This window comes from Notolepis coatsorum (genome assembly GCF_963971535.1).
Source record: "Notolepis coatsorum genome assembly, contig: SUPER_15_unloc_4, whole genome shotgun sequence".
Taxonomy (NCBI): domain Eukaryota; kingdom Metazoa; phylum Chordata; class Actinopteri; order Aulopiformes; family Paralepididae; genus Notolepis; species Notolepis coatsorum.
This window is the reverse complement of record NW_028174863.1, coordinates 48,423-120,511: the sequence shown is the minus strand read 5'-3', so window position 1 is coordinate 120,511 and position 72,089 is coordinate 48,423.

Genomic DNA, 72,089 nt, shown 5'->3' with positions numbered 1-72,089 from the left:
TACATATATCTTTTCAATTGTTACTCACGTGGAAGGTCTCTCTGGGGGATTCCCTGTCTTCCCTCTTGTATACAGAGTGGTGTTGACAGGGTTTTTTCCCTTGGACGCGTCATATGGGACCCATATCTGTGTCTTGTTTGGCCGGCTTCCTGCCGCTCGTCCCAGACGGCATGAAGGGAACGTTTTCTTATTAGAATTACCATTAATGTGTTTTTTGGGTCTCGACGTGTACATAGCGCTGGCCCTGGGTGCTTTCGGTGTGGAACCATGTCATGGGCTGGCGTGCCTTGGTTGCCCATTCATAGAAACAGCGTTTTTTATGCGAGCGACTGGGAAGGAGATTTTAGAGTGCCAGTGTACTAGGTTAGACTCGACGACTCACGTTCATCTCCAGGGGAGATGACGGAGTAGATCAAAGCATTGGCGGAGGGGTCTCACGCCCATGGGGTGGGCCACCAGGTGCAGTGCATTCACGTACTGACCATCTTGGTGGCGCCCTCTGTGATGTTTTGGATCGACACGCGTACCTACCCCCCTCTTAGGACTGGGGATGGCGCCGTGACTAGGACACGGGACTGGTTCTGGTTGCGCCGGACCAGGTCAGTTAACCCGCCGGGGCGCGGATCTGCTGTTCTGGTACCCCGAAGGACTTTGTGCTTTTCCGGGGGGAAAATGCCGGGTCGGCCCGGGCGTCGCAGGGATTGATATCATGGATGTGTGTGTGATATGTATGCCACTACGAGTTGCCCTTCACAGTGATGTGCTTGGTCCATATTGTGTTGGCTGTGTTAAGGGGCCTGGTCCTTCTCCATTTGTTTTCATCCCTCCCTCGCCCTGTTGGACAGGGATTGGTGGGGGTTGTCGAGGAGCTTTTTCTATTGAACCCCTCTGGCATCCCTGTGTAGGTCCCGGTCCACCGGGCCCAGGTCCGAACTCGTTCTCGTCGACCTGTTGGCCTGGGTTAACCCTTTTAAAAACTGAAACACTTGTACTGCCTGTATAGCCGGTGTATATGCGCAGTTATGTTTCTGCGTTTTTTCTTGGTGGGTTAAAGCAACAACTGCCTCCTGTTAAACTAAACATAGGGGGGTGGTTGGTTCCCCGGTGTGTTGGTAGTAAGGCTGAGCCCGAACCCTGTTTTTAGGGTTCGAACGTTCGCCAGGGTTTATCGAACGAACATTTGAACGTTCGTTGTTTGGAAATTTTTTAATAAAATTTTTTTTTATTGATTTTTTTTGTTATATAATTTTTTTTTTTATTATTATAGATCCTACGGAGGGCGGCATTGCATAATCTATTGGTTAAAAAACATGTTGTTTACAGTGGTGGCTGTTCATGTAAACATGTAATTAAACAAAGCACTCAGAAGAAAATAAACAAGCTACTGAGTACTGCATAAAGTTCCTACTTATGATAAACAATAGCCCTTGCACACCGCAGTCACGTAAGGGGCTAGATAAACAAATGCATTCGTTTTGTGGCATTCACGTTATATAGTTAGTGTTACACGTTCAATAACAGGTATTCACTCTTGGTCGACGGGAAGGAGAGAAGCGCGCGCCTCTGAACGGGGGACGGCAGAGAGACAGAGAGACACCGGCGCGGGGGTCCCGCCGGGCTCCCAACACGCCTGCCGCCTCGGCCAGAGTTGTTTCCAACGCAACCACCTCCCGCCATGAAGCTCGCGCTCCGTGGCCGAAAAAGGCTGGTATTCAATACTATTCATTAATGATCCTTCCGCAGGTTGACCTATGGAAAGTTGTTACGACTTTTACTTCCTCGGCGGGGAGCTAATGCTACGTTAATGCTTCTCTCAAGCAGATCAATGGCGGCATTACCGGAAGTAAAAAAAATAATAAACGCTTGCCGATTGGTGGTAACAGCAGAGGCGGGTGCAAGCGGTGTGACGTAATTGGCAGAATCGCCTGTCATTCAATCAAAATTGTTCTATTGCATTGGTTGAGACTAGAGCTCTGGTTGAGTATCCAGCAACAGCCCGGCAGAGACCATACTGGTTGAGCCGAGCGATCTCACTCGGGGGACGCGCCGCTTCACATCGCCTCACCGTCGTTGCGCCTGCTTTATTTTTTTTCACCGAACGTTCGAACCCATTAATTAAAGTCCGAATGTCAGCTTAACGAACGAACGTTCGAACGTTCGGGCTCAGCCTTAGTTGGTAGCAGAGTCGACGCTCGGGTTGAGGCCGGGCTTGACCCAGTCTGCCCGCGAGTGTGCCCCTGCACCTTTCATGATGTCTGCCAATCGTGTCAGCCTTCTCTTGAACCTCGACCTCACTGGAGGGGTCGGGCTTGTGGAAGTTGCGACATGGTGCACTGCATACCGAACGCCCCTTCCGCCGGGGTGCTGTTCTCACAGTAGACCCCTTAGGCGCCTGTCTAGTCTGCAGTGCTCCGGGCACAGGTCGAGTTATGCTCTTGGGGCCTGTTGCCTGGATTGAGGGATCAACCTCTTTGGCGGTTGTCTCCCCGGTGCGCCGACTGGCCCCACAGTGTTGTGGGGGTGTAGCCTCTTGTGGAGTGGTTCAGGGCGGCGTGCCATAGGGGGGAAGGGCCTGCTCTTGGATTGGGCCCTGTCCGATACGCTCGCAATGTGGGGGGTGGTGTCACCAGTGACCGTCTAGTGGGGTCCCGATGCTACGGCATCGTTGGCCTCACCGGGCCCCCTTTTTTCGGGGGATCCTGGTCCTCAGGCTGTTCCTGGGGCTGGGTCCTCCGCGCTCCGCTGCTACGGCCTTGCCACGGGGTTGGGTTCTTGACCTTTGACCCCATGATGTTGGGGGCTGTGACTGGGGTGTTTTGCTTCCCGTCCGTTCCCTGGTGGCATGTGGGATGCGCGCCTGAGTGGTCGCGGGTCCTTCTGTGTGAAGGTAAGTTCCACGGTCTGCTCACTCTGTGCGTTTGAGGTGCTAAATCCTCTTCGCACAGTCTGATCCAATTCCCTCCCGTCCTCCTCTAGGGGGGTCCAGGGGGCTCAGGTCCTCCCCGGTTCTGATGGTTGTGGGGGGCCTCAGCAGGTACATCTGTCAAGCTTCCACTCTGCTCAGCTCCTGTGTTCCAATAGAGCAGAGCGTAAGCTATACGATAATATAACATAAGGATATTCTATAACCCTAGTTATATGAGTATAGCGAGCACTCTGCTCTGACTCACTGAGGACCCCGTGGTCTTCGCCTTTGGTGGTGAAAGACTTGGGAAGACTTTTTTCTTTAAGTTAACACTATGATCGCCGGGAACGAGTTTACACGTGATTCCTAGCCATGCTCATTCTGCCGAAGACGCCGTAACTCGTCTTTGATGTCAATATTTCAAAAATCTGTCATCCAAATCATATTTCCTTTCCGGAGCCCTGAGACACACTGCTGATCTCCTCTCAACTCTCTAGCGGTTCAAGAGCGCCATCTGGTGGCCGATCGGCAGATCGCCAGCCGGAAATGAACCTTTGAACTGGTAGTGCTCATCCATATGTGGTCCGGCCACTCGCTATCGTTAGAGAGACTCCGTCTTGATACAGTGAACATCGATCGGTGCAAATAACTCGAAAAAACAACATGATTTGGACGTATATACTATTATACAACCTGGAAATGGATCGGGCATTTCTCCATCCCATAATAGAAAAAATTCTGTTCACGCTCATCTGCCAGCGGCGCGAGGAAGCCACGGTAAGATTCAGCGTTATTTTCTAACGTCTTCTATACTAACTGATCTGATGAACATATGACCCACTCTGGATGAATCATCTAACGCTGCCCACAGAATTATAAACGATCCCCCGCCCATCCGGTCATCATCAGATGATGCGTAGAAACTTCTAGAACCACGTCCAGTTGACATTTTTTTATCTCGCACAGATTCCTACCAAACTGTATTTGATCATCAATATAATGCATTTAGGGCTATAAATCACGTTCTGAAGAAAGCTGCAGAAAACGATAAAAACATACTTATACTTTAGACCATATTTTAGTATGAATATGTGAATGAAAAAGTTTAACGTTGCTACACCCTGAACAATACATATAGGACATTGAATGGGCCATAATAATGGCAATTTAGCAATAGAATTAAAAAAAGTTATAGACCTGCAAAGAAGGGGAACTTCTCCATGTTAAATAGGGCTGGCGAGGGATGGTAAATTATGAATTTAACCCCGGCGATTAAAGTGTTAACTGTCTTCCAAAACTGAGCAGGGTTTGTGTAGGAACTTGTAATTAAATATAAGAAGTAATCTGATTTGGACTTTATCATAGCTGTGGTACATCTGTTTCTGAGCTGTTTAAAGGCAAGCCAGTGTTGTGGATCACCTGAGCGTCTAGCACGTGACCAGGCCTTATTCCTGTCATTAAGCAGAGTTGACAATTCATGCGATAATCAGGGTGCTATTCTATCTTTAATTCTGAGTCTCTTGAGAGGAGCATGTTTATTGAACAGAGAATGGGCCGAGAATAGGCAGCTTCCCTTTGCTGCACAATATGCCAGGTCGAGGACCTTGAAGCGCATTTGTGCAGTGATGGGGAGCCAGTGCAGGTCCCTAAGAAGTGGGGTGAGATGGACTGACTTTGGTAGGTTGGAGATCAGGCAGGCGGCTGCGTTCTGAATGAGTTGAAGTGGCTTGGTGGTGGTGGTCGGTAGATCAGCAAGCAGTGCATTGCAGTAGTCAAGGCGAGAGATGACTGTTGATTGGACGAGGAGTTGGGTGGCTTCTTTTGTCAGGAAGGGGCGGATCATCCTGATGTTGCTCAGGAGGAATCTGCAGGTTCTGGTTGTTGCAGCGATGTGAGCGGAGAAGTTCAGCTGGTCGTCAAGGACAACACCAAGGTTCTTGGCGGTCGGGGACGTGGCCACAGCTACATTATCCGCTGTGATGGAATGCTCGATCAGTGGTGAGGATTTGGCCGGGAGGTGAATCAATTCTGTTTGGCTTAGGTTCAGTTTGAGGTGGTTGGTCGTCATCCAGGCGGAGATGTCGGACAGACATGAATATCTGAGGGAGGAAAGGAGAGGAATAATTGAGTATCATTGGCATAGCAATGAGACGTGATAATGTTACCCAGAGATTTTCTGTAGAGGGAGAAGAGGAGGGGTCCAAGGGTCGAGCCCTGGGGGACACCCTTACAAAGGGGGCCGACAGGGTCCCTCTCCATGATACTTGGTAGGAGCGGTCTTCGAGATATGATGTCAGCCTCTGTGATGGCTATGAGGGCCATCTGTGGAGTGACCAGTCCTGAAGCCTGACTGATTAGGGTCTAGGTAGGAGGTCATTCTGTAAGAGATAATCAGTAAGTTGGTTTGATATAGCATGTTCAAGTGATTTAGAAAGGAAGGAGAGAAGAGAGACAGGACGATAGTTGTCTATGACGGTGGGGTTAAATGTTGTGGTTTTTTATGAGCGGTGTGACTCTAGCTGGTTTTAGGATGGTTGCAGTTAGGAATGTGAGGATGTCTGGTACTATGGTCTGGAGGAGAGGGTAATGGTTCCAGCTGGCCCATGTAGTGGGACGGTTCGACGTTACCAGTCAAGGCCTCTGTGTCTGTAATGGGAGAGAAAGATGACAGAGTAAAGGATAAGGTGAGGATGTGGTTGAATTCACAGAGCAGTGGAGGGATAACATTGTTTATGTCCATTACCTTTGTACCAGGGTAGCAGCAGGTCTCTGCATTGGGGACAGCTCCCTTCCCTCCCTCGAGTCCCTACACTCCACCAGGGCCTTGAGGATGGCGAGGAAGATCATGGCAGACCCCGCCCACCCGGGTCATAACCTCTTCAACATGCTCCCCCACGGCAGGCGGCTACGGCTGCCGAAGACATTAAAGTCCCGCCATAGACTGAGTTTCTTCCCCTCAGCAGCTCGCCTGGTAAACGAGTCAGGTGTCCCCCTGCTCCACCCCCCCCCCCTCTATGGCAAGCTGCTAGAGCTGGACTTCTGGACTTGAACTTTGTGCTGCACTGTATCCATGTCCCCAACCACTGCACTTTACAGTCTTATTGTTGTCTCACTGTTCCGTCCTGTTTTGCACTTTATAATTATTTTTTTTACTGTTACTGTGTTGTTCTTAATTGTGAAAAAAAGCATGCACTGTAAATGTCGAATCACGTTCCATTTGTACAAACAATATGGTGAATAAAGTAATCTGAATCTGACATACCTGACCATAGAGGACCCTACCACAAGCACACAGGGGGGGTGGGGGTTGGCAAACAAGGTCTGGTGTTGAGGCCTCTCCCTGAGAAGCATCAGGTGGGGCAGTCACAGGAGTAGCAGGCGGGGCAGCTGTAGAAGCAGCAGGTGGGGCAGTTGAGGAAGCAGTAGGCAGGGAACCTGCAGGGGGAGCAGACAAGACAGATATCTGGGAAGAGGCGTGTTCACTTACCGGCTCCAGCGCCAAGGTGCTAAACATGTTGGAGAGCTGTAGGACCTTCTTCGAGGGTGGTGGGGCACAGCAGGAACCCCTCTACCTTCTTACAGCAGACCAGCCCTCTATCTGCAGATTCAAGTGCCGCCAGCCCATGGTAGATTGTCTTTATCCTCATCAGTAGAGTCATGGGTGGTGGCGATGATGGATAGTCAAGTCAAGAGTTTTAATTGTCACGGCATACAAGTATACAATGAAATGCGGGTGGTCTTGCCCGCAACGATGTGCAATACAGTGGTACAACATATAATAGAATCCAATAAAAAAACAACATTGTGCAATAAACAGGTAACAGGTAACATGGTGTGACATCTCGGTATCTGTACATAGTTATTTACAGAGCATATAGGACATGCTAGGTAGCTTTGGTAGTGCAATACACTGTTCCTGTTATTCTAATTTAAAGTGGCCTTTCCTTTTGGCCATAAGTGTGCGGCATGAGTGTGTGCCCGCTCATGTTAAAGTGTTAAGTGGCTGCTAGTGTGTGAGCGTGCACAGCGTGCGTGTCGTGTGTGTGTTCATGTGTGCTTGTGTGTGGATAGTTCAGTGTTCTGTGGCACTCAATGTTCATTGTTCAGGGCTCTGATGGCCTGGGGGAAGAAGCTGAGCCTAAGCCACTCTGTCCTAGTAGCTGGGGTTCGCAGGCGTCTGCCTGACCTCAGCAGCTGGAACAGGCTGTTATTGGGGTGGTGAGGGTCTTTCATTATCCTGCAGGCTCTGGATTTGCACCTCTTGTTGTATAGAACCTGCAGGGGAGGTAGTGCAATACCCGTGGTACGCTCGGCTGAGCGCACCACTCTCTGTAGGGCCTTCTTGTCTTGTGCCGTGCTGTTTCCATACCAGGCAGTGATGTTTTTCTGGTTAAGATGCTCTCTACAGCTCCTGAGTAGAAGGACTGGAGTATTTTCCCCGATACTCTGAACTTCCTTAACTGTCTCAGGTGGTAGAGGCGCTGTTTCGCCTTCTTTACTACTGTGTCTATGTGTGTTGACCATGTCAGATCCTCTGAGATGTGGACCCCCAGGTACTTAAAGCTGCTCACCCTGTCCACGGTAGCCCCGTTAATCATCAGTGGTGTGTGTGTCTCCTGCTGTCCTCTCCTATAATCCACGATCAGCTCCTTGGTTTTACCAATGTTCAGGAGCAGGCTGTTGTCCTGGCACCAGCGTTCCAGTACCTCAACCTCCTCCCGGTAGGCCTTCTCGTCGTTGTCCGAGATCAGCCCCACCACAACCGTGTCGTCTGCGAACTTCACTATGGAGTTGGAGCTGAACTTGGCCACACAGTCGTGTGTGTAGAGTGAGTACAGCAGGGGGCTTAGAACACAGCCCTGGGGGGACCCGATGCTCAGGGTGATGGTGTTGGAGGTCTGACCCCCCACCCTGACCGCCTGGGGTCTTTCACTCAGAAAGTCCAGTACCCAGGTGCTCAGGGCGGAGCTCAGACCCAGCTCGATCAGCTTGTCCACCAGTCTGGTGGGGACTATGGTGTTGAACGCTGAGCTGTAGTCAATGAACAACAGTCTCACATAGCCCCCCTTCTGACGGTCAAGGTGGGAGAGGGTGCTGTGCAGTACCTGGGAGACCGCGTCGTCAGTGGACCTGTTTGTCCTGTATGCAAATTGCATAGGGTCCATATCACTGGGGAGGGAGGCACAAATGTGGTCCTTGACCAGCCTCTCAAAACATTTCATGACCACAGAGGTGAGTGCCACCGGTCTGTAGTCATTTGGACATGTTGGGGAGGGTTTCTTCGGTACAGGGATGATGGTAGACATCTTGAAGCAGGCAGGGACCACTGACTCCGCCAGGGATTGATTAAATATGGCGGTGAACACCGGGGCAAGCTGGTTGGCACAGGACTTAAGTATGCGTCCTGTTATACCATCTGGGCCAGCAGCCTTCCTGGTGTTCACCTGCATAAATGCTCTTCTCACACTGTGTACCGTCAATGAGAGAGCGTCCCCGCCCCCCCGTGGATGCCCCCCCCCCCTCCACAACAGCCGGCTCACCAGTGACGTCACTAGCCGTTGGGCTAGCAGTGCCACTGTTTGCACCAAACCGTGCGTAGAAGGTGTTGAGCTGGTCCGCAAGGGAGGCGTCGTCGCTCCCCATTGAGGGGGCGCTGACTTTGTAGTCAGTTATAGCCCTCAGTCCCTGCCATAAGCCTCTTGTGTCATTCTGTGCCATTTGTGCCTCCATCTTGTCGGCATACGTCCTCTTAGCAAGTTTGACAGCCTTGCGCTGTTGTCTTGTACTCTTCCATGTTTCCTGACTCTCTGCCCCGGTTATAAGCAGTGGTGCGAGGGTTCAGGGCTGCTCTGATGGTACTGTCCACCCATGGTTTCTGGTTTGGGAACACCCTCGCCTTCTTTGTGGGGACGATACTATCAGCCAGTGTTGTTATGAATGACACCACAGCGTCTGTGTAATCGCTGACGTCACTGTTACTCCTCCTGAACATTCCCCAGTCGGCGATGTCTAGTGCGTCCTGAAGCGTGGCCTCTGATTGGTCGTCCCATTTTTTTACCTCACGTGACACGACGGCGTCACGTGATCTCTGTTTATATGCTGGGACCAGCAAGATGGCGGCATGATCCGACGTGTTTGTTGCTCCCGCTAATGGTGGAGCCGGTACAGCCTTGTATCCGGCTCTGAACGGGGTGTAACAGTGGTCGAGTGTATTTCCTCCCCTTGTAAGATAAGATAAGATAAGATATTCCTTTATTGATCCCCGTGGAGCAGACGATGTGCTGGAAGAAAGACGGCATGACTTTCTTCAGATTCGCCTGATTGAAGTCCCCGGCTACGATCATGGCTGCGTCCGGATGCTTGATCTGGTGTGTGTTCAGATGTTCGTGTAGTTCCCCTAGCGCCCTGCCGACGTTTGCCTGGGGGTGGATGTACACTGCAGTCATGATCACTGCAGTGAATTTGCGCGGAAGATGGAACGGGCGACATTGGATCGTGAGGTGTTCCATGTCGGGAGAGCATGAACGGGAGAGTATCTTCACCTCCCCGGGGCTAGTCCAGCCGTTGTTGGTCATAAGGCATAGCCCCCCGCCGATGCTCTTCCCGGAGGCTTCTGTACGGTCCGCTCTGAAGATGGTGAAGGAGTTGGAGGGAGAGATGCTGTGATCGGGAGTCACTGTTTTCAGCCAGGTCTCCGTGAAGCACAGGATATTGCATTCCTTCATCTCTCGCTGGAATCGGACCCGCGCTCGTAAATCATCCATCTTACTTTCTAGCGAACGAGCACTCGCCAGGAAGATGGATGGAATAGCCGGACGGTAAACAGATTTTCTTAATCTTAATCTGATCCCGCTCCTCTTCCCCCTGTGTTTCTTCTTTGTCTTGTGGCCGTCTTTGTCTCCCAAGTTGTCTTTGTCTCGTCTGATCTCCGTTGGCCATTCTTGGCATGATAAAGTGTCTCTAAACTCCTCTTTGAGTCCGGAGTTTAGGTCAATAAGTGACTGGCGGTCGTATGACATCCCCGCCAGTGATGCTTCGATAAAAAAAGTAGTAAAAACAAACATAATAACAAAAAATTTGCACATTCGTTGCTGAGCAAAACCCATGGCGACTGACTCGGGTCGCGCCAAAAGTCATGGGATGGTGCAGGCTGATGAATTGAGCTGACCAGATTGTCCAAGAGCTCTTCATCCTCTTTGATCTGGTAGAGAGTTGAGATTCTTCCCTCCAGCTCTGCAATCCTCTGGCTCAGGTGTAGACGGCCAGAGCAGTTGGGCTGGTTGGATGGCCGTTAGCCATTAGACCACTGCGGTTGTCCACACGTTGATGTTGTTAATTCTCCAGATTGAACTTCCTCTGGCCTTGCGACTAGGCAAACCTAGCCGTGAGCCATTTAGCCACAAAGCTAACACAGGCTAGGTTAGTTAGCTAGCCTAGCCACAGTACAAAGAGCATTCTGGGCCGGGGTCAAACCAATACAATCAACAATACCAAGCAACCAATCCGATATCCAAATACTCAAAACCAAAGAAAAAATATAGTAAATTACTATAAAATACCAGACACCAAGTGCACGGACACAAACAACAACCGGACCGGATATGTCCTTAATTATCAATGTTGGGCAGTAACATGCTACAATAATATTACTTTTCCCAGTACAGAGTAGTATAATGCATTACCACCTCAATTTAAGTTAAACCTCCAACGCCTCTACTTCCTTAGGCACCTAAGGAAGTTCCAAGTGAGTCAGAAGATCCTTAAGGACTTCTACTCATGCACAATAGAGAGCATCCTGACTGGCAATATCACCTCCTGGTTTGGGAATAGCACCGCACAAGACCGAACGCACAATTGGAGGTGGGCTTCTCACTCTCCAAGACATTTACAACAAGCGTTGCATGGGTAAGGCTAAGAGAATAATCAAAGACTCCAGCCACCCAAACAACTGCCTCTTTGAACTGCTGCGGTCAGGCAAGCGATACCGGAGTCTCATGGCAAGCACAGAGAGACTCAGAAGAAGCTTCTATCCCCAGGCCATCAGGATGCAAAATGACAATAATACTATGTAACAAACCATCAAATACACTCACAGCACACACAACTCACTGCAGCACCCACTTTACCCACTTTAGACACTTAACACACTTTATATTTATTGGTAAAGAATTTGCACTACAACTCATACCTCATTACACCTTACTGTAAATTGTACCTACAATGGACCTACAGTGCATTGTACTGTATATTGTATTACTGTATATTGTATTGTAACTCAGTTACTTTTCTACTCTGCATTGTATATTGTATATTGTATATTGAACACTTTTGGTTTACACTTGTTTATGTACTTGACTTCTATTTTATACTTTTTCTTTTATTTTTTTTCTATTTTTTCTCCCCATCCCAATTTTTTGTCGTTATGCCAATTCCCCCCCTCCCCTACGTGGTTGTTGTGCGCATGTTCCTCCTACTGGTCGGTACAAGGGCGTCCCGAAGCCGATCACACGCTTCCTCCGATACGTGCGGCGACTGCCAGTGACGTCTTTTCACTTGGCAGCGAGGACTCTCTTTGGTGAAGTGTAACGCGTGGGAGGGCACGCTATCTCCACCAAGGCCTGCCCCCGCTGAGCAAGCGCAGAGACCTGACTTGTAGGCGTCGCTGTCCACAACGCCAGATTCCCACCCACCAGCTTCCCACCCCCTAATACTGCCAATTGTATTAGTATGAACGACCAGCCAAGCTGGTAGCAACGCCGAGAGCTGGGCTCGAACCCAGCATCTCCTGCGTTGGTGACGAATGCAATCTCCGCTACGCCACCTGGCCGCCCTCTATTTTATACTTTATACTTATTTTATACTTATCTATTTTTATCTAGCACAATCTCTGGAGCAAAACAGAAAGAAGCATTTTATATAAAAGTATTCTGTATTTTTGTATGACAACTAATAAAGAAACTTGAACTTGAACTTGAATAATCCCCTTGGGGAAATCCATTCTCTGCATTTTGACCATCCTAACTATTTAGGAGCAGTAGGCAGCCATACAGTGTGGCACCAGGGGACCAACTCCGGTTGTAAAGCCAGTACCTTGGTCAAGGGCAATGGCAGGAGTATACTGTTTACCTAGCATGTATGTCTGTATGGTGTGGGAGGAAACCGGAGTACCTGGAGGAAACCCACACAAACACGGGGAGAACATGCAAACTCCACACAGAAAGGCCCCTGCTGGGGTTTGAACCCAGGACCATTTTGCTGTGAGGCAACAGTGCTAACCACTGCAACACTGTGCCTTGCTGATATAAATATTATTATTTCAATAATAATATTGCAGTTACTCTATTCAATCCAAAGTGTGCTCAAGGCTTAGGTGCACATTGTAAGAAAATCTAAAGTTGGGACTTTCTCTAAAAGGATGAAACAGTGCTGATGCGTCTTCTATATACAGCCTTATGTAATACAGATTCCAAAACGTTGGCCAATATCTCCTCAAGCGGAATCAGATCCATTCTGGGGGGAAAGCTGGGAACATTTCCCTTCTCAACCATGCACTGCTCTGATGTTATTGGAGGATGATGCTTTATGACAACTTGGTAATGGATCTGACCACCTGTAGTCGATACCGATCCATCAAATAGTGATGGAGATAATGGGCATCCCCATCTGTGCATCCCTATATATTGGTTCAACGTGTTACATTCCTGGTAAAAGTGTAGTGTGAAATAGTGACCTGTCCCTTTGTTATTTTCAAAAGCAATGGTTTTGAATTATTTATTTTAATTACATTATTTTATGCCCTTCTTTCTAGACTCCCTTGCTTCACAGCAGTTTATCTGTGAAGAGAGGGTTCCCCCTGAGCAGCAGGAAAGGAGCCACAGTGTCGGCCAGGAGGAGCCAGAGCTCCTACAGATTAAAGAGGAACAGGAGGAACTCTGGACCAGTCAGGAGGGAGAGCAGCTTCAAGGTCTGGAGGAGGCTGATATCATAAAGTTGACTCTTGTCTCTGTAAAGAGTGAACATGATGAAGATAAACCTCAGTCCTCATGGTTTAACCAAACCCAGGACCCAGAGTCCCTACCGATTAAAGAGGAACAGGAGGAGGAGGCTGGTGGCTCCAAGATGACCTTAAACCTTGTGGAATATGAAAATGATGATGGGAATACTCTGTCCTCACAGCTCAGCCAAAGCCAGGACCCAGAGCTCCTACAGATTAAAGGTGAACTACACCAAGGGCTGGAAGAAGCTGATCACTCTGAGATCACAGAACACCCAGTTAAATGTGAAGATGGTCAAGATAACACTCAGCCCTTCCAGCTTCTTCAAACCCAGAGGGAGAAAAACAGAGAAGCTCACTCTTTACGCAGCACCTCAACTAAACATATGAACACAGAGCCTGATAGAGAGGACTGTGGAGTATCAGAACCAGCCAGTTACCTAAATCCAGCTGGTGATTTGGAACCAACTATAAATAATGAGCTTCTCTCTTCACACTGTTCTGGAACTGGAACTGAGAGTGATGACAGTGATGATTGGAAGGAGAGTGAAGGACCTCAGTCAGGTTTAATGTCTCTGAAATCAAAGAAGATACAGAAAATAGTGTATCTAACAGCAGACCTGGGTTCAGCAAGAAGAAAGATCTGAAGAGATGCAAAAATAATGATACTGGAGAGAAACCATTTAATTGTTCATTTTGTGGGAAAGGGTTCATATGGAAGGGAGATCTGAAGGCACACATGAGAATTCATACCGGAGAGAAACCATTTAGTTGTGCAGTTTGTGGGAAAGGGTTCACTTTGAAATCAAATCTTAAGAAACACACTACAACTCATACTGGAGAAAAGCCATTTACTTGTTCAGTTTGTGGGAATGGGTTTAGTCAGAAGGGAAGTCTGAAGGCACACATGAAAACTCATACAGCAGAGAAACCATTCATTTGTTCAATTTGTGGGAAAGGGTTGAGTTGTACAAGAAATCTGAAGATACACACAATAACTCATACTGTGGACAAACCATTTAGTTGTTCAGTTTGTGAGAAAGGGTTGTGTAGGAAGGAAGATTTGAAGATGCACATGAGAACTCATACAGGAGAGAAACCATTTTGTTGTTCAGTTTGTGGGAAAGGGTTCATTCAGAAAGGAAGTCTGAGTAGACACACACATTGCCAGACGACTGCTCTACCTCCTGATCCACTGTTGACCCCTGTTTATATATATATATGTATACTCAATAGGAACTCTCATGTGCTGTGGTTTATGTCGCTCCATGCCACTGTGGGGCACAGAATGATTACGAGGTAGATATCACCAGAGCATTTTTGCTAGTATCTGGAGCATTAAAACAAGATAATCTGGAAGTTGCTTTTGTGTATTAAGCAATGCAAAAAAGGAAGGATAAGGCAAAAGGAGTTTTCTTTCATCCTCTAAATCAGAGGATGGAGAATGGAGAGGTTTGCTCTTTACATTCTGCAAATGCTGCGTTTAGGCGGAGATGTCCACCATCTAGTACATTATGTAAACAAACTGTTCACAGCATCAGAACTCATGTATAACTTGTGTAGTTTTCTGCTGTTATTACATGTATTATGCTTTTAAAGCAGCAGAAGGAACGTGAGCACTAGTCTTTAGTCTGCTGCTCTCCCCACAGAGATGGCAACCTCCACCCTCCTCTCAGCCCTTGCAACCTCCTTCGACAAGCTCTGTCCCCTCGTTGAGAAACCTGCCCGCCGTTCCCCACCCAGTCCATGGCTGACGGATGCAGTGAGAGAACAAAGACAGGTCCTGAGAGCGGCTGAGAGGAAGTATAGAAAGTCACGCCTCACTGCTGACATCGACACATATCACAACCTCTTGTTAACATTCTCCAAAACCATTACTAATGCCAAAGCTTCTTTCTTTCACCATAGGATCGAGGCCTCTGCCAAGAATCTTCGCAAACTGCATGCTACCATGTCCTCCCTCCTCACTCCCCCCCCACCTCCTCCTCCCTCATCTTTTTCTGCCGAAGACTTTGCGATCTTCTTTGAGGAAAAAGTGGAGAACATCCGCAGCTCCTTCTCCCAACCCCCACCCATTCCAAACGCTGAATCGAGAACCTCATCCTTCACTCTGTCATCTTTCTCTCCCATTACAGAAGCCGAGACCCTGACACTGGTAACGTCGAACCGTCCGACTACATGCCAGCTGGACCAGCTACCCTCCCCACTCCTCCAGACCATAGCACCGGACATCCTCCCATTCCTAACTGCAACCATCAACTCCTCACTCAACTCGGGGGTGGTCCCCACCTCCCTAAAACAAGCCAGAGTCACGCCCCTCATAAAAAAAACCAACCCTGAACCCCACCATCATAGCCAACTATCGCCCTGTCTCTCTTCTCTCCTTCCTTTCTAAAACACTTGAACGTGCTGTATCCAACCAACTTACTGCTTATCTCTTACAGAATGACCTCCTAGACCCCAATCAGTCTGGCTTCCGGACTGGCCACTCCACAGAAACGGCCCTCATTGCGGTCACAGAGGCACTTCACTTAGCAAAAGCGAAAGGCCTCTCTTCTGTCCTGATTCTCCTAGATCTATCTGCAGCCTTCGACACAGTCAACCATCAGATCCTCCTCGCGGCCCTCGCAGGAATGGGAGTGGCTGGATCTGCGCTGACATGGCTGACATCATACCTCAATGACCACTCCTACCAAGTGTCATGGAGAGGGACTCTGTCGGCCACCCGCCCCCTCCGGACGGGTGTCCCCCAGGGCTCGGTCCTAGGACCCCTTCTCTTCTCCCTCTACACTAAATCACTGGGTAACATTATCACGTCTCATGGCTTCTCATATCATTGTTATGCCGATGATACTCAACTCTTCCTCTCCTTCCCTCCCTCAGATATCCACGTCTCTGAGCGGATCTCGGCCTGTCTGTCCGACATCTCCGCCTGGATGACGACCAACCACCTCAAACTGAACCTAAGCAAAACAGAATTGCTCCACCTGCCGGCCAAATCCTCCCCCCTGACCGACCTCTCCATCACAGTCGAGAATGCAGCTGTGACCGCATCGCCGACCGCCAAGAACCTTGGTGTTGTCCTCGACGACCAGTTGAACTTCTCTGCTCACATCGCAGCGACAACCAGAACCTGCAGATTCCTCCTGAGCAACGTCAGAAGGATACGCCCCTTCCTGACAAAAGAAGCCACCCAACTCCTCGTCCAATCAACAGTCATCTCCCGCCTCGACTACTGCAACGCACTGCTAGCTGGCCTCCCGGCCACTGCCACCAAGCCTCTTCAACTCATTCAAAATGCAGCGGCCCGCCTGATCTCAAACCTACCGAAGTCGGCCCATGTCACCCCACTTCTTAGGGACCTGCACTGGCTCCCCATTGCTGCACGTATCCGCTTCAAGGCCCTCGACCTAGCATACCGTGCGGCAAAGGGAACCGCTCCCGCCTACCTCCGGTCAATGGTCTCTAACTACACACCCTCAAGACCCCTACGCTCTGCATCTTCTGGCCGCCTCAGATCTACTCCTATCCAAGCTCCCGGAGGGTCATCAAAGAGAAGCCGCCTATTCTCAGTCCTTGCCCCACAATGGTGGAATGAACTACCCATCCCAGTTAGGACAGCCGAATCCCGTCCAATCTTTCGCCGTCGACTAAAGACTCACTTCTTCAACCATTATCTGAAATGATAAAAAAAAGAAAAAAAAAAAAATCTAACCCCGACTAACCTTACTGTCATGCACTTGTCCTAATAAACTAACCTACACTGTAACACGCAACACTTTGATGAACATTGTTACTCAGCTGATAGAGTTATACCCTTCTTGCTGTCTTGTCGCACAGAACTTGTAAGTCGCTTTGGATAAAAGCGTCAGCTAAATGACTAAATGTAAATGTAAATGTAAAGCCGATATGCTGTATGGAAGCTAAATGGGTAACTGTGTTTCATATCTACCACCTTGTTAATGATCAGAGAGTTTCAACGGCTCTGTCATGCACAAAGGATCATTGAAAACCCCTGTGTCATCTTAGACACATACTGTATAATTATGGATCCTTGTTCATTAACCGTTTCACTACCACACTACAGAAGGTTAACCCTTTCACTACCACACTACAGACGGTTAACCGTCTGTAGTACCGTCTGTAGTGTGGTAGTGAAAGGGATTTTATGTTCATTACCGAGACGTGGCTCCAAGTTGGCGAGCTACTGCCGCTCTCCGAACCCCCCCCCCCCCGACTGCACTTTTTTCAACACCCCTCGGGCAGAGGGGGTGAAATAGCCTCGGTGTTCAAATCCACTCTCCACTGCCGCCTCTCACAGCCGGCAGCGAAATACGGTAGTTTCGAAGTTCAATCTTTTGAACTAAGCTTGTCATCCGTTGTGTTCTGCGCCGTCATATACCGCCCACCTAAATACAATAAGGACTTTTTAAATGACTTCATGGACTTCCTCTCCGTACTGATGGTTAGATACGATCACATTCTCCTATGCGGCGATTTTAATATCCATGTGTGTTGCGAATCACATCCCCTGTCGCGAGATTTCCTAAATCTCATTGACTCTTTCAATCTCACCCAATCTGTCACAGCACCAACGCATGAAAAAGGACACACACTTGATCTCATCCTGTCATTTGGACTATCTGTCAATATAATTGATATATGTGCTGCTGCTTTTTCTGACCACTCACCTATTGTTTTCTCCACTAAAATCCCTTGCTCTGCTATTTCCCCTCATGTACCTACAAAAAGATCCTGCACGTTTACCTCTGACACTGCTGCCCACTTTTCTGATGCCTTCTCCAGCTCCCCAATCTGTGTCTTAAATGCAAACAGTGTCCCAAATATCGATGACTATCTCTCCATGTTCAACGAGTCATGCACCGATATTTTAAATACTGTAGCACCTTTTAAAACTAAACGCATAAAACCCCTCCCCACACCCTGGCTAAATGAATCCATGCATACTATTAGATGTGCATGTAGACGTGCCGAGAGGAAATGGAGGAAGGACACAGGTTGCATGTCTCCCTCCAAATCCTACACAGCGCTCTGTCCATCTACCAGACGGCTGTCAAAATTGCAAAAACAACTTACAATTCTAACCTAGTCACAACAAATTCAAATAAACTCCAGGGCCCTCATGCATCAACGTGTTCTACGCACAGATCTGTGCGTAACCCGTGCGTACGATCATTTCTAAGCAAAGAGTGGGATTAATCAATTTCGATTTGAACTTGACTTCGTGCGTACATCTACGCACATTTCAGACCTGGCGTACCTAGCTCCCAGTGGTAGAATATATTATTACAACAAGGAAATGAGCTTCTGTGCATAATAACACTGGATGTTCTGTATGAACCGTAGTTCATTATAGTTCATTGTAAGATAGCAACAGTAGTGTAATTATGGTCAAAACCCTATAAATAGCATTTGGAATAATAGATCTTTCTCTCAGAATGAATGCAGCATGTCATATGTTACGATGAATTGAAAATGGGGGACCCTGATGTAAACAAGACGAAAGTCTTTCTCTGGTCTGCATCCCCTTAACAATTGTATGTATTGAGCTGTACTGTACTGTACCCATTCTGCAATCTGTTAATAAAGTTTTCATTCATTCATTCATTCATGGTTTATATAGCGTTATCGGAATATACGGGGTGTAGGCTACTGACTGACTGCGCTCCGCGTAGCTTGATTGATTGATTGATTGAAAAGTTTATTAACAGATTGCAGAATGGGTACAGTACAGTACAGCTCAGTACATACAATTGTTAATTGGGGATGCAGACCAACTTTCGTCTTGTTTACATCAGGGTCCCCCATTTTCAATTCATCATAAATCATAAAGCTCAACTCGTTATTATTTTGCGCACAGACCGCCGAAACACGGGAACGTTTTGATTATATTTAAAAGGCTTTACGTTAAACGAAACAAGTGGAATTTCGAAGCTGTAAGCAGAATAAGTCATATGAATATAGTGTTCTTCCCCCTTTTTACTGTACAAGAAAGAATAGAAAACGCATTGCAATGACACCATGCAGATAGTGGACAGACTATATGATGGGATTCAAGTTCATGTATTGAAAGGCAGGATACATCATACATGCAGTGAGATTCATTGTTCTATGCTCTCGTATTATATTGTTTATATAGGCTACCCAATACTGACATCAAAATAGATTGTAGTATGCCTCTAGAAATCATATGCAGCAGGTAGAAAATTGACGGGAGATCCATCGCGATTTGGAATAGAATTGAGGAGAACTTTAATCCGTGGGTATTAATCAAACAACACGGGAAAAGGCAGTCATATTCCAGCGCGGTCTTTATTAGCCGACAACAAAATAGATGCCTCTAAAAATCATATAGCCAATCGAACACAACTAATAAAGGCATTCATACAGCACGGTTATAATGACACACAACCAGCGCCAAACAGTGGTCAACGAACGGTCTTTATTAGTATTTTGAGCTGTCCAGGCAGAATTGCAGCAATGGTTTTAGGGAGCCGTTGATATCTGACATCACCGTTTACAAGTCCGCCTTTTATTTATCCCATAAATCATAATACGCGATAGTGTCTTCTTGGTTCGACAGCAGTGAATTCTCCGTGGAGTTTCTCGGAGTCCCGCTCGGGTCGGTCCATTATTTCACATCCCATGGGGGGTGTTTCCTCATTTTCATGACCATATATGGATAATCATGCACGAGCATTGACGGTAGAACAAAGTGGTATTCATCAACACGGAGGACCATAGAGCCTGCGTACGCACGTGTGATGAATGCCGACTTCCCTGTGCGTACGCTAGTTCTACATTCCGTGCTTACGTGTGGAAGTAGGTCAAGTTCAAAGTCCACGTTGATGCATGAGGGCCCAGGCCTTGTTCAAAGTCCTAAACTCCCTCATCAACCCCTGTGCCTCTCCCTCTGTCATACCTTCATTAGCTCTATGTGAAGGCTTCCAACACTTTTTCATCAGCAAAGTCTCTGCCCTTAGATCTCTCTCCCCCTTGCCCTCCCCACCCCCCCTCCTCCCCCCTCCTCCCCCCCACTGCCTGCTGTTTTTGACCAGTTTGCCCCGGTCTCCCTCTCCTCCCTTTCTGATGCCATTAAACACCTGCGACCAACAAATTGCCCCTCAGACGCACTCCCCTCGTGCATCCTAAAGGAAGTACCTGACCCTGTCCTCCTCGCATTATTACCTCTACTAAACGCCTGCCTCAGCACTGGATGTGTCCCGGCTGCCTTCAAGCATGCTGTGGTCCAGCCCCGGATAAAGAAGCCCAACCTCGATCCCTCTGTCTTTGCCAATTTTAGACCCATCTCACAATTACCATTTTTATCAAAAATCCTGGAGCGCATAGTCTACATACAGCTACAATCATTCCACAACAACATCCATGATAAATTCCAATCTGGCTTTAAACCACGACACAGCACTGCAAGATAATCTTATATCTTGCATCATATTATTTTGTTTTTATTACTTTCATTGCTTTATTATGTTTTTAATCTTATATCTTGCATCACATTATTTGTTTTTATCAACCTGCATGTGAAGCACTTTTGTGCCAGCTGCTGCTGCCTGGAAATGTGCTATATAAATAAAATTGACTTGACTTGACTGACTGTAGTGTGGTAGTGAAATAATAATAATAATAACTTTATTTGTATAGCACTTTTCATACAGAGGTTGCAGTTCAAAGTGCTTCACAACAGTAAAAAATACAGGCATAAGCGGGCATAAAAAGATAGACAGGTAGCAAGGTATGGCAAATCACAGTGTTTCACATTAGGATCTAGCATCCCAATAGGCTCTCCGCTTACAGTTTTCAGTAACACAAATAGTAAAAATAATTAAAAATGATTCAGTTTAAAAATAGTAAAAAAATTATAAAATAGAACGGACATAAAAAATACAGGCATGAGCGAGCATAGCAAGGTATGGCAAATAACAGTGTTTCACATTAGGATCTAGCATCCTAATAGGCTCTTTATTCAGTAATACAAATAATCACAGTGTTTCACATTTGGATCTAGCAAATAATAAAAATAGTTTAAAATGATTCAGTTTAAAAATAGTCATCAGTAAGAAGTAAAAAGTGCAATAACCGACACATGAATTTGATAGGCAGTGTATAAGAGTAGGCAGGGTAAGAATAGTAGATTCTTAATAGATTCTCCGGAGAATGGGACCAGAGCCTTTGTTCCTTGATCCCAGGAACAGAGGAACCAGACGGCGTGGGAAGAGAGCTGGGATCCGTAACAGGCTGAGATCCAGACGCCACCGAACGCCATTGCCCAGTATATTGCTAGCCAATGTACAATCAATTGACAATAAACTGGATGACATCCGAGCAAGGATTCAATACCAAAGAGATGTTAGGGACTGCAACGTTCTCTGCTTCACCGAAACGTGGCTCACGCCGGACGTCCCAGATCACGCAATCCAACCAGCTGAACACTTCTTTATCCACCGCAAGGATCGTACAGCAGAGTCCGGTAAACAACGTGGAGGAGGTATTGCCTTCATGTTTAACAAAAATTGGAGCGATCCAACTAACGTGAAGGAATTATCCAACCACTGCTGCCCAGTCCTGGAATATATAACCATCAAGTGTCGTCCTTTCTTCCTCCCGAGGGAGTTAACGGCGATCATCCTTGTAGGAGTGTATATTCCACCGCAAGCCAGCAACAACGTCGCGCTCTCCAGACTCCACGACGAGGTAAATAGAATACAAGCGGCGAACGTTAACGCCGCCATTTTGGTGCTGGGTGATTTCAATAGCGCCAATCTGAGAAAGGTATTACCTGACTTCTATCAGCATGTGACTTGCAACACCAGAGGCGGTAACATCCTAGATCACTGTTACACGCAATTTAAAGGTGGTTACAAGGCTCATTCTGATAGTGGCTTTGGTAAATCAGATCACGCGTCCATCTTTCTTTCACCAATGTACAAACAGAGAATCAAAAGTACTCCTGTAGTCTCGCGAGAGGTGCAGAAATGGGATTTGACGTCGGGGGAGACGCTCCGGTCTGCGTTTGACTGCACAGACTGGAATGTGTTCCGCGACACAGATAACATTAATGTCTACACGGAGGCAGTGCTGGACTATGTTTGTACTTTGGTGGAAGAAACAATCCCCACTACCAAAATGAGAGTTTACCCAAATCAAAAACCCTGGGTAGACAAATCCGTCCGTGAAGCTCTGAGAGAGCGCACCAAAGCATACAACGACGGCCTAGTGGCAGGCAACATGAATGACCACAAGGTGGCGCGATACAACGTCAGGAGGACAGTGTCAGAGGCCAAACGGCGCTACAGGGATAAAATTGAACTCCAGTTTGAACAAGCTGACTCTAGAGCTATGTGGCAGGGGCTCAAAACAATGACAGACTACAAAGGCGCCTCCCTCAAACTGAACAGTGACATCTCCTTAGCAAATGACCTCAATACCTTCTATGCGAGGTTTGATGCTAGTAATAACAACACCAGCTCACAAGCCACGGCAATGGGGGGGGGGGGGGGGGTCGGCTGCTGATGGAGGCGCAGTGTTCAGGGTAACAGAGCATGAGGTGAGGCGGACCTTTAAAAAAGTGAATATCAGGAAGGCAGCAGGTCCGGACGGCATCCCCGGCCGCGTCCTAAAAGTCTGTGCCGACCAACTGGCCCCAGTATTCACTGACATATTTAACCTGTCCTTAGAACAGGCTGTCATCCCCACCTGCCTGAAGAAGTCCACTATTATCCCTGTACCCAAAAAATCCAAGCCTGCTTGCCTCAACGACTACCGCCCTGTAGCTCTCACCTCCATAGCCATGAAGTGCTTTCAGAAGCTAGTAAAGGGCTACATCTGCTCCTCCCTCCCCATCAACATGGACCCCCTGCAATTTGCATACCGCCCCAACAGGTCCACGGAGGACGCCATAGCCCATGTGCTGCACACAGCAGCATCACACCTGGACAAGAGGCAGGGGAACTATGTGAGAATGCTATTCATCGACTACAGCTCGGCATTCAATACCATAGTCCCCTCCATACTCATAGCCAAGCTCAGGGACCTGGGCTTGAACTATGACCTCTGCCAGTGGGTCTTGGACTTCCTGACTGGCAGACCCCAGGTGGTGAGAGCAGGCAACTGCACCTCCTCATCCATCACCCTCAACATAGGGGCCCCCCAGGGCTGTGTTCTGAGTCCCCTCCTCTACTCCCTGTACACACACGACTGTGTGGCTCAGCGGAGTAGCAATACAATCATCAAATTTGCTGACGACACAGTGGTGGTGGGCCTGATCTCTGCCAACGACGAGAGGGCCTACCTGGAAGAGGTCAAGGTCCTGGCGGGATGGTGCCAGGAAAACAGCCTCTCCCTGAACGTCAGCAAAACAAAGGAGATGATTGTGGACTTCAGGAGGTCGGGGGTCAAGGACTACAGCCCCCTCAGCATCGACGGGGCACCGGTTGAGAGAGTCAACAGCTTTAAGTACCTCGGAGCCTACATATCCGAGGACTTGACATGGACCACACACATTGACAGTGTTGTGAAGAAGGCACGACAACGCCTCTACTTCCTCAGGCGCCTAAGGAAGTTCCAAGTCAGTCAGAAGATCCTTAAGAACTTCTACTCATGTACAATAGAGAGCATCTTGACCGGCAACATCACCTCCTGGTTTGGGAATAGCACTGCACAAGACCGAAGCAGACTACAAAGAGTGACACGTTCAGCCGAACGCACAATTGGAGGGGGGCTCCCCACCCTCCAGAACATTTACAACAAGCGTTGCAAGGGCAAGGCTAAGAGAATCATTAAAGACTCCAGTCACCCGAACAACTGCCTCTTTGAACTGCTGCGGTCAGGCAAGCGATACCGGAGTCTCAAGGCGAGCACAGAAAGACTCAGAAGAAGCTTCTATCCCCAGGCCATCAGGCTGCTAAACGAACAATGAACACTACACAACAACAACCACCAAACGCACATAGCACACACATCCACACGCACACACTCACTTTAAACAAACACACTGTAGCACCCACTCCACACACTTTATAGCACACACCCACTTTAAACAAACACACTGTAGCACCCACTCCCCACACTTTATATTTATTGATGAAGGATTGCACTACAACTCGTACACCTTACTGTAAATTGTACCTAAATTGTACCTCATCCCATTTCTGCTTTGCACTATATAGTACTGTACATTAGTACACTGCATAGTATTGTATATTATATGGTAACTCAGAACATTGTACATATGTCTATACCGAACACTGTGACCTCATTTTCTTCTTCTAAATTACATGCTATACTATGTTATTTGATACTATCTTGTCTAGCACAGTCTCTGGAGCGTAACAGTAAGAAGCATTTTGTATGAAAGTATTCTGTACTTCTGTATGACAACTATTAAAGAAACTTGAGAAACTTGAAACTAGTGCAGGTAAATACAAGTTGTGTCAGGATATCCCTGATGTTTCCTCCTGCCACTAGGTGGTAGCAGATATCTATCAGTGAAATGCCTGAGCAAAGAGATATGTTTTAAGCTGTCTTTTAAAGATGTCTAGCGAGTTGGCTTCCCTGATGTTTTGGGGTAACCCTTTGTCGTGTGACAGTGAAAGGGTTAACCTGCTGTATTGTCGCAGTGAAAGGGTTAACAATTCTGTAGTGTGGTAGTGAAAGGGTTAATATCTACCCGATGTCTCAGCAATAGCATCTTGCCAATAGTGAACAGTTGATATTATTGAGACTTATTTCTGTCTTGTGACTGATTTCCAGTTATATTCGTTCATATAAAATACTAAGTTTCTTTTTTGGATGTAATCAATAAATTATCTTTGATTATGCTTTTCTTGACTCTTTTATCTTGAGTGTTATCATTTGAAAGATTGTAGCCATTAGGGCTGCCACCTCAGTTCATTATTTGGTTGGTTTTGTCTTAATCGACCAAAACTGTCAATTAGTAGATTTGAATGCTTTTTTCGAATGATTAAGTGTGGAAACCTCAGATTAGAGTGGATGATGTGACTTATTTCCTAAGGTTTATTTCTGATTTTATTAATCACTGGTGGAAGAAGTACAGTACACCGCCCATAATAATCTGGGGGCTGTACTTTGGTAGAAAATAGTTCCTAAATTAAACTTCACAAAAAAACATGAATGTAAAGATTTTCAATGTTTCTTTAAACATTTTTTTTTTATTTGAGCCACAAACTGAGTGCCATTCAAGTCCATTGTATTGGTGACGGCACATCTCAGCAGATATCTCCAAATCTAGGCAAATCACACCAGAACTATCATGGATAGTTTAATAAATAGAACTCCACGTATTAACAAATATGTTTTCCTTGTTTAATTTTGGGTCAACTGCCCCTTTGACAAATGGACTACGTACTACATGTTTTTCTGGTCTGGTCTAGTGACATGGCTGCCTTCAATTCATTTCTAATGTAGAGGCAAGTATGCAGGACCTCTTGTAGTGTAGGGGAGAACGGGGGACGTTGTCACGCGGGTATTGATTGATTGATTGATTGAAAAGTTTATTAACAGATTGCAGAATGGGTACAGTACAGTACAGCTCAATACATACAATTGTTAAGGGGATGCAGACCAGAGAAAGACTTTCGTCTTGTTTACATCAGGGTCCCCCATTTTCAATTCATCATAACATACACGACATACAGATAGACAGTACTGCTACATCTATACATTTATGACATACCAGATTTGCAAATACAGTACTGTTTGTGATACAAAAAGTGTCCAGAAAAAGAGTGTATATCCATTTGACGTAGAAACTGTACATTGGAGGAGGTTGGGTAGGTGGGGGGGGGCTGTACATTGGAGGTGGGGGGGGATGGGACACTGTACACTGTACATTGGAATACTGACACAGCCATACTTGGTCATTTACTGTACAACTGGGTTAGGACATTTGTAGGGGCCAGTTTCGAAATGCAGTCTCCCGTAGGTGTTCTTTGAGAGTGTTTTTGAAAGTGGGTAGTGATTCACATTCCTTTACAGCTTTGGGTAGGGCGTTCCACATTGATGTGGCATAATTGCGAAACGTGTTTAGTCCCTTGTTTGAGCCGAATCTGGGTTTAACATGATTTGTGGAGCTCCCTCTGGTGTTGTGATCGTGGTAGGTTGTCACGTTAATTATATTCCACTACCAGAGGGTCCTGTCTCCCATACTTTGGTATTTAAATGTCCAGAATTGGGGTCAGAGTTCACCTACATTGTCATCTTTGGAGTGAAACAGCTGAATTTGAGGTGAGAGGACTTTTTTCATGTCCATTTGTAAATATTACGCTCCTCAGTATTTTTCTTCTAGGCTTTTACACAATTGGTTTATAATGAAACAATTATTACCCTTAAAAAGTGTGAAGGGAGGGCGGCTACGTGGCGTAGTCGGCAAGGCGCTCGCCACAAATGCGGAGACGCTGGGCTCGCCTGTTCGAGCCCAGCGCTCCACATTGCTTTCAGTTTAGCTGGTCGTTCATACTAATACACATTGGCCGTATTAGGGGGTGGGAAACTGATGGGTGGGGATCGGGCATTGTGGACAGCGACTCCTACAGGTCGGTTGGTGCGCCTGCACAGTAGAATCAGGAAGTGTCGGGGGCAGCGTGAGCCTCCCACGCGTTACTCCTCGCCACTGAGAGATCGAGCTGCGCAGGTGAAAAGATGCGACTGCTGTTACCTCAAGTACCGGAGGGGACTTGTGCTATGTATGACTTAGTCCACATTGCAGCCGGCTTGTGGGAGGCAAGAAACAGCGTTCGTGACAGGGGAGGGTTGAATTGGATGATACGAAATTGGGATGGGAGAAAATATAGAAAATGGGAGAAAAAGTGGATAAAAAAAAAATAAAGTGTGAAGGGATAGCTATAGCTTAGATTGTTGTTAGCTACAGTAGCTAACTAGTTGTTAGATGGCTGTTAGCCTTGATGCTATCAAGACATTCCAGTTGGGGTTGGTTCACATGTTGTGTAGGCTATTATTGTTAGGCCGATTTATTATGTTCTTATTTTGTTATATAGGATGGCCTAAAGATGTGTTTCCTGTTTATGTTCATGTTAAGATGCATTAAGTTATGTATTTGTCAAACTTTCAAATTTTGTTCTGCCTTCTTGACTTCTTTTTAAGATGTTTCCCATTAAAACACATGGTGTGACAACCAACCCCATATAGTCTGTGACAACCATCCCCATGATGGGGTTGGTTGTCACAATGTGTCAGTGTCTTTGATAGGTGATTAACTCTTTGTTACAATACGTTGGAAAATGAGAGCGATACACATTTCAAGCCAACATCTTAAGCTTCAATTTAATTTAGGAATGACTATTGAAAGATGTTTTGATGATGAGCAATTCACACTAGAGTAAAAAGTGTGACAACGTCCCCCGTTCTTCCCTACCTCATGGCTGCAGACCCTCCTCTACATCGTGTACCTCATGGCTGCAGACGCTCCGCTACATCGTGTACCTCGTGGCTGCAGACGCTCCGCTACATCGTGTACCTCGTGGCTGCAGACGCTCCTCTACATCGTGTACCTCGTGGCTGCAGACGCTCCGCTACATTGTGTACCTCGTGGCTGCAGACGCTCCTCTACATCGTGTACCTCGTGGCTGCAGACGCTCCGCTACATCGTGTACCTCGTGGCTGCAGACGCTCCTCTACATCGTGTACCTCGTGGCTGCAGACGCTCCTCTACATTGTGTACCTCGTGGCTGCAGACGTTCCTCTACCTCGTGTACCTCGTGGCTGCAGACGCTCCTCTACATCGTGTACCTCGTGGCTGCAGACGCTCCTCTACATTGTGTACCTCGTGGCTGCAGACGCTCCTCTACATTGTGTACCTCGTGGCTGCAGACGCTCCTCTACATTGTGTACCTCGTGGCTGCAGACGCTCCTCTACATTGTGTACCTCGTGGCTGCAGACGCTCCTCTACATCATGTACCTCGTGGCTGCAGACGCTCCTCTACATCGTGTACCTCGTGGCTGCAGACGCTCCTCTACATCGTGTACCTCGTGGCTGCAGACGCTCCTCTACATCGTGTACCTCGTGGCTGCAGACGCTCCTCTACATCATGTACCTCGTGGCTGCAGACGCTCCTCTACATCGTGTACCTCGTGGCTGCAGACGCTCCTCTACATCATGTACCTCGTGGCTGCAGACGCTCCTCTACATCATGTACCTCGTGGCTGCAGACGCTCCTCTACATCATGTACCTCGTGGCTGCAGACGCTCCTCTACATCATGTACCTCGTGGCTGCAGACGCTCCTCTACATCATGTACCTCGTGGCTGCATACGCTCCTCTACATCATGTACCTCGTGGCTGAACTCTTTGGTTCAGTAAACACACACACACACACTTATTGGCAGGACAAATAATGTTGTGTTGCCAAAACAGAAAGAAAAAAAATATGAGGAACAAATAATGAAACATAAGGACACAATAATAAACCAAATAATATAACAATATATATATTATAAATGATATGCTTCCATCTGTGTGGGGTGTGCATAGAAGGTGTTTAAGCTCCTCTGGGAGGGAAGCAGACACCTCTACAGAACTGTTACTTTTCCCTTTGTAGTCTGTGATTGTTTTTAGGACCACATGTGTGCAGAACATTCAATGTAATTGTATAATTTGTATGCAAACCTGAGACGTTTAGCTCATAGTGTGATGTGCTTGTTGGTGGAAAACATTTGGGAGTGCGCCTTCAGATTGGATGGTTTCTCTGTGAAAATCTCAATAATCACTGCTACTCTGTGTCCAAAGGCCTCCACATCTGGCCATTCAATCGAACTTCTCATTACACAATATGTGTCTTCTGTGACTGTATGTGTCTTCTCTCTCCCCGTTTGTATTATTATATCCCTCCCTCTGTCTCTTCTCTCTCCACTTAAAACACATATTGATTGTTTAATTTCGAATCCATTCTGGTGGTGTGTAGAGCCAAAATAATGAAAATGACGTTGATGTCATGGCATGATGGACCTGACTGTATGTCTCCCCTGCTGTGATCGTAACTCATTATTTTATTTAGTGCGCTTCGAGGCCCTCTGGTGGCAAATTCAAGAGTTGCTCTGCAGAGCCTATTTGCCGCAGTATTGGATGGACTGTAAGGAGGAGTTGAACTAGGAACAGATTGGTCACCACCGTAAATACTGAATGTCCAGATGCCTAAAAGTGAGATGAAGAAACACAAAGCAGGTTTGTTAAATTAAACTTAAAGGCTCCTTTGGACATGAGTCTTAAAGTTAAAGCACTGATCAGTAGGATATTAGGCCGCCTGCTTTATCAGTGTTGTTTGGGTTAGCTAGCAGTTAGCTTTGAGCTCTCAGTGCTGCTGTTAGCTCTGTGTGCAATGTCCCGGTTAGCCTCTGAGCTAACACTAGCAACGTTAGCTTCTCTGTGTGCTGATAAGCTATGACTAGCCTCTGTGCTTATTTTAGCATTGTTAGCATATCTATTTTCTGGAGAGGTCTGGTGGGTTAGGGTTATGGTCCGGGCCCTTCATGCTCGGTGTCAATACTCCGGTGTCTTGTTGCTGGTTGGGAGTTTCAATGATGAATGAATGAACACGTTATTTAACAGATTGCAGAATGGGTACAATACAGTACAGCTCAATACACACAATTGTTAAGGGGATGCAGACCAGAGAAAGACGATTGTCTTGTTTACATCAGGGTCCCCTATTTTCAATTCATAGTGACATGACATACAGATAGACAGTACTGTTACATCTAGACAATTATGACATACCAGATCTACAAATATACAGTACTGTATGCGTACAAAAATAGTCTAAAATGAGAGTATATGAGGGGGAAGAAACTGTACATTGGAGGAGGTTGGGTAGGCGGGGTGTACACTACAGTTCCCTCACCCTTGTATGTATATATTTACTGTTAGGATATTTGCATATATCTTGTATGTCACAAATGTAACGGTACTGTATATCTGTATGTCATAAATGTCATGATTAGATGATTAGATTAGATTATTATATCTATTATTTGTGTATGTCATAAATGTCATTATGAATTGAAAATGGGGGACCCTTATGTAAACAAGACGAAAGTCTTTCTCTGGTCTGCATCCCCTTAACAATTGTGTGTATTGAGCTGTACTGTACCCATTCTGCAATATGTTAATTAAAGTTTTCAATCAATCATCAGTATAGCTGTATCATATCAAGTCATGAAGTATACCCACCCAGAGGTGCGGTGCTCATGGGACGGGGTTGCACGCCGGGCAACCAGCTTTTGTGAGCAGAAGCGCGTACACGCACATGCACGGATGTGCGCCCGCATGCACGTGCACTCAAGAACGTGCTGCACTCGACTCATCGCGTGTACCTGGCTACCTTGCATAAGCATAACAACAGCGCACAGAATGCAACCCATTTCATGGAAATCACATTCACAGGTTTCGTGTGAACGGTGCTCTGCCTGAGTCAGACCATCGTTCACACCAAACCTGAGGGGAGGGGGCAGGGAGCTCTGTGTCTATTCCATCCTATCCAACCATCCACTACAGTGTACACTACACTGTAAAATACTTATGCACAAAAGTCATTCCATGCAGCACTGCAGAATGTGAAAGGGGATTCAGCGCTTTATCACCAAATGATCACTATGAATTGAAAATGGGGGAAGGGACCCTGATGTAAACGAGACAAACGTCTTTCTCTGGTCTGCATCCCCTTAACAATTGTGTGTTTTGAGCCGTACTGTATTGTACCCATTCTGCAATCTGTTAAATAAAGTTTTCATTCATTCATTCATTCACCCCAACCCGCTCAAATGTAACTACAATTACATTTGAAACATTGTTTGTTTTTCCACCATATCTGTTGACAATTTCTTTATTGAAGACTACATCCTGTGCGCAGTGCGCACGCGAGGGAACATTTATGCACGCACGTGCACGACACGTGACGTCAATAAAACACAGTGCAACCAGCTTTGAAATCACCAACGCACCCCTGTACCCACCCCCTCAGGAAATTGCATTTCAGATACTGGTGCATATCCTGTTTTAGACTCACGTAGAGGACATCTGTCAATGTTTCACAATATTGTCTTTGATATAATTTTAATGGGGACTATGTCATCTTCAAGCTAAGATGTGAATCTTTCTGACCAATACAGAGGTCACTGGAGCTCTTTGAACAGTCAACAACACACATTTTACATGATTTTCGCCTAAATTATTTTAGCCTTGTGTCATCTAGGAGCAACAGGGACACAAAATACAAAATCGACTCAGCCAGGACTATAAGGATTCAGGAAATGTATAATATGCCTATACTATTTCTTGTCAGGGGTGATTGTGAGCCTTAAATTATAAGAGCAGTACTAGGCTCCTATTAAACTATACAGAACAGCCACTAGGATAATGTCACAAAGTGGTCTGTCCTTATCATACATATACAGGACATAAAGGACACCAAAATGAGAGAGTTTTATAAACAACCTATTAAACAGAACAACATTATAAACCAAATTAACATTGAAAGTAAATCATACATTTAATCCCACAGTACACAGTATCATTATTAATGGGAATAGGCCTATGTCAATATCTGATTATAGTCAGGCTATCATGATCTGTGTGTACTTAACATATTGATGGCCACAGGTATTAGACGGCCCCACTCTATAAGGCCAGCATATCATAATACGGTTTCATTGTGCGTGAGGCTGTTTGTAGAGCTAAATCCATACTTTATATTATTGCTATCTGTCCATTCTCATTGTCAATTGACACTATAAACCGTCCCTTCAAAATGGCTTAAAGAAATAATTTATCAATACGTTCCCATTTTATAGCGTCTTGAATATAAGCGTTATATGGGATTGGTCTGGTATATTTCCTGCAAAACGAGATACTGGCTGCTAAGCTAATAACGTTAAATCGAATGGTGTTTCGGCCCTACAGAAGCTAGAGCTAAAAATCAAAATGCATATGATCGATATAATGTTCCACCATGAATGCATGAAAGGGGGGGCGGGGGACGTCGTTTCTGATTATTGATTACCAATAACGGCGTTAGCCTCAGTAGCCACATTCGCTGATCGCCTGGTTGGGTATGATAACAAGGCCTGATCAGCATGTAATTTACGTGAAAAAGATCTTACCTGTGGCCGGTTGGACTGCAAAAAGGATTTCCAAGTTATCGATCGCCATCTGGTAGATCCATATGTCCATTGGCTGATGCTATATTCCTTTACTGCACACTGAATTCAGCTCCCAAAACGTATTCCATTCTACATGCTACACACAGATTCACCCTAACAGGAAAGTCCATTCGAGATCCAAAAAAATAAAACACCGTTCTGCCACAGGGAACACTGCATTATCGATAGGGATGCACCGAATATTCGGCCACCGAAAATTCTCGGCCGAAAATGGCCAAAAATGGCCTTTCGGCTTTCGGCCGAAAGAGTTTTTTCACCGGAAATATATCACAGAATGTCAAAGAACAGAAACAACCTGTAACCTAACGCGTGTTGTTGTGATGATGTCATCAAAACGCGGCTTCAGTCATTACATGCGCAACGTGAGCTCTTCAGTCCTGCGTTCTGTAGCCTGTGATAACTCCTCTTGGGACTCAGGAGTCGCGCTGTTTCTATATAAACTCTGCGCGCAACGCGTCCAATAAATGCGTCTTTAACATGCTTTATATCCTCACCATTACTATATGCCCGTCGCGGTTAAAAACCTTTTTGATTAACGTTAGCGTTAAGCTAGCTAACAAGGCTTCCGGTCCTCTTTCACTCGTCTCTCTTAAAGGGGAACTATCTTATAAATGGCCTTTTTGAGTGTTTAGCATTGTTTCCTAGCTATGTGAACTTATATTAATATGATCTATGTCTCAAAATTCTCATATTGGCGCATTCTTCCAATTCTCCTCTCACAATATTCACCCTCACTGAACTGAGTCATTTGAAAATGTGCCCTCAGGGCTCTACGCTAACCTTTTTCACTAGGGGCACAGGTGCTCCTAAATGAAAAAATTTAGGAGCACACAAAGAAATTTAGGAGCACCCAAAAATATTTAGGAGCACAGTGAAAATATTTCAAGTAACGGAGTTTATTTTTTTTTCAAAAATAAATGTATATTTGTACTGTGCGTGCATGTGTGTAAATTAGCTCTTGCTACAACCCTGCATGTTTACATTTTGTATTTTGTACTTGATGTTCATTAACATGTGCTGTCCCTATCAAATAAACTATCAAATCAAACTACTGCTACAAAAGGTTCAGTCACTTAACTTTAGCCCCTTTTATGCATACAATGCTTATGTTTTGGCTGTGTTGCTCTTCTAGAAAAATAATCCTTTCAGGGTTGCCTATTGAAATACTGTACACTTTCCTACTGTACACTTTCCTGATTAATTGAAATGGGGGACCCTGATGTAAACAAGACGAAAGTCTTTCTCTGGTCTGCATCCCCTTAACAATTGTGTGTATTGAGCTGTACTGTATTGTACCCATTCTGCAATCTGTTAATAAAGTTTTCAATCAATCAATCAATCAATCACACCTCCAGTACAGAAACATTGTTTGAGTTTGCGTGTCAGGTAGACCATTGATTGACAGTCGAGTCTGCCAATTACATCACATCGCTTGCACTCCGGCGCTACAGCTGGACCCATTGCCCACCTCTGCTGTTGATAACGCTAGCCAAGTTATTATACACACAGATACACAGTGGGCCAGTGACTTTGGTGTAGGGGTGTAACAATGCATCGATCCTAAGGGGGAAATTCAACTGCATCGATTTGAAAATGTTAGAATAGATTATCGCAATTTTAATGTGTACACGTTATGTTATTGTCATGTCCGTTACAGCCAACACACCGACATACGCTACTGCATCAACGTTATGATTAACAAAGCAAGGCATTCGTTTTGTTGCATTAACGTTATATTACTATTGCTATCGATAAATCTAGGTGTTCTAAAATCTATTGCTATTGGTAAGAGAGAGACTATAATAAATTGGTGTCTCGGAAAACGAGAGCCCTGATCGCGGAGTTTCAGGAAGTAAACAAGAAAAATGAGAGCTTCCGATTGGTCATTTGCTTTATTTCCCATGAAACCAGTCACTTCACTCTACTGTGATTGGACCGTTGGCTTGAGTGCAATGTGGGACTTGTAGTTTTTTAACGATCTCGCAGCGGAGGAAAAAAAAGACGAGAGAGGCTATAATCTGTATTCGCACAGCGTGCGCGTAATTGATTTTTACCGTTCGCATACAAATATTTTTAGGGGCATATGCAAGCAATTTGGTCGCACTGTAGAGCCCTGGCCCTATATGTGATGTCAGAAAGACACTGCTGCATGTTAATGTTCAGGTGAACCAGAACGTGCACAGTGGTTTAGGAGCCCAGGCTCAAAACAGCTCGAGATCTTGAGGTAGAAAAATGCTGTTTTTGAGGACTTGATTAGAAATACAAAACAATGAATAAAAAAAATATATATATTACAGAGGTGTTCCATAGACTCACAGGAATTGTGTAAAAGTGCCCAAATAGTGAAAGAAATAGTAAAATAGTTCCCCTTTAAAGCTACGTCATCCCCCGCTAATAGTCACGGGAGATGTAGTAAATACAACAGTCCTTCCATGTAGGCTAGAACGACGTGAATTATGACAGTAGTTCAAGTTTCTTTATTAGTTGTCATACAAAAATACAGAGTACTTTTATATAAAATGCTTACTGTAGCCACTACAGTAACATCATTAAGTCTGCTATAAGCTATTCTCCCTCTCATGTGTGCAGATCTTTATGCAGTTTTAAAGCACATTGGCTTTGTTCTGAATGCACTTTGTTGTAGTTATCCTACAGAGAAAAGAAAATGCACTTGACTTGGAATTAATGTACTGTATGCATTCAGAAGTGCTGAATAAATGTTTTATGGACCCATAATAGTGATTATTTATTATTTAAGTTAAGTTTTGCCATAATCATATATTTTTCCATAATCAGGTAGCTGAACAACATTGGTAAAAAAAATTCTATTCTATGAATCATTTTCGGCCTTTCGGCATTCGGTTTTCGGCCAACTGTTTCCTATTTTCGGTATCGGTTTCGGCCAAGAATTTCCCATTCGGTGCATCCCTGATTATCGAGACAGCGCCCCTACGAGGATCTGGCCGGTAATGCACTTTTCCGAATTCCAAGAGTAGGGTAAATCTGCAGTGCCGCTCGGTGACATTGAGTAGGTTATTAAAATGGAATAAAAGCCAAAACAACCTTGCCACGGACATGTCCGTGGTTGGCCCTCAACCGTTGGATCCGAAACACGGACATGTCCGTGGTTGGCCGGGAATGTGTTAAGATAGAGTTGAGATGGGTAACCTAGTCTCATCCCAAATATTTACTTTACTACTTTCTGGTGATGTATCATAGTTACAAACAGTAGAGGTTGAGTACTTTCTGGTGATGTATCATAGTTAAAGACAGTAGAGGTTGAGCACTTTCTGGTGATGTATCATAGTTAAAGACAGTAGAGGTTGAGTACTTTCTGGTAATGTATCATAGTTAAAGACAGTAGAGGTTGAGTACTTTCTGGTGATGTATCATAGTTAAAGACAGTAGAGGTTGAGTACTTTCTGGTGATGTATCATAGTTAAAGACAGTAGAGGTTGAGTACTTTCTGGTAATGTATCATAGTTAACTCATTGACCGCCAGGAATTAGTCGGGCCCCGTTCTAGCACTGCCACACTTTAAAAGATAGGAGTGCGTCACCTTGTTTGTAGAGCTATAATAACTATATTCTATATTATAGCTATGGATACAATACCATTTGACATCACCTATCGTTCAATATGTGTAAAAGAATACATTTTTCCATCCATACGTTCCCGTGTTATACCGTGGTGAATATAAATATCGTTATAGCGTGGTCTGGGGTAATTCCCGACAGGCTGAGTAATAGCCTTATACGTCAATTCTACTATAGACGTTGCTGTTTCTTGCCTGTACACTAGTGATGTTAAGATTCACAGATTCGCATCGGTGCACCGGCATAAATGTTCAAAATGCGAGTGCACTGGTGGAAAAAGTGCGCATCGGCTACAATTCAGGTTGAACTCGCGATAGCGAATGATAGCGTCATTGATCGGTAAAACCCGATTCATTCATATAATTTCCTCTCATCCACTTCTATCAGCACTCAGTAGAGACTATCTTTGATTCGCTACTACAGACGAGAGCCGATACAGTTATCAACAAACAGGGAAGTTGAGGAGAAAGAGACACAGCGCACCGAAAAGTACACTACATACAAATCAAATGTTTGGCAATACTTCGGATTTTTCAAGAAAGACGGACAACTTGACAAATCGCAAGCAATTTGCGAATGATGCCGTGCCCCTATAAAGTACACTAGTAGTACGACAAACTTAGCGACGGACATAAAGAGGCGCCATGGTGTGAATTCTACGTTTGCGGCTGCCTCCCCCTACTCCCCTCCTCCCCGGATTCAGCTGAAGCTAAGCGGCAAGCGGCAGCAAGACTGGTGAGTAGGGCTGACCTTCGAAGCTTTTTTTAGCAATCGAAGCTTCGTGGCCGAGATTTTAATTCGAAGTTTAAAAAAAAAAGAAAAAAAAACGTATTATAATATTTTTATTAAAAAAAAGAAAAAAATCCTTATGTTGTGGGACTTGTACAGCACTTTGGTAAACTTTGTTGTTTTTAAATGTGCTCTATAAATAAAGTGGATTGGATTAATTAATTAAGTAGCCCCTTTCGTGACTGTGACGCAGCCAACAAGGTTTCACTCGGCTGCGCTGCCTGGGTGCAGTGGGGCTGCTCTCACAGCCAACGACATGACATTACATAATTATGTTGCAACCTTCGTCTATCAAGCAAACAATTATATTATATTTAATTTATAATTTATAATTATATCAGACAATGCACCTACAAAAGCAGATGATTACAATTAAATTAGCCAACTTGGTAACACATTAGTCATAGCAGTAGGGCTGCAACTAATGACTATTTTGGTAGTCGACTAATCTGCCGATTATTTTTTCGATTAGTCGACTAACCTAACTAGCTTGTCGATCTGCTGGAGCCAGCTAACGTTAGGTTGCTGAGGCTATTAGCACATCGACAAGCTGCTGGATCTCCCGATGCTGGTTGAAGTGGAGCTAGGTAGCCAGCAGGCTAAATGCTCCCGACGACATCAACAAGCTGCTGGAGCCAGCTAACGTTAGCTTGACTGGTTGCTGGCTAACTAATGAAGCTACTCGTCCCGGGAGATAACGGCGCTGGTTGTTGGCTAACTAATGTAGCTACTCGTCCCGTGAGATAACGGCGCTGCCTGGCTGGTTGTTGGCTAACTAATGTAGCTACTCGTCCCGTGAGATAACGGCGCTGCCTGGCTGGTTGTTGGCTAACTAATGTAGCTACATTTGCGCATTGCAGTTACTTATTATTAAGTGTTATTGTTTTTAATGACTAATCGACGCAACAATATCTCGTCGACGATTTTTCATAATCGACATCGTCGATTATGTCGACTAATCGTTGCAGCCCTACATAGCAGCATAGGTGTAACTGAGGGGTACAATTCCCTGACTGTATTGAGAGTATGGTATATTAAACCACTACTTAGTTATGTACTTTTATTACTGGCCATATAGTACATGAATATATATGGTGAACACCCACACAAGAATACGGCAATGACACATAAAGTACTATTTAGAGGGTATTTATTATTATCAAGCAACGTTAGGTTACAGATTGAGAATTATGCTCGCGCTTGTATGGCGAAGAACACGTAAAGTAAGTCAAGAGCGTAAGTCAATGAGAATAGTATGAATACTAAGATGGGTCTAAACTGACGCCACCTGTGGCATAGCAATTACATAGGGCACACTAGTACCAGCTGGAGACACTGGGGGGTTCCCTCCGGGTGTAAGGCCGGCCGGGGTAGAGGAATGTTCGGGTACAAAGTCTGGGTCAACGAGGAATAACGAGGTTCCAGATACAGGAGCCAGTGCAGTACTCCCTTGATCAGTAGACAAAGCAACAGCTATAATCCAGTATGCTCGACAGCATGGAAGACAGCTAGCCAGCCTCTTCCTAGAGGCGGGCTCGAGTGATGATCCTCACGGGGGGTAGATCCCAAACGATAGTGGGGTCGACGGTTCTCTGCTCCAGCAGTCACGGTACCAAAGCAATATAATCCAACCAGAAATGTTTCTGCAGTCGCCGGTGTACGTTCTCCGGTGTACATATCCAACGGTTCTCGTCTAGGACTCCTCGGGTGGGGGCACGAGTTTAGGCCGCCCAGCCTGGATAAGTGCACTAGCTATATACACGACGAACCGGTGGTAATGCTGGTCACTGAAGAACGGTAGCCGCACGATACACTATAAATGATAGACTATTACTTCACATTAGAATAAGTCGAACTCGACGTTACTGCGTTAAACTCTGACACTTTAGCAATCTATTCGCACGCGGTTCTCAAGGCTCTATTTAGAGGCAAAGTTGCTCACTTCACTGCACGTTGTCTCGTGGTGAAGGCATCAAGGTTTTAGAAGACAAGTGCTGCTGTGTACACCTGCGCCGTATTTATACGTAAGGTGAATTATCTAGTGCCAACCTCAGTTCTGTCTCGTATTACTGCGCAAACCTGGACATGTTGAGACATGCCTTGGCGTTGCCTTTGAACTTGCCATTGGGGGTATGGTCGTTGGCGCCTAGGGGTCGCTGTCCAATAGGAGAGCGAATATTATGGTCTGGTTTGTACCCAGGTAAAGGGATATTCTGTGTATATATACAAAGAATATACAAGGGATATCAAAACGATATACAAATATTATACAAGGGATCTCAAGCAATAAATATATATATTCGGTTTAATCTGACCCTTTGTAACAATAGGCATAGCCTTATTAATGTTTTGTGTGGCGTCGCCGTCGTGTACAACGATACTTACGTTTTTTAGGTGATTTGACAAAGTTGTTGTAGAGTTGTGATATGCCATTTTCTTCTGGCATATCTGGCACTCTGCTTTTTGGGCATTGTCTTTGCATATTCTAAAGTGTAACCACACGTCTGATGACTTCTTCGTCGACATGTCTGCTGCACATGTCCTTGTTGTTTTCAACACAGATAATCTCCACGTGCTTGTTGTAGAGAGGTGGAGTCGAGGCGCCGCTTACTTTCGTTTCATTGGAATGGAGGCGCAAGATTATTATTATTATTTTCTTTTTTACTTCGATTTTTTTTTTATGTTCGAAGCTTGTGCCATTGAACGAAGCTTCGAAGTATTTAAGACAGCCCTACTGGTGAGCAACATATAGCAGCTTTTTTTCACACTCCGCTGGCTAACAAGTAGAGATGTTCCGATAAGGCTGGGCGATATGGCCTCTAAATGATATCACAATGTTTTTTGGCTATGTCACGATACACGATGTACATCACGATATTTTGACAGTTCCTCTAAAGCCCTTAAAAATGCTTGATCCCTTTGAAGCCTACAGTCATGCCAACATGACTATTAAAATAGTCCCTGCAACATATGTCTGCATTAAACCATGAAGATGCTTTCAAAAATAATTTAATTAAACATTTCTAAAAATCTAAAAGAGTAGTCTACTGACGCACTAATACAGCATTTTTTTTTATTAACATCTAAGACAATTTATATAAATACTCTTGGGTGCCTAAGACTTTTGCACAGTACTGTTTTCTATCCACTTTAGCCAAAAATACACACACACTACTGTGAGAAAATAATAATCTTGTAACCAAGGAATGGTCCGCCTTAGGGCTGCAACTAACAATTATTTTGGTAGTCGACTAATCTGTCTTATATTTTCGATTAGTCGACTAATCTAAAAAAAGAATAATAATAATAATACTTTCTTTAAAACATTTTATTATTTTTTTGCACTACCTATCTTTGTGAAAGTGGCTTCTCAGCTCTGGTCCAGCTGAAGACAAAGCAGAGGAACAGATTGGACATTGAGCATGACCTCAGAGTTGCTTTGTCTACCATCACCCCAGACTTTGAGACTCTTGTCAGGAGCAAACAACATCCCCAGTTATCCCATTAGTTCCCTGGGATGTTAAGCTAAGAAGTCTGCTAAGAAGGATATATTATTTATTATTATTTTATTTCATTGTGTTTTTAGCCCTAGTTGCACTTTTGTTGCAACCCCAGTTATCCCATTAGTTCCCCCAAACTTACTGTCGGTCTGTTATGTTAAGCTAAGAAGTCTTCAGCTGGACCAGAGCTGAGAAGCCACTTTCACAAAGATAGGTCGATTAACGACTAATCGACGCAAAAAGTCTGTGTCGACGAGTTTTTATGATCGACGTCGTCGATTATGTCGACTAATCGTTGCAGCCCTAGTCCGCCTATACTTTTAATATAGTAATGTAAAATCACAGGAGACTTGATAGCTTAGACTTATGATTTTTATTATCAGCAATGTTATAACATCCTACTGGTAAACAAAACACTGTAAACGTGTGTGTGCATCATCATCATATATATTTACTTTTTAATTGCATGAAACATTATGAAGTATTCTCTTATGCCGCTTTTCCACGGTCTGCATGGTGCCCTACTACCTACTCGACTCGGTAGTACCCCCCCATAGATTAGATAGATATAAAGACGGTATTCCCCCCCCCCCCCCCGTCAGTGTAGCTGGGGCGCCGTGACGTCATCGTCAACGCGACACACGGATTTCGACGCTAGCTAACAAGCTACTGTATGAATTCAGTGCCTTATTAGCTCATTTGCGCTAGCCGCAATGCTAACGGTTAGAACGCGAGGCTACTACCAATTCATCCACCTCTGCGCCTCCATATTCCATTGCCGTTTCTGAATAAAACACGTATGGCTAACGTTTAAACTCGCAAAGCTCTGTCCACTTCTCTCATGCTCTCGTATCCCCGTTTCCTCAAGTAGAGTCCTCCAAACAAAACCTGTAGCACCGCCTCTCTGGGTGTGTGTGTGTGTATGGGCGTGTACATGACGTAGGTTGGGGCGAGTCTGTGTGTATTTCTTTTCTTTGAGAGGGAGAGACGAGAGAGTAGAGCGCTGCGCCAAAGTAAGTAATCTCAACCGCGGCGGCTTATAAACTGATGTGAGGGATTGTGAGGAACATCACGATGTCCACGATACGTTTAAAAAGTGTATCGTTTATGAACTGTACCCGATATTTATATAATATCATCATATCGCCCAGCCGGGGCCCTATCCGTTCCGATACCATTTTTTCATTCCCGATCCGATTCCGATACCTAAGCTTTGGGTATCGGCCGATACCGATACTGATCCGTAGGGCTGACCCCTATTAGTCGATTAGTCGACTAATCGGTCGAAAGGAGCCGTAGTCGACTGGCCAACCTCTTAGTCGAATATAAAAAAATAAAAAAATGTATACTTATTATTATTATAATTTTTTTATCATTCTTTCCAAAAGAAAAGAGGCCTAGAAGCGTGGCTAATGCTAATGGCACGCATACCAGAGGCTAACTGCCTACGAAAACAGGCACAGAGGCACTGAAAGAGGATTTCACCCATCTAATGAACACACTAGACTAGACAAATATCAAGATGTATCCATCAGTGGACCAATTGCATGCTTTTGCAGAGGACAAGAAGCCTTCAGTCGACTCCTTCAGACATTAAGCACCCCCCACAGCCCAAATGGAATGATAAAAAAATAAAAAATAAAAAAAAGTAAAGATATTGTTAAATATGATACATCACCAGAAAGGATTAAACTCTACTGTCTTTAACTATGATACATCACCAGAAAGTACTCAACCTCTACTGTCTTTAACTATGATACATCACCAGAAAGTACTCAACCTCTACTGTCTTTAACTATGATACATCACCAGAAAGTACTCAACCTCTCAAAGTCTTCTTTAAGCACCACCCACTTTCCCCATCTGTAGCGCCTGGTGCCAGCGTTATTGACCATTTTAGCGATGTTTGCAGACCCATCGTGTGTTCTGTATTATAGCTATGGAGACAATAGTATGGCTCATTTGTTCATAGTCCATTACTGACTAATCAGTTCAATTCTACACACTGTAGTTTGTTACAAGCAAAACATTGCCCCTTTCCAAAATAATCCAGTCTTTTTTCATAGATCGCGAGATATGACACGAAACCCAAATCGTGCTGGTTGATCACCTGAAACCCCAAATACTCCCAAATCAAAGGTTTGTGTCTTCACAAAATCATAAAGTGGTATGTAGGGCTGACCTTCAAAGCTTTTTTTGGCAATCCAAGCTTCGGGGCCGAGCTTCGATTTTAATTCGAAGCTTCGAGAAAAAAAAAAGATAAAAAAAATTCTACATTTACATTTTTTTTTTTTTTATCTTATGTCGTGGGACTTGTACAGCACTTTGGTAAACTTTGTTGTTTTTAAATGTGCTCTATAAATAAAGTGGATTGGATTAATTAATTAAGTAGCCCCTTTCGTGAATGTGACGCAGTTTCACTCGGCTGCCCTGCCTGGGTGCAGTGGGGCTGCTCTCACAGCCAACGACATGACATTACATAATTATGTTGCAACCTTCGTCTATCAAGCAAACAATTATATAAATATTTATATGTAGTTGATGGAGACAAAGGCAGAATTCGACTTAATTAACGTGTGGTTAATTGTCATGGTTTCGTAAACAAAACATGACGTCATCAGACTTTATTTTTTATTTTATTTTTTGCATTACCGAAAATTGGCATCTCACGTGAATCGATACACGGTAGTACCGACATGTTTCGGTAGGTACCCTTAAAAGTACCGAATTCGGTACCCATCCCTAACTATGATACATCATCAGAAAGGATTAAACTTGACTGTCTTTAACTATGATACATTACCAGAAAGGACTCAACCTCTACTGTCTTTAACTATACATCACCAGAAAGGATTCAACTCTACTGTCTTTAACTCATTGACGGCAAAAAAACGTAATATCTTGTGTTTCACCGCCAACGCTTGAGCGCCAAAAACGTAATATCTCGTTTTTACATCCTTTGATCTTTTTCCTTTGATCCCCATTCTATACGGTCAGCCGGAGCCCTCTAGGTCTCGCTGGCTCATCTGCCTACGTTGAAATTACAATGACGATCGAATCTCACCAGGTGGCAGTATCGCCTACCTTCTGAACTGGTGTGGATACACCTATTCTCTTTTTTTTCTGCAAGGGCCCCTCCTCCTCGGAGACGGAGCGACAGAGCGATCGCCTCGAGATTTTTTTGCCTGAAGCCTATTTCCCGTATACACGAGTATAGACATATACACAATCGTGATGGCGATGCGATCACTGGGAATTATTCTTTTTGGAATACCTTCTGGCTAAGGTACGGTATATTCTATGTCTATTCTACCGAACCTGAAACATGTTTTTGTAACGATCACAGTGTCGTGTTTTACCGGACGTAAAACATGCTCGACAAACACGATCGCAGTTTCTAGTTAGAACGACCCCCCCCCACACACACACACACCACTGGGGCTGTCTTAAATACTTAGAAGCTTCGAAGCTTCGTTCGATGGCACAAGCTTTGAACATAAAAAAATAAATCGAAGTTTAAAAAAAGAAAGAAAAAAAAATTATATTTTTTTTGCCTCAAATCTTGCGCCTCCATTCCAATGAAACGAAAGTAAGCTGCGCCTTCCCACCTCCATTCCAATGAAACGAAAGTAAGCGGCGCCTCGACTCCACCTCTCTACAACAAGCACGTGGAGATTATCTGTGTTGAAAACAACAAGGACATGTGCAGCAGACATGTCGACAAAGAAGCGAAGCAATGCCGTTTGTTATTTAAGACTGTCGGACAGATTTGTGTTCATTGTTCTGCTTTTTTAAAGTGTCCCGACCCATATAAAAATATGTCTTAATAAAACGTGCTTAACACTTTCATTGCCGGCCTTGTTTACCTTTTACCCCGTTGAATGCCATCATCCACTCCAATGTTAGCGCTAAAAACGCCTAATCTATGTTTTAAATTATGGCTATGTGTCTAATCTGCCCGTCGCTTATCAATGACTTGTTTGCAGTCAACATTGTCGAAACGGATTGTTTTTTAATCGGTTCATATCCTTTTTATAGCATTTTGAAAAGCTATCGTTCTCTCGAAAACGTTCTGAAAATTGAAAGATTCCCCCCATAAACATAATTTTTTTTTGATCAAATCTTTTTATTATTAATTACATGAAACAAGACAACACATTAACCACAATCACAATACACAGAACTTCACAGGAAAATAACAAAAAACAATAATAATACAGAAATAACCATTTATAAATTATAAAGACCCCCAACCCCGCTCAGCCGCACACGGCGGTCCTGACCTTCTCAGCTGCTGCGAACCACAGGTCAATCCCAGCCTGCCCTACCCCAATCACCCGCGCCGTGGATATCTCAAGATAAATCACATCCAACAGTGTCAGGGACCAGTTAATCACTGTGAGCTTCTCAGGCTCCTTCCACCTCAATGCTATTAGCTTCTTCGCTGCTGTGACGCCCGCTAGGACAACCCTTTTCAGTTGTACGGACGCGGGTAGTGTTGTTATATCGTTCAGGAGTAGCGTAACAGCTGTGAATGGGATAGTTAACACTTTGAGCGCCACGCCTGGTTTTCCGTTTTACCGGCTGAATGCCACCATCGGCGCCAATGTTAACGTTAATATCGCCTAATCTATGTTTTAAATTATGGCTATGTGTCTAATCTGCCCATCGCATTATCAAAGACTATTTTCCAGTCAGTGCTGTCAAGGCAGATTGTTTTTTTATCGCGTCGTTTCCGTTTCAGAGCTGTTAGAAAAGCCCCCGTTTTGATATAAAAAAACAGCTCATTCTGGAGCATTCTATGAAAATCGTCTTTTAGTGGAATATTCCACAACGTTGATATTCGTCTGCCTTTTTATGAATCGTTTTCAAATAAACGCTAGATGATCAATATTATACGTGCACGCAAGCACATTACGGCCGCGCACGGATAATCGCTCCGTTGATTTCCTCACAGACTTTTACAGTGAAACCGAAAGAAGACATTTCACAAAACAGCTTATAACTTCATCAAACTTACTCTGATTATCCTAACACTGATAACATAGAGTCCTTACCTGACATCAGATGGTATCCAACTGGTATATTCCAATTCCTGATCACCATTCGAAAAAATCGATACGTGTATGGATCCAACGCGATACTGTAGATCTCCATGATCCGCGGGGATCTGAGGATCCAGAATGAACTCTGGTAACCCCGGCTGGATCAGTGAACTGGAAAATGTGGAGTACCGGATTTTTTTCCCCATTTCATTTTCATTGAGTCCATTCCAAAATCACTTATGTCATCTGGGAGACGACAGGGGGCGCTTTTTTCCACAGTGGTCGCCGGCGCCGCTCGGCTATACTCGGGTAGGCTCGGGTGATGCAATAATTTTGCAGATCGCTAAAAAAAAATAAAATAAAAATCCGAGAAATCTCGTGAGTGGCTAGCAACCACCTATAAAAAAAACCGAGAAATCTCGTGAGTGGCACGGAAAGTGTTAAGCCACACAGATCTGAAAGTTTGTCCGTTATTGACCTCCAGAAGCGGGCCACTGGTGGGCAATCCCAATACATATGCATATAAGTGCCAGTGGCCTTTGGAGAGCACAAAGTCCACCGAGAGTCGGTTATCAGTCCCATAGCAAATAACTTCCTAGGTGTAAGATAGGTCCTATGAATATAATTAAAATTAATTTGCTGGTGATTGGGGTTGCGGGAAGACAATGCCACATTTGCCCAAACATCATCCCAGTCAAACTCGGGGTCCAACTCTGGGATATCCACACGCCAGATTGTATCCAATGATAAATTTTTATACGTGGATTGAATTAAGAGCGTATAAAAGTCTGAAACAAACCCTCTGGAGGTCGACCTGTCCACTATGAGCCTGAGGAAGGGGTGTGGGTGCAAAGCTTGAGCCCACGGCACGCCATGCGCCCTCAGCGCTGACCTTAGTTGAAGGTAAAGAAAGAAGGACTCGCCGGGAAGATCATAAAATATAAATAAAATAAAAGTCCTGAAACGCACGGAGGCCGTTCTTATCATAAATATCCTCCAGAGTATGAACCCCCCTCCTTTGCCATTGAGGAACATTAACCGGCTTGTGCCCAACAAGTAATTGCTGGTTATTAAAAATTGGAGAGTCCAGGTGCCATGGGCATTTAACCCCACACGACTTCTGTACATTACGCCACGTTTGGATCACGTGAGTTATGATCGGTCCATACCTCAGCCGGCATTTCGAAATAGAGACAGTGGAGTACACCACATCCTGCAATCTTAGTGGTGAGACCGCCGCCGCTTCTAAGGAGCGCCAAGAAACAGCATCTACAGGGTCTAGCCAGCACATCAGAGGTCTCAGTGAAAAGGACCAGAAATAAAGCTTAAAATCAGGGATTGCGAGGCCCCCATCTTGTTTCCTACGTTGAGTACTAGCTCTTTTGATTCTCTGGCGTTTGTTATTCCAGATAAACTTAGATACCATCGATTGTACCTTGCACCAGTGGTCTATTGGAGGGGGCAGGGGGAGCATTGAGCTAACAAAATGTATCCTAGGTAGGACGTTCATTTTGATTATGGAAGCTCGGGCTTGTAAGGAGTTAGGAAGGGACGACCATCTGTCTAGATCAGGGGTCAGCAACCTTTTTGACATGGAGTGCCTGTTTGAAATATAGTTGTAACTAGTGTGCCTCAACAATATTCCATGCATCGTAAATGTTCTTTCTCATAATCAGGTCTTTTTAATGAAAATTTTTACATTATTACATCATTATTGTTATTGTTATTATTAACAATATTATTATGATTGTTGTATCAACCCTAAATCTGAGTTGGGGGGGGGGGGGATGCAATGCAGACAAACAGCTGCATACAGTGCGACCATTTCACTCACATTTGCCCATTCATTTTTGGACACATCACACACCATAGACCACTACACTTCTGTGTTACATTGAAATCGGGGAGGAGATTGCGGGGGGGTCAAATGAATGAATGTGGATGAGAGCCTTGACATTAAGTGATTGCAGATACGGCTGTGGGGGTGCTAGAGACATGATCGAATAGACTTGTATGCGCCTGAGTCTCCTGAACACGCGCGAGACATTCCTAATCGAAGGAACTAAATTGGCAGCGAAAAAGACCGTTTTTAAGCATCGATTTCCCCATGCACATGCGCAGATTGGCCACAGAGTGTGACGCAACGTACATCCACCTGGAATGTTCCATTAGAGGGGGATTAGAGGGGGTGTTGTGTTGTGAGAATGATAAGATATAATTAAATATACAGTAAAAGGAATACAGTACAAATATACAGAAGTCTACAGTAAGTGTAATATTGCACAGTGTTGTGCATTTATAATCAGTAGCTTAGGCTACATAGTAGGCTAATAACAGCCTATTCTAGTCTAGCAGGTGCTGGTATAGACTAGTAATGTTGATTTTCAGTCATCTATGACATTTTTGGCTAGATATACCGTATATCTAGTCAAAAAAATTCATTATATGTCATATATGTCATATTATACTCTATACCAGCACCTGCTAGACTAGAATAGGCTGTTATTAGCCTACTATGTAGCCTAAGCTACTGATTATAAATGCTATAAACACTGCAATATTACACTTACTGTAGACTTCTGTATATTTGTACTGTATTCCTTTTACTGTATATTTAATTCTATCTTATCATTCTCACAACACAACACCCCCTCTAATTAAAGAAACTTGAAACTTGAAACCTAAACATAGACTGGCTATCTAATACCTGCTCTATGAGAAGAAAGCTTAATGACATAGCCACGGTATGCAACTTGTCCCAATTACTTCATTAATGACAACAAATCATAGATAAAAAATATAGATCATATTTTTACTAATTCAGCAATTAGTAAATTGCGAATTGGATTCAGTGATCATAACATGATTGCTAAGAAAAGTCAAAGTCCCCAAAGCAGGTCCTAAAATCATACATAAATTCTGACAGAAATGTTTATTCAAGACGTGCACAACATAAACTGGGACAGTGTATTTGAGTGTAGAAATAAGACATATTTTCATAGGTCTGTGACAAGCAGGTGCCCCTAAAAAAAACTTACTGTAAGTAGAGCCATATGAAATCCGTTTTATTATTTTCCAAATTCCATTTTATTTTTTCCCAAATTCCATTTTTTCCGTTTTAATATTTCAGAATTCTGTATTTTGCTTTTTATGCTCATTTTACCATCAGAAATAGTGTCTAATAAGTGGGAATGAATAAATGTCCACAATTGAATAAGATATAACAGTCCATTTAATGTTTTTAAGTGCTGCAACTCAGAAATACTGTTCAATTTTACACAATATTTTTCAATTAATATTGTGACAAAATAAAAATACATATTTCAAGTGTAAACAATAGATACAGCTAGCTACTACTGACATTATCACAATGACAATGTCAGTAACCTAGCTATATCTATTATATTGTGATGAAATATAGTAATGCATAATTTAGGCACCTTTAGTTTATTTCGTTTATAAAGGACAGTGTATAATGGCAATCGTTTGCATTAAACAAATGGATGGGTGCACTAGATTTAGCAAGAAGCTATCATTTCCATCTATAGTCCTATGTACTGTAACGTTTCATAGCTATTTAAGTTTATTTAGATTATAAAGGGCAGTGTATAATGACAATCGTTTGCAAAATGGATGGGTGCACCAGATTTAGCTAGAACTTCTAGAAGCTATCATTTCCATCTATAGTCCTATAACGTTACATAGCTATTTAAGTGTATTTAGTTTATAAAGGGCAGTGTATAATGACAATCGTTTGCATTAAACAAATGGATGGGTGCACTAGATTTAGCTAGAAGCTATCATGTATTCATGTCCTAACGTTATAGCTATTTAATCACAATAGTGTCGCAAGTGTTTTTGCGGGTCCAGTCCACGGAACGTTGACAGAATTAGCAAAACACCTTATCACCGGAGGCATAAAAGTCATTAGGATACTGTTCTGCTCTGAATTGAGGGCTTATTGTGGAATTGTTTAGCTTCTTGACGATGTTAACACTGAAGCAGCCAGACGCTTGAGCACCGCGGCTGTGTTGTGTGTAACACGCTGTAGAGTCCCCGCCTCCCCGGTCGCGTGTGCACCAAACGTTCCACCCAAAAACGAAATTTCAGTCCAGATTAGGCCAAATTCTGCAATATTCCACGTTTTGCAGTTGATTCCATTTTTATTGGTTAATTCCGCGATTCCGTCCGCGATTCCGTGAACGCGGATTTCATATGGCTCTAACTGTAAGATCTAACCTAAGGACCACTGACCTAAGGAGCAGCATGAAAGAAAGAGATAAACTGAAAATAATCACTCTAAATTCTCAAATTTATCTCAAATACCATTCTACCCATTTCTCGTTGCGATCAGCCCCCGCTTAAGTGGTTAAATGTGTTGATTTGTGTTAACTGTAATGTTTAATGTAAGTTTTATACAGTGTACATAGTGTGTCTCTATACATAGTGTACTAGTGTGCAATAGTGTAATCTTTTGTAATAGTGTAATAGTATTTTAGTATAATCAGTATTTTACACAGTCTATCAGTCTTCTCTTAGATTCATTACTGGTGATAGTTATGGCACTCATTGCATCCTGTATGATAAGGTGGGTTGGTCTTCTCTATCAGAGAGGTGAAATAGGCGAATAGGAAAATGGCTTAGGCCTTTGATGGAAAATTGTCACCATATATCACAATTATGCTAGAATGGAATTATGGACCTTATCTGACCCACTCAAATGTTTGTTTGTTTGACAAGTCTGAACTTGTTACGTCTGCCTTTTGTTTTGATGCACCAGCTTCCTAGAAGGATCTTCAACTCACACTAAAACATTCTAAATGTTCTAAAACATTATCACAAACCTAATTCTTTCTAATTTTAATTTGATCTTTGTTGTTTTCTCTTTTCACTTGAGTCTTTGTTCTATTTATGCAAATGTTTTTTATCCCTTTTATATGTATAACTGTTTGAACTGTAATCTCGACAGCATTGAGATTTTGATAACTTCTCCCACGCACCGCTCCATAAGCCTCTGGAACGTGCTTGGGGCATTTGTTATTCCTTGAGGCTAGGGATGGGTACCTTTCACATTTGAACCGATACCAGTACCTGTGAATCGATACCGGTACCCAATGGTACCTTTTTTCGGTACTAGTCTCAAGAAATTTAATTTACCTACCTCAGTCGTGAAAAAAAAATCCAAACTTCAAATAACTACAATTTCGACAGTTTTCGGCTTGCCATTGCTCCGACTGCTTTGTTGTTGAGTACATTTTTATTTTTTATTTTATTTTTTGGTGTCTCACTTGATTCGATACTCGGTAGTACCGACGTGTTTCGGTTCGGTACCTCAAAAGTACCGAATTCGGTACCCATCCCTACTTGAGGCATCCTATTGAACTCAAAGAATCCCAGCGGGCAGACAAATGCTGTCTTGTGCTTGTCCTTTTCTTCCATTTCGATCTGGTAAAAACCAGATTTCAGATCTAGCACTGAGAACCATTTGGATCCAGTCAGTGCTGAAAAGGAATCCTCCAGGTTGGGCAGGGCGTATGAGTCCTTTACTGTTTGGAGGTTCAGTTTCCTGTAGTCTATGCATAGTCTGACATCGCCGTTCTTCTTCCTGACGACTACAATTGGCGACGAGAAGGGTGATTCAGATTCTCGGATGACTTCAGGGTTGAGGAGCTGTTGAATGTGGTTGCGCACAGCTTCTATATCTTGAGGGTGTATAGGTCTCGCCCGATGTTTGAATGGCGTCTTGTCATGAAAGCGCGTGAGATTGCAGCTATTAACAAGGCAGACCGTGAGGACCTTGAAGCTAGTGAGGTTAGGAGAGCAGATGCAGCCAGGGCAGAGCGTGAGGACAAAGCTGCAGCCAGAGCTGAGCGTGAGGAAAAGGAAGCTGCTGATGTTTTACGTGAGGTACGCGCCCAGGCAACGCGTGACCATGAGATGGCGATGCGTAACAATTGGGGTGATGCTGGTGCTGTCCATGTGCAACGGGAGCCGGGTTTTGACATGGCTAAGCAGAAAAGCATGGTTCTGGACTTTTTGGAAATGGATGTTGATAGTTTTTTTTATTATTATTTGAGGGCATAGTTAGCAGTTGCGGCTGGCCAGCAGATAAATGGACTATCCTCATGCAGAGTGCTTTGCGCGGTAAGGCACAGACCGTTTATGCGTCAATGTATCCTGATAATAAGGATTATAATTTGGTAAAGCAGGCTATCCTTAAGGCCTATGAATTGGTCCCTGAGGCTTACCGCCAGAAATTTCGTAATTTAAGAAAGCCAAACTCAATCTTTTGTAGAGTTTGTGAGGGAAAAGCAGTTGCTTTTTGACCGGTGGTGTGCAGCGGAAAAGGTCACCATGGTGGGGGAGATTAGGGACCTAATCTTGTTAGAGGAATTCAAGGTATATGGCGTCTCTGAGGATATTGCTATGTACTTAGATGAGAGGAAAGTCAGGACCTGTTCGGCAGCGGCGGTCCTGGCTGATGAGTATGTTCTGACCCATAGGACATCTTTTGAGAGACAGCATTATCCTGTGCGTGATGGAGAGGGGAGGCCGAGATGGGGTACTACTAGGCCTACGGTCTCCAGTGCTGGGGGTAGTGGTACGTTTAATGGGGCATGGGGAAGCGATGATACCCGGAAGTGCCAGTATTGTGGGAGTGCAGGACATGTGATGGAAAATTGTTATCGTTTGCACCCAGAAAAGCGCCCGTCTAACCCACCCAGACCAGTGATGTTGATAAATACACCTGTACGTAACCCTGTTGTTCTGTCTCCACTAGACGGCAAAGGAGTGGATGACCTTTACACACCTTTCAGGAGTAAAGGGTTTGTTTCATTGACAGAGGGAGGTCCTAAAGTGCCGGTGACAATTCTCTGTGATACTGGCGCATCCCAATCTTTTGTTCAAAGTAGTGTCCTGCCCTTTACGCACCACTCAGAGTTGGATGCAGGGGTTGTTATTGAGGCTTTTGGAATGCACATGATGAATGTGCCACTGCATAATGTCTTTCTTGATTGTGCCCTAGTGTCAGGACCGGTGGTGATCGGAGTGGCGGCTGGCAAACTCCCTATGCAGGGGGTAACGTTGCTCTTGGGCAATGACTTGGCTGGAGGGAAAGTACTAGTGAAACCGGAGGTGACATGCGTGCCAGATACTCAGCTGGCAGGAGATGGTCTGGCGAAGCAGTATCTCGAGTTGGAGGATGCTAATGGTGCTGGTGATGCTTCGGGTGGCGTCATTTTGAATAGTGATGCTACAGAACCAGAATTATGCTACCAGCCTTCCTACGGTAGCTCTTATGTTCTTGATGACTCTTGTCAGCAGTGTTGAATCCCGGTATGTCAGTTAGTAATTCTGATATTGGTTCACGTGACCGCACTGACAATCTGCCAGGCACTGGGTATGCTAGTCAACCTAGTTACCTGTGTCCTGTACAGCAGGAGCCTCCGCAGCCTAATCTAATAAGTGGCAGCCGTTTGGATCGTGATGATGTTGATGTGTGTCCCACCATTTTGGATCCTGACCATGTTATTTTTTTTGACGCCATTTTGAATGGTGATCCAAATGCTTTTGTGACCGATGTGTTGCTATGTTCCAGGGACGGTGAGGACGTACCTGAGGCGGTACATCCTACTCTGTATGTTCATGATTCACACTTTTTTCAAGGACATAATTCCAGTTTGCTGTCTCCTTTTGACAGGTCGGTATCGGTGGAGCGGCCTGTTAAAGTTACGTTTGTTGCTCATGACAGTGCTAATTCGAGTGACACCATTTTGGCGCATGGCGATATTACTTCGAGTGACACCATTTTTTATCCTGACAGTGTTATTTTTTGTGACACCATTTTGGTTCAGGACAATGCTTATTTTTGTGCCGCCATTTTGCATGGTGGGACTGTCGTGACTGTTTCTGTGAATGATGGTTTACTGTGTTCCAGCAGTGAGGGTGAGGTGCCTGTGGCGGTTCCTGCTTTACTGTCTCCTGAACTGGTGATGCCAGGAATGGGCGAGGCAGACTCGGTGGCGGTGCCAGGGAGACGTGTTTCTTTTTGTTTTCCTGTTTTATGTCCTGAGCGCAGTAGGCTTAGCTCTCATGTTGATTCCAGTTTATTGTCTCTGTTTGACAGGTCTGTATCGGCGGAGAGACCTGTTGTCATGAGTCTTTTGTTTGGTGATGATATGTTGGTGGGTGGATTGTCTTCTAGGCCTTGCGCCTCAGTAGAGGCTGGGTGGGGTTTAGTTGACCAGATGGTGGGGCCGGATCAGGTGTTTCCACCAGCTCCACTCCATCTGGGTCCAGCAGCATGTACGTGTTGGAGAGGGCTCACTTGCCTGAGGGTCGGTACAGTGTTGTTTCTTGTCTTAGACAACATTGTCGAATGTTCTCCAGTGGGGAGCATTCGACGAAGTTGAATGTCGTGTTTGACAGGAGCCGACCCATTGTCGCTCTATGGTGGTGACCCATATCAGTTAATGGGTCACAATTATTTTTTGTGCGCAGTTGAGTGTGAGTCTTGACCGGGGCTCACACTCATCACCGTACAGGCGCTACATGTGTTTAGCATGTGTGGTTGCATTGTTGGTATAGATAAGGTTGGTAAGTATCCCCTTATTTATTTATGTTCATTCTCTTGGTGATGGTTTCTTTGGGCTATAGTTGGGGGAAGAACATACATTTCGGGTGTGGGGGTGTTACGTATTACTTTCACATGGTGGAGGGATACTTACTGTCTGTGGTGCATATTCACATTGTGGTTGTAGTGTGTTGTCACTAATGGGTGGTTTGATTGACACACTGTTTTCTTTCTGTTTTGCTTGTGTTTAAAATGGCCGCTTTCTAATTGACAGGTGTGGTGATGAGGCACCATGCCCTACAAATGCAGAGCAGGGTGCAGGGAGCAGTTGTCAAGTCCTCCCTTCACAGAGCTTGTCCTCGTCACAGCTCTCCAGACCTCACCTGCTCACACAGTTTTTTCTCATTTAGACAGTTTTGCTGCTTGACCATTTTTGTTGCTTTATTCTTTTGACCCTGTGCTTTACTTTACTTTTTATATCCTGAACTAGGGAGTCTGGAGTACCCAGCTCCCCATCTTTTGCCCTTAACTTAGCTGTTCCAAATAAATATAGTTATTTTTGATAACTCTTGTCCAGTGTCCTGTGTCCACCACTTTACATTCAAGGCCTACACAAGCCATATTTTAGGATTGAATGTAACAATCGTGCTAGACCATGCACTGCTCTGATGTTATTGGAGGATGATGCTTTATGACAACTTGGTAATGGATCAGACCACCTGTAGTTCATACCGATCCATGAAACGTGTATTGGCCTGATAGCGATAATGGGTATATAGGCTCTGTGCATCCCTATTTAACTTCCTCGTAGAGATGTAGTGTGAAATGGTGACCTGTACCTTTGTCAAAAACAATGGTTACAACACATTACATTTAAATGTTTGTATTCCCTTCTTTCTAGACTCCCTTGCTGTACAGCCATTTATCTGTGATACCCTTGAGCAGCAGGAGAGCAGCCCCAATGAGGGCCAGGAGGAGCCAAAGCTCCTACAGATGAAAGAGGAACAGGAGGAACTCTGGACCAGTCAGGAGGGAGAGCAGCTTCAAGGTCTGGCGGAGGCGGATATCATAAAGTTGACTCTCGTCTCTGTAAAGAGTGAACATGATGAAGATAAACCTCAGTCCTCATGGTTTAACCAAACCCAGGACCCAGAGTCCCTACCGATTAAAGAGGAACAGGAGGAACTATTTCAAGATCTAGAGGTGGCTGATGGTTCCAAGATGACCTTACACCCTGTGAAATATGAAAATGATGATGGGAATACTCTGTCCTCACAGCTCACCCAAACCCAGGATCCAGAGCTCCTACAGATTAAAGGTGAACTACACCAAGAGCTGGAAGAAGCTGATCACTCTGAGATCACAGAACACCCAGTTAAATGTGAAGATGGTCAAGAGAATGCTTGGGTCTTTCAGCCTCTTCAAACCCAGAGGGAGAAAAACAGAGAAGCTTACTCTTTACCCAGCACCTCAATTAAACATATGCAAACAGAGGACTGTGGAGTATCAGAACCAGCAAATGTACCTGGTGGATTGGAAACCACTATAAATAATCAGCTTCTCTCTTCAGACTGTTCTGGAACTGAGACTGATGACAGTGATAATTGTAAGGAGAGTGAAGGACCTCAGTCAAGTTTAATCACTCTGAAACCAAAGAAGATACAGAAAATAAAAGGTTTATCGAACATCAGGCCTGGGTTCAGCAAGAAGAGAGATCTGAAGAGATGCAAAAATAATCATACTGGAGAGAAACCATTTAGTTGTTCAGTTTGTGGGAAAGGGTTCAGTACGAAGGTACATCTGACAAAACACGCAATAACTCATACAGGAGAGAAACCATTAATTGTTTCAGTTTGTGGGAAAGAGTTCAGTAGGAAGGAAGATTTAAAGACACCCATGATAACTCATACTGGAGAAAAGCCATTTAGTTGTTCAGTTTGTGAGAAAGTGTTCAGTTTGAAGGGCGATCTGAACACGCACATGATAATTCATACTGGAGAGAAACCATTTAGTTGTTCAGTTTGTGGGAATGGGTTCAGTAGGAAGGATTATTTGAAGATACACACTGCAACCCATACTGGAGAGAAACCACTTAGTTGTTCAATTTGTGGGAAAGGGTTCAGTTGGAAGGGAGATCTGAAGACACACATGAGAACTCATACAGGAGAGAAACCATTTAGTTGTTCAGTTTGTGGGAAAGGGTTCAGTAGTCAAGGAAGTCTGAAGAGACACATGAGAACTCATACAGGAGAGAAACCATTTAGTTGTTCAGTTTGTGGGAATGGGTTCTGTAGGACGGAAGATTTGAAGAGACACATGAGAACTCATACTGGAGAGAAACCATTTAGTTGTTCAGTATGTGGGAAAGGGTTCAGTATGAAGGTAGACATGAAGAAACACATGAGAAATCATACACGAGAAAAACCATTTCATTGTTCAGTTTGTGGGAAAGGGTTCAGTTGGAAGGGAGATCTGAAGACGCACATGAGAACTCATACTGGAGAGAAACCATTTAGCTGTTCAATTTGTGGGAAAGGGTTCAGTTGTACAAGAAATCTGAATAGACACACAATAACTCATACTGTGGACAAACCATTTAGTTGTTCAGTTTGTGGGAATGGGTTCTCTATGAAGGAAGATTTGAAGAAACACATGATAACTCATACTGGAGAGAAACCATTTAGTTGTTCAGTTTGTGGGAATGGGTTTAGTCAGAAGGGAAGTCTGAAGGCACACATGATAACTCATACAGGAGAGAAACCATTTAGTTGTTCAGTTTGTGGGAATGGGTTCTCTAGGAAGGAAGATTTGAAGACACACATGAGAACTCATACTGGTGAGAAACCATTTAGTTGTTCAGTTTGTGGGAAAGCGTTCTGTAGGAAGGAAGATTTGAAGAAACATATGAGAACTCATACAGGAGACAACCCATTTAGTTGTTCAGTTTGTGGGAATGGGTTCTGTAGGAAGGTAGATTTGAAGAGACACATGAGAACTCATACTGGAGAGAAACCATTTAGGTGTTCAGTTTGTGGGAATGGTTTTAGTCAGAAGGGAAGTCTGAAGGCACACATGAGAACTCATACAGGAGAGAAACCATTTAGTTGTTCAGTTTGTGGGAATGGGTTCTGTAGGAAGGAAGATTTGAAGACGCACATGAGAACTCATACTGGAGAGAAACCATTTAGTTGTTCAGTTTGTGGGAAAGGGTTCGGTCAGAAAGGAAGTCTGAGGAGACACACGAAAACCCTATGTTCTACTAAGCAGTATACTCAATAGGAACTCTCATGTGTTGTGGTTTATGTCGTTCCATGCCACTGTGGGGCACAGATTGATTACGAGGTAGATATCACCAGAGCCAGAGCCTTTTTGCTAGTATTTGGAGCATCAACACATATTAACACATTGACCGCCAGCAGCAGGGGGCGCTGATCCACCTTCAGCGCCAGGTCTTTATTCAATGGATATAGTTTTAGAATGGCAAACTTGCGAGTCCTAAAACTATATTTTATATTATAGCTATGGACCTAACCCAACCACAACCAGAATAGATTTACTATTCTCCAATAAAGTGGAAAGAATCACAAACCTATAACTACTTAACACATTGGGTGCCATGCAGTATGCCCATCTTTACCACTCTCTGCCAGTGCTGTAACCCTATGGAGTGGCTCACCTTGGCAGGGCTATAACTTTTTAAATATTATAGCTATATCTACATTACTATGGCCCATTCAACATCGGGTATCTATCGTTCCGGATGTGGGAACGTTATATTTTTCCATTCATACATTGTCGTGTTAGTACCGTCGAGAATATAAGTATGTTTTTAGACTGTATAGCAGTAATTACTAGAACGTGCGCTATAGGCCCCGCCGCGTATTATACATTATCGATTGGCGTTTAGTCCCTATACACGCTATATTAAACATTTCAAATGCATATGATCGCTATACATTATGCTCCATCATGCGTGAAGGAAATGGGGGGGGGGGTCGTTTATGATTCCTTGATTGTCACTAACGGCTTTCTTTAGTAAGACACCATACGTTGATCTGACAGATTGCAATGAAATAAATGGACAATCGAGCTGGAAATAACGTTAGATTCCTCTTACCTCTGGCCGATGCGTCTGGAGAAAAAAAATTCCAATTATTTGACGTCGATCTGCTAGATCCATTTCCCGTTTGTATGACGCAATAAACGCCGAAAGCATATTGATTCTCGCGTCTCGAAAGCGATCCAATGCACTCGAGGTGTGTATATTGATCCACGTAACAACATATCTCTGGCGGAGCTTTTTCCCTGATGCACCGAGCGCCACTTCCGGTTTAGAGTGGAGTGTAACTCGCCCAAAATCCACCAGGTGGCGGTATTGAGGCGTTGCAATATCAGACGGGGTCCAGCTGGCTCCCAGAGGCTTCCTGGATGAATTATCAATGCCAATAGCGAATAAAATAAATAACGATCATAACAACGAATTTACTCGTTGTTGGCACTCAACGCATGGCGGCCAATAACGAGTATACTAGTTATTGGCAATTAATGTGTTAACAGGCCTCTCAGACCACAATATAATTTTATTTTCTAGAAAATTCAAAACAACGTTTTCAGTAAAACTCAGCCCCAACCATTAATCAGAACCATCCCAAAGCATCTCCAACATAGCCTTGAGGTCGCCCTACAAAGGCTTGAGTGGAATGAAATCTATACATGTGATGATGTTGAAATGGGGTGTAATGTCTTGCTGTCTAATACAAGCAAAGTAATGGAATCTTTCACCAGAAATAGGAGCAAAAAATCACTCTTCCCTGGATAGATAATGAATGCAGAGGGCTAATGAAAAAAATTGATATATTGCTTAAACAAGCCTAACAGCAGACAGGCAAAAGTTCTCCCATGCACGAAACCTAGTCACCCACTTCTTAAGGAAGGCCGAAGCCAAATATTACATCTACATCATAGAGAGTGCTAAAGGAAACGGCAAAAAAGTCTGGGAGTACATAAACAAAATGACAGGGAAATACCATAAGCAGAATAACAACCATTTAGAACTAAAGATAGACAATGTCCTGGTGAAAGATCCCTGCACTCTTGCTAGTAACCTAAGTATGTTCTTTCTAGACTGTTAATGAAATCACACGGCTGTTTAAACCCTCCAAGTTTGTACCACGCCCTGTCCAAAATGAGCTCCCCATCTTTAATTTGGAGGAAATCACTGAAACCGAGGTGGCAAATACTATTATATCACTGAAAGCATCCAAGGCCAAGTATGCTCATGGGCTTGATACAAACTTTCTAAAAACAAATGCTGACTCCCTGGTGACACCTATTACACACCTGGTTAATTTGTCCATTAGACAATGTACTGTCCCATCTCAGTGGAAGGTTGCAGTAATAACACTAATCTTCAAATCTGGCGCAAAACGGACATATCAAATTATAGACCCATAATGATCTCAAAAGTGGCTGAAAAGTGGATTGTTGAGTCCATTATGAAACATCTAGACAAAGGTCACACCCCACTACATCCTATGCAGTTTGGGTTCCGGGCATTCCGCTCCACTGAGTCGGCCTTTTCACTGAAAGAGTGAAGTGTGCTTTGGTCAAAGCCCCCTGCGCAATGGCAGTGTTTCTGGACTTCAAAAAAGCCTTTGATTCCGTCAGTCACCAGGTCCTCCTAGCCAAATTATCACATTTCAATTTTTCCCCAGAGGCTATCCAGTGGTTTAGGTCATATTTATCCAACAGGGAACAGTGTGTAAGTGTTAACCGTATCAAGTTTCCTTACCACACTTGCTCGGTTGGTGTCCCCCAGGGATCAATACTAGGACCAATTCTGGTCTCACTGTTTATACACAGTGTATTGCACTATCACAGGACCTAGCATGTCCTACCAAACTCATGTACATATACCGATATGCCCTACTTTGATTACTTGTATTATTGCACAATGTCGTTCTATTGGATTCTTATTATATTATTATTATTGTATTATGCACAATCGTTGCGGGCAAGACCCCCCGCATTTCATTGTATACTTGTATGACAAATAAAACTCTTGACTTGACTTGACTATCTACCTGATGTGTGTAACAATGTACATGTCCAGATGTATGCAGAGGATGCTGTTATATTTACCCATGGCAAAAACTATGCAGAGGTATCAACGGTCTTAACCTCTGTCTTGACCAGTGTTCAGGACTGGCTCATAGACTCATGTCTGCTCCTGAATGCAAAAAAGACAGTCTGCATGGCTTTTTCAAAAAAATCTGTTGTATTAGAGTCCTCAAATGTGTTTCTGGGCGGGGAGGAACTTGAACTTGTGTCAGAGTTCAAGTACCTCGGGGTCATGCTAGACTCAACCTTAACCTTCAAAAAGTTACAAACACAATCAAATTCAACCTTCAAAACTTCAAACATAGTAGACCCTTCCTGACAGTCAGTGCTGCTAGATCCTATCTTCACTGTATGATTCTATCACACATTGAGTACTGCTTCACAAACTGGTCTTGCACAGGTGTGACGATCCTCAAACCCATAGAACAGCTATACAAGAGTGCACTTAAAGGAAAACGCCAACATTTTGGGAAATTAGCTTATTTGCCATCTTCCCTGGAGTTAGACAAGAAGATACATACCTTTGTTGTCTCTGTGCGTGCGTTAGGCTTAGGGAACGCCCGCTCCATTAGCTTAGCTTAGCTTCATCACTGGAAGTGGGTCAGACTTGTACCCTGAAGTTCCCTACAGTCACGAAATATACCAAATACAACTCAAACGTTCCTGTAAACATGTTGTGACCTGTGTATTTACCACGTGGAGAAATAAAAAATTATTGAATTCGACAATTACGTTTTCTAAGCAAATATACTCTGAACAATTTTTTGCCGAACCACTCCTCTCGGGGCGCAGTCAGTGATTTCACGCATCGCAGTGATACTTTCTAATGTGACGCCGTGTTTGTTTTCATTCTCATTTCATTCAAAGGATCCGAACCGATTGAAGTTTATGGATACCATGACTTAAAATCCTCTTACCTTGACGATTAAAAGCCTCCCCAATTTAGAAAACAGTATTCCCATGGCTGGTGTTGATGATATGCTGCACGCTAACGGAGCTAACCAACAACCAACCGGACACTCAAGCAGATAACTAGGCTAACTTCCGCTCGGGGGGTTCCAAAATAAAAGAGCTATAGTGCTATAGACGTCGCCCCCCGACCGGAAGTCAAAATGTACCCTCGTTATCTGCTTGAGTGTCCGGTTGGTTGTTGGTTAGCTCCGTTAGCGTGCAGCATATCATCAACACCAGCCATGGGAATACTGTTTTCTAAATTGGGGAGGCTTTTAAAAAAGAAATTATGAAACAGGCTATTGTTATTTACAAGACCCTACATGGTCTGTGCCCGCCCCCTCTGAGGGAATTCATAGAAAGGAAGCCTGATAGAGGAATCATCACTAGAGCAACCACTAGAGGGGATTGCGAAGCAAGCAGATTAGCTGGGCTAGCTAGCTAACATTAGCGGAACTGACATTAGCTTGATAGCTAACTAGCGAATAGCATCAGCTAGCTAACATTAGCTAATGTTCTTTGACACATTTATTACGCCAACACCATGGAACTAATGATCCTGATGAGAGTCCGTAAACACGATCACATAACCCCCATCCTCCACTCACTACACTGGCTCCCCGTCTCATCCCGGATCAACTACAAAATCCTGACGATCACCCATAACTGCATAAACGGACACGCACCCCTCTACCTTCAGGAACTCATCACTCCACAATCCTTCACCCGCACCCTCAGATCCGCAGGTAGCCTGCTCCTTCAGGTCCCCAATACCTGGCTCTGCACCATGGGTGACCGAGCCTTCTGCACGGCTGCACCACACCTGTGGAACAGCCTCCCCATCCAGCTGAGGGCACCACAGAGCCTGGACTCTTTTAAAACAGGCCTGAAAACCTACCTATTCAAAAAGGCCTTTGACTGTTAGCTTTTTATTTAAATTTTATTGCGCTGTTGTTTTTAAATTGTCTGTTTATACTATGTTTTTAATTAACTGTTCTATTTTTATCTTTTTATTCTGTATTTTATTTTATTTGTTTTACTAATAACTATTTTATTTCAATTTTTTTAACTGTTTTAACCCTGTAGTGTAGCACTTTGGGATCCCAGTGAACAAAAAGTGCATTACAAATCCAATCTATTATTATTATTATTATTATTATTATTATTATTATTATTATTATTATTATTATTATTATTATTATTAATTTGACAACGTTCTCTGTCAGAATAGTCAGTAATTTTATATAGTGCTAGCTAACGTTTCAACATACTTGTCTTGTTGCCCATCAGCACTGGCAAATTCACTATTACTAAACTAGTTACAGTAGGTATAGCTACATCTGCTTCCATGTCTTGTGTTGAATGTTGGACTGGGACTTGACCAGTGGTGCAGTCGTAATATCAACTGCCTGTAGGCCTACGCTGTTTAATGAACGCCATGCGCACTCCTGCGTGCGCGCGCATGCGCATACATGTTCCCTCGCGTGCGCACAGAACAGATGATTATTAAGCATAAATAGTAGGAAACATGTTTGTATAGGAAATTACTAGTCTTAGTTTAGTTTTTGTAAATATTGCCTTGAAATAGAGAAGCTGAAAAAGGTAGCAGGATGTAGCCTTCAATATAAAGAAATTATATTGTCAACAGATATGGTTGAAAAACAAACAATGTTTTAAATGTAATTGTAGATACAATATTGTAGTTACAATTTCTTTAATTGAATTAACTTAAACTAGAAAAGTAAATACATACTAAATTAACAATGTAACTTACAGTTTACAGGAGGACAGTTTCCTTCTGAAGCACAACTTAATGCCTCATCCTTCCAGTCGGGACCATTTGTCACATAGTGAGAGCTCCACAGCTCAAGCAAACCCCCACCAATTGGTACAGGGCTTGTATTTTGGTTTTGCACTTCTCGTTCTTTGTTATTATTGCTATGCCATTGTTATGCAAAGACTAGGTGATAGCTGAGTACCGGGTACTTGGCTCACGGACGACGAGTCGAGTGAAAGTTTTGAACACATTTTTGCGTGCATGCGCGTGCACATCCGTGCGCGACTGCTCGTACTTCTGCTCAGAAAACTGCTGGGACGGTGTGGTACCACCACTGGACTTGACATGACGTTACCAACGTCTTTGACATTTATTTTTTATTTTTATAGTTAACCAATGAGTTCAACAGGCTACTACCGGCAATCCATGTCTGTAATAATAATAATAATAATAATAATAAAACAAGAATAATAAGTAAAAAAATAAAACATTTATTTATTTTTTATCTTAGGGGGGCTAATATTACATTTATATTATTATTATTTTATTTACAGCCCCCCTAAAAAGGGTCTAGAACCGCCACTTCGAGTATGGTGATTCTGAGTAATTCCAGGAAAAGACGAGAAAAAGGCATTTTAGTGTAATCCAGTCATCACGTTGTAATTTTTCGGCTGATTATCTAATCATCCTGAAATCAACGCTAGATTATCATCGTTATATCTCCTTGTGCATGCATACATGAAATAGCCCTCGTGAAATGACCCCCCCCCCCCCATGTAGAGCTTGTGTAGTTTTCTGCTGTTATTATATGTATTCTGCTTTTAAAGCTGCAGAAGGAAGAAAGCAGATATGCTGTATGGAAGCTAAATGGGTAACTGTGTGTTTCATATCTACCACATTGTTATTGATCAGAGAGTTGCAATGGCTCTGTCATGCACGAAGGATCATTGAAAACCCCTGTGTCATCTTAGACACATACTGTATAATTCTGGATCCTTGTTCATTAATATCTACATAATGATATCTACCCGATGTCTCAGCCATAGCATCTTGATTCTTGCCAATAGTGAACAGTTGATATTATTGAGACTTATTTCTGTCTTGTGACTGATTTCCCATTATATTCGTTCATATCAAATACTAAGTTTATTTTTTGGATGTAATCAATAAATTATCTTTGATTATGCTTTTCTTGACTCTTTCATCTTGAGTGTTATCATTTGAAAGATTGTAGCCATTAGGGCTGCCCCCTCAGTTCATTATTTGGTTGGTTTTGTCAAGTCGATTAAATCTTTTTTTTTCAATTAGTTATTTCCTGAAGAATAAGCACATCTCTGGTAAACACTAGATTTAAACAAGTCCTGCAATCGATGATGAGGAGGAAGAGCTGCTGATTTTAATCGGCAGGAGAGAGAGCGTGTCAAAGCCGTATCATTTTGTTCCCGCCAGTGATTTCCGTGTCCTGCTGCTTCGAGACGGGAGAACAAAGGGCATTAAAATGGTGCAGTGCTGTGTTCCGTGTTGCAAATATTATCGTGTCATTATAGATCTGTGTTGAAATATATATTCTATCATACATATTCGACTAGTTTAATATGGGTCAATTAGCTAGCTACATAACATTGGACAATTCCATGAGATTTTACAGTCTTAAAACTAGGGATGTCAGATATTATCGGCCGATATCGGCATTAAAATGTGATATCGGAAAATATCGGTATCGTTTATTTTTTTTTACATTTCTATAACCTAGATTTACCCAGGCAAGCAAGTAAGAACAAATTCTGATTTTATTTATTTTCAAAAGTATGCATAATGTTGTGTTAATTCCACAACAAGAGATATGTAATGTTAATTACCTGAAATTATTCCATTTTTGGGGGGGGGGGGGGGGGGGAACCCCACATATATCGGTATCGGAAATTAAGAGTTGGACAATATCGGTATATCGGTATCGGTAAAAAAGCCAATATCGAGCATCCCTACTGTATATCTCCCCTGTCTGGCAGATCAGACCTTTTTCTTTATTTTAACATGTTTTTTTTAATCTAATAAAGCCAACTTTTTATTCTCATGCTATTACCCTGCATGTACCTCACATGCTGCTATGACCCCTAAAGGGAATAATAAATGTATTACCTTAAAGACTTCCCATTGAATGTAATTCATTTTACACTTTACAATCAAGAGTTGGTCTTCTTTCCTTTAAAGATCTGGCGCAGTCCCTGCCCCAGCGGAAATTATGTAAATTCCTGCGCTTTTTGCGCAGCTACAGTATAGCTAGTGATGGCGAGATGAAGCTTCATGAAGCATTGAAGCTTTCCATCCAATAGTTCCACTCATGTGCCGAAGCTTCATGGTGGTTCATTTGCTCTACTGTGCCACCAAGTGGACAATAAATGTAGAACAGGGAGAGTGATTATAATGATACCATGGCTTTGGTGTGTGAAGCTTTGAATTGTGTTGAATGATGATGCCAATAAACATATACTATTGTGTCTATTTTTCTGACAGAATGATGGCAGGGGACAGAGGAGAAAGTGCTTGTGTTACAACATCATTATATTCTTTAATATAGTGTGTTTTTCTGACAGAATGATGGCAGGGACAGAGGAGAAAGTGCTTGTGTTACTTCATAAATGTGTATTAAGAAACAGCAACTTTCCCACAGTGCTGGGGCTCAGGCGGTTTCTTTTTTTGGTCAGGATGATTCGCCTGCTTTGGAAAATACCCTTTCACCGGGCACAGATGAAGCTGGGATTATATAAGTTTATATAAATTAGGATACACATTGTCTTGTCTTTCCCAGTACTCCAGGGGGTTCTGTCGACTGTCCTGGTAATTCTGGACCTCCACAGTTGCCGTCGCAGTGACATTCTGGGTCCTGGTCTGCAGGACTGTTGTGTCCAAACGACGCCACAGTTTGCTATCTAAGATAGACAAAGTAATTCAATACAATAACTCAAATAGAATGTGTCTGTCCATGACCTTGAGTCACAGGCTGAGAAGCTTCTGATATCGGTTTCAGAGGTGAGCCTCTTCTCCGCTTCTGCTGCCTTATTGTGGCTAAAGAATCCAATCCTTTTGAATCTAAGATCAAGCAGTGTCGCCAGGGACATGATGATGTTAAGCTTCAGTTGTCTCCTCACACTCTCAGCCATCACTGTGCTCTCTGGAGTTTGGACAGTTTCCATTTCCTCCTCCAGTGCGCATCGTCAGAAGGGGAATTACCTTTGAGCCAGACACTGTCTTCTCCTCTGACAGCTCAACTGTGGCATCGTTGAATGGGGACAGCACTTTGAGACATTCTGCAATGATTTACATTTAGTCATTTAGCTGAACGCTTTTATCCAAAGCGACTTACAAGTTTTGTACAACAAGTCAGCAGGAAGGGTACAACTCTATCAGCTGAGTAACAATGTTCATCAAAGTGTTGAGTGCTACAGTGTAGGTTAGTATATTAGTATATAAGTGCATGATGACAGTGTTATGGTTTGTAACCGACCCCAATCGCACAACACAAGACAGGTATGAGAGTAAGCCAAGAACGGGCATTTATTGAAAACAAACAGAAAAAAAGGCACTGTCCCTTTAAGGGAGAACACCCATACCGGATAACAAGAAAAGGGAAAGGCCCAGTGCCTTTAAGAGGCGAGCTGGCTAAGGGGAAGGCAAAGGGAAGGCTAAAGGGAAGGCTAAAGGAAACAGGGCCGGGGCAAGGGACAAGGCAGGAACAGGGAGGAACTAGGAGGAACTGGACAGGGAGGACTAGGAGGACTAGAGAGGGGAGAAAGGGACAGAGGCCCGCGGAGGCGGGCTGGGGACAGGGAGGACTGGGAGGACTAGATAGGGGAGAAAGGGACAGAGTAAACAGGGTCAGGCCTTGGAAAAAGCAATAAAGAGGTTGCTGCTCTGCAGCTTCTCCCGGGATGGTAGTCTGGGGAAGCAGGTGGGAACATCAGAGCCGCTCTGCAGACTTCTCTCGGCAGATCTCCGAGGTGGGTAAACGGGGCCGAGAGGGAGAGAGGAGTGGGTTAGCTCAGAGTACAATGGGGAAAACAGAGCAGGTGCAGGAGAGGTGACTAGTCCCAAAAACAGAGTATCAAGGTGACAGAATCTTCGGTGTATATACACACTGTGAGTAAACGTCCCAAAATACAATCCAATGTGATAATATCTTCGGTGTGATAAAACACACAGTGGGAGATGTTTAGGCCAAAAATATATCCCAATGAAAACAATCCAAAAACAGGCTAAAACGCTGGGTGAGTGACTGTCTGATAAAAAGCTGGAATTCTTCAGTGTTTACTAAACACACGAAAAACGGAATTGGATCAAAGACAGTCATAAAAAACTCACCCAGGCGTTGTGCGTAAAGAGCGTTGGAACAGAGCGGGGCGAGAGCGTCGCCACCGGGGAACCGGTTGTCCAAGCGGAGGTCAGAGTGGTGCGCGACAGCTTGGAGTGCGCGCCGGTACAGAGGATGCATCTGGAGTGCGTCTGCGCGGAAGAGCGTGCCAGGCTCGGAGGTCTGGAAGGTGCGCGTCTGCTTTGAGTACGCGCCGGTACGGAGGGCGCATTTGCTGCGCGGAGGTCTGGAGTGGAGAGCGCGTCTGCGCGGAATGCGCGCCGGTACGGAGGACGCATCTGGAGAGCGTCTGCGCGGAAGAGCGCGCCAGGCTCGGAGGTCTGGATGGTGTCTGGGCGTCTGCTGCGCGGAGGTCTGGATGGTGCGCGACTGCTTGGAGTGCGCGCCGGTACAGAGGACGCATCTGGAGTGCGTCTGCGCGGAGAGCGTGCCAGGCTTGGAGGTCTGGATGGTCGTCTGGGCGTCTGCTGCGCGGAGGTCTGGATGTGCGTCAGGACGCCTGCTGCGCGGAGGTCTGAAGTGGATCACTGGGATACCTCCCGTGGAAGACTAGGGAGCGCAGTCCAGTATCTCCCTCAGGCAACGGCAACAGGAGGCGAAGGCTGGAGCGCATGTCACGCCGGAGATGAAAACAGCATTAACAGACAGAGGACCTCCCGAAGGAGTCTTGATGATAGAGAATATGATACCGAATGTTACGGCATGTTACGGCACGACCCCACGAGGAACAGAGGGGAAGAGCCAGGTACTTAAAGCCCACAGGGGAACTAATTAGAATGCACCACAGGTGCGTGAAGGTAATTGATACTTGAAACTAAAGTGTGTGTTCGGCACAAGACCAATCAACACACAATGACAGGTAGTCCAAGGTGTGGCCGCTGAGAGCAAACGAGAGTAACGAACGAGAGGGTGGTGGCTAGTGAGAGTGAGTGAGAAGGGAATTCCTTAACAGTAGGCTTAAAGGAACAGAGAGAGTAGGTGAGCAGCGGACAAAACCTCACAGTACCCCCCCCTCAACGGGAGCCACCCGGCGACCCAAAAATACAGACAGAGTGGCAGGGGACAAAACAAGGCAAAAAACAAAAGGTACCGGGCCAAGCCAGCAGGGGAAGCCACAACAAAAGTGGGGCTAGCAAAAGAACAGGGTAGCCGAGGGGTAACTAGGGTAGCAGAGGGGCAAAGTAGGGTAGCTGAGGGGTAACCAGAGGAGCTGAGGGGCAACTAGAGGAGCTGAGTGGTAACTAAGAGGAGCACCGGGAAAAGGGCTAGCAGAGGGAAGGTTAGCCGCCAGGGCACTGATAGCTACAGGGCCTATGCTAGCTGTACTGCTACATCAACATAGAGGCTGCGCTAGCTGCCGGAGCTAGGCTGGCAGACAGGGCTGGACCAGCATGAGAGAACAAGCTAGCTGGAAGGACAGTCCTAGCTGAGGGGAACTGACCTTGCTAGCTGAAGGGGCAGTCCTAGCAGTGGGGAAAAACTGACCTAGCTAGCTGAAGGGGCAGTCCTAGCAGAGGGAGAAAAACTGACACTGCCAGCTGAAAGGGCAGACCCAGCAGTGGGAAAACTGACCCTGCCAGCTGAAAGGGCAGTCCCAGCAGTGGGAAACTGACCCTGCTAGCTGAAAGGGCAGTCCTAGCAGTGGGATAAACTGACCTTGCTAGCTGAAAAGGCAGTCCTAGCAGTGGGAAAAAACTGACCTTGCTAGCTGAAAGGGCAGTCCTAGCAGTGGGATAAACTGACCTTGCTAGCTGAAAAGGCAGTCCTAGCAGTGGGAAAAAACTGACCTTGCTAGCTGAAAGGGCAGTCCTAGCAGTGGGATAAACTGACCTTGCTAGCTGAAAAGGCAGTCCTAGCAGTGGGAAAAACTGACCTTGCTAGCTGAAAAGGCAGTCCTAGCAGTGGGATAAACTACACAAAAAGTGGAGGCCATGCAGAGGGACCGGGTTAGCTGCCTGGGCATGGCTAGCTACAGGGCCTATGCCAGCTGCAAGGGCTGCAGTAACATAGAGGCTGTGCTAACAGCCGGGGCTAAGCTAGCAGACTGGGGCCATGCAGAGGGACTGGGTTAGCTGCCAGGGCATGGCTAGCTACAGGGCCTAAGCCAGCAGCAAGGGCTGCATTAACATAGAGGCTGTGCTAGCAGCCGGGGCTAAGCTAGCAGACAGGGGCCCTGCTGAGGGACAGGGTTAGCTGCCTGGGCATGGCTAGCTACAGGGCCAATGCCAGCAGCAAGGGCTGCATTAACATAGAGGCTGTGCTAGCAGCCGGGGCAAAGTTAGCAGACAGGGGCCATGCTGGTAGTTGAGGCCTAACAAGCTGCAGGGGAGCCAACAGGGCTAACAGGGAAGCTAACAGGGCTAACAGGGGAGCTAACAGGGCTAACAGGGGAGCAAATAGGGGAGTCAACAGGCTAACAGGGGAGCTAACCGGGGAGACTAACAAGCTAACAGGAGAGCAACAGGGCTAACAGGGAAGCTAGAGGGGAACTAGAGGGAACAAGAAAAAAAAAGGGCAAACTCAACCTACACCGTCTGTGCTGGCTGGGGTCGTCGATTTGGTGGGGTCGTACTGTTATGGTTTGTAACCGACCCCAATCGCACAACACAAGACAGGTATGAGAGTAAGCCAAGAACGGGCATTTATTGAAAACAAACAGAAAAAAAAGGCACTGTCCCTTTAAGGGAGAACACCCATACCGGATAACAAGAAAAGCGAAAGGCCCAGTGCCTTTAAGAGGCGAGCTGGCTAAGGGGAAGGCAAAGGGAAGGCTAAAGGAAACAGGGCCGGGGCAAGGGACACGGCAGGAACAGGGAGGAACTAGGAGCAACTGGACAGGGAGGACTAGGAGGACTAGAGAGGGGAGAAAGGGACAGAGGCCCGCGGAGGCGGGCTGGGGACAGGGAGGACTGGGAGGACTAGATAGGGGAGAAAGGGACAGAGTAAACAGGGTCAGGCCTTGGAAAAAGCAATAAAGAGGTTGCTGCTCTGCAGCTTCTCCCGGGATGGTAGTCTGGGGAAGCAGGTGGGAACATCAGAGCCGCTCTGCAGACTTCTCTCGGCAGATCTCCGAGGTGGGTAAACGGGGCCGAGAGGGAGAGAGGAGTGTGTTAGCTCAGAGTACAATGGGGAAAACAGAGCAGGTGCAGGAGAGGTGACTAGTCCCAAAAACAGAGTATCAAGGTGACAGAATCTTCGGTGTATATACACACTGTGAGTAAACGTCCCAAAATACAATCCAATGTGATAATATCTTCGGTGTGATAAAACACACAGTGGGAGATGTTTAGGCCAAAAATATATCCCAATGAAAACAATCCAAAAACAGGCTAAAACGCTGGGTGAGTGACTGTCTGATAAAAAGCTGGAATTCTTCAGTGTTTACTAAACACACGAAAAACGGAATTGGATCAAAGACAGTCATAAAAAACTCACCCAGGCGTTGTGCGTAAAGAGCGTTGGAACAGAGCGGGGCGAGAGCGTCGCCACTGGGGAACCGGTTGTCCAAGCGGAGGTCAGAGTGGTGCGCGACAGCTTGGAGTGCGCGCCGGTACAGAGGACGCATCTGGAGTGCGTCTGCGCGGAAGAGCGTGCCAGGCTCGGAGGTCTGGAAGGTGCGCGTCTGCTTTGAGTACGCGCCGGTACGGAGGGCGCATTTGCTGCGCGGAGGTCTGGAGTGGAGAGCGCGTCTGCGCGGAATGCGCGCCGGTACGGAGGACGCATCTGGAGAGCGTCTGCGTGGAAGAGCGCGCCAGGCTCGGAGGTCTGGATGGTGTCTGGGCGTCTGCTGCGCGGAGGTCTGGATGGTGCGCGACTGCTTGGAGTGCGCGCCGGTACAGAGGACGCATCTGGAGTGCGTCTGCGCGGAGAGCGTGCCAGGCTTGGAGGTCTGGATGGTCGTCTGGGCGTCTGCTGCACGGAGGTCTGGATGTGCGTCAGGACGCCTGCTGCGCGGAGGTCTGAAGTGGATCACTGGGATACCACCCGTGGAAGACTAGGGAGCGCAGTCCAGTATCTCCCTCAGGCAACGGCGACAGGAGGCGAAGGCTGGAGCACATGTCACGCCGGAGATGAAAACAGCATTAACAGACAGAGGACCTCCCGAAGGAGTCTTGATGATAGAGAATATGATACCGAATGTTACGGCATGTTACGGCACGACCCCACGAGGAACAGAGGGGAAGAGCCAGGTACTTAAAGCCCACAGGGGAACTAATTAGAATGCACCACAGGTGCGTGAAGGTAATTGATACTTGAAACTAAAGTGTGTGTTCGGCACAAGACCAATCAACACACAATGACAGGTAGTCCAGGTGTGGCCGCTGAGAGCAAACGAGAGTAACGAACGAGAGGGTGGGGGCTAGTGAGAGTGAGTGAGAAGGGAATTCCTTAACAGTAGGCTTAAAGGAACAGAGAGAGTAGGTGAGCAGCGGACAAAACCTCACAGACAGTAAGGTTAGTTAGGGTTAGATTTATTTTTTCTTTTCTCATTTCAGATATTGATTGAAGAAGTGTGTCTTTAGTCGACAGCGAAAAGTTGCACAAGTTTCGGCTGCCCTAACTGGGGTGGGTCATTCCACCATTGTGGGGCAAGGACCGAGAATAGGCAGCTTCTCCTTGATGACCCTCCCGGAGCTCGGATAGGAGTAGGTCTGAGGCGGCCAGAAGATGCAGAGCGTAGGGGTCTTGAGGGTGTGTAGTTAGAGACCATTGACCGGAGGTAGGCGGGAGCCGTTCCCTTCGCCACACATTTCATACTGTTCTGATGAGAGCGGGGCGATGTCGGTGCATGGGCCCGGCCCGCCAGTGCTGCCCCTACAGGTTCCCAGAGGTCCTACAGACGCTGGAGCATGTGGTCGGTTCTGTTCCAGCTGGTATCCACCTCTTGGATCAGCTTCAGTACCTGCCGGCCCATTTGTTTCTGCACCTGTGTCAGTCTCTCCTATCAAATTTGCCAACAAAAAGTGATTAATTCAAGTTGAAAAATGTATAAATGTCTCTGTATCTGATTTTATTTATTTATTGTTTTGTTCTCTTTTCCATGCATCTGAGGCTCGTGACGCATTTTTTTTTGTTTGGTTGTTTGTTTGTTTATTGGTATCTAGCAATATTATTATTATTATTATTATTATTATTATTATTATTATTATTATTATTATTATTATTATTATTATTATTATTATTATTATTATTATTATTATTATTATTATTATTATTATTATTATTATTATTATTAT